The sequence below is a fragment of the Lithobates pipiens genome, unplaced genomic scaffold (genome assembly GCF_037356315.1).
Source record: "Lithobates pipiens isolate NorthernLeopardFrog02 unplaced genomic scaffold, aLitPip1_a1.2 Scaffold_8, whole genome shotgun sequence".
In the NCBI taxonomy this organism is placed as follows: domain Eukaryota; kingdom Metazoa; phylum Chordata; class Amphibia; order Anura; family Ranidae; genus Lithobates; species Lithobates pipiens.
The window spans coordinates 441,577,655-441,649,743 of record NW_027507903.1 but is presented as its reverse complement, the minus strand read 5'-3'; the positions used below and the strand labels follow the sequence as shown (position 1 = coordinate 441,649,743).

General features: G+C 45.7%; 1 protein-coding gene across 1 annotated transcript; it reads right to left on the bottom strand.

The window, feature by feature from the left end:
• Window positions 1-40,597: 40,597 nt before the first annotated feature.
• LOC143960054 (zona pellucida sperm-binding protein 4-like) lies at window positions 40,598-71,625 on the bottom strand. Its single transcript, XM_077468331.1, has 12 exons — window positions 71,464-71,625; window positions 67,340-67,461; window positions 58,813-58,909; window positions 58,377-58,532; window positions 57,603-57,790; window positions 53,856-53,950; window positions 53,145-53,272; window positions 43,681-43,870; window positions 43,350-43,500; window positions 43,198-43,276; window positions 41,818-41,928; window positions 40,598-40,781 (listed from the first exon to the last, which is right to left on the bottom strand). Exons 1-12 carry the CDS (start codon window positions 71,621-71,623, stop codon window positions 40,627-40,629), a joined length of 1,632 nt encoding a protein of 543 aa, XP_077324457.1. The 5' UTR covers window positions 71,624-71,625; the 3' UTR covers window positions 40,598-40,626.
• Window positions 71,626-72,089: the final 464 nt, after the last annotated feature.

The window sequence follows — 72,089 nt, the reverse complement described above, 5'->3', positions numbered from 1 at the left end:
CTCCCCTCTACCCAGTGCCAGTCAGTCCTGGCCTCCTGGGGCCACACGCTGCACTTTTCCAGTTTACTTCTCCCGGGAGAACAGAAGGGAAGAGAATACCAGGTTAGTCACTAGTGTGTAAGTTGCACTCTGCAATACCCTGCCAATACTCATCAATACTCTGCAATACCCTGCCAATACTCATCAATACTCTGCAATACCCTGCCAATACTCATCAATACTCTGCAATACCCTATCAGTATCAATACTCTGCAATACTCTGCGAATACTCTGCAATACCCTATCAATACTCTGCAATACCCTATCAATACTCTTCAATACCCTATCAATACTCTGCAATACCCTGCCAATACTCATCAATACTCTGCAATACCCTATCAGTATCAATACTCTGCAATACTCTGCAATACCCTATCAATACTCTGCAATACCCTATCAATACTCTGCGATACCCTATCAATACTCTGCGATACCCTATCAATACTCTGCAATACCCTATCAATACTCTGCAATACCCTGCCAATACTCTGCAATACCCTATCAATACTCTGCAATACCCTGCCAATACTCATCAATACTCTGCAATACCCTGCCAATACTCATCAATACTCTGCAATACCCTATCAGTATCAATACTCTGCAATACTCTGCGAATACTCTGCAATACCCTATCAATACTCTGCAATACCCTGCCAATACTCTGCAATACCCTATCAATACTCTGCAATACCCTATCAATACTCTGCGATACCCTGCCAAAACTCTGCAATACCCTATCAGTATCAATACTCTGCAATACCCTGCCAATACTCTGCAATACCCTATCAATACTCTGCATTACCCTATCAATACTCTGCAATACCCTGCCAATACTCTGCAATACCCTGCCAATACTCTGCAATACCCTGCCAATACTCTGCACTACCCTATCAATACTCTGCAATACCCCGCCAATGCTCTGCAATACATACCCTGCCAATACTCTGCAATACCCTGCCAATACTCTGCAATACCCTATCAATACTCTGCAATACCCTGCCAATACTCTGCAATACATACCCTATCAATACTCTGCAATACCCTGCCAATACTCTGCAATAAATACCCTATCAATACTCTGCAATACCCTGCCAATACTCTGCAATACATACCCTGCCAATACTCTGCAGTACCCTGCCAATACTCTGCAATACCCTATCAATACTCTGCAATACCCTGCCAATACATACCCTGCCAATACTCTGCAATACCCTGCCAATACTCTGCAATACCCTGCCAATAGTCTGCAATACCCTATCAATACTCTACAATACATACCCTATCAATACTCTGCAATACCCTGCCAATACATACCCTGCCAATACTCTGCAATACCCTGCCAATACTCTGCAATACCCTGCCAATACTCTGCAATACCCTATGAATACTCTACAATGCATACCCTATCAATACTCTACAATACATACCCTATCAATACTCTGCAATACCCTGCCAATACTCTGCAATACATACCCTGCCAATACTCTGCAATACCCTATCAACACTCTGCAATACCCTGCCAATACTCTGCAATACATACCCTATCAATACTCTGCAATACCCTGCCAATACTCTGCAATAAATACCCTATCAATACTCTGCAATACCCTGCCAATACTCTGCAATACATACCCTGCCAATACTCTGCAATACCCTGCCAATACTCTGCAATACCCTGCCAATACTCTGCAATACCCTGCCAATAGTCTGCAATACCCTATCAATACTCTACAATACATACCCTATCAATACTCTGCAATACCCTGCCAATACATACCCTGCCAATACTCTGCAATACCCTGCCAATACTCTGCAATACCCTGCCAATACTCTGCAATATCCTATCAATACTCTACAATACATACCCTATCAATACTCTGCAATACCCTGCCAATACATACCCTGCCAATACTCTGCAATACCCTGCCAATACTCTGCAATACCCTGCCAATACTCTGCAATATCCTATCAATACTCTACAATACATACCCTATCAATACTCTGCAATACCCTGCCAATACTCTGCAATACATACCCTGCCAATACTCTGCAATACCCTATCAATACTCTGCAATACCCTGCCAATACATACCCTGCCAATACTCTACAATACTCTGCCAATACTCTACAATACATACCCTGCCAATACTCTGCAATAACCTGCCAATACTCTGCAATAACCTATCAATACTCTGCAATACTGTGCCAATACTCTGCAATACCCTGCCGATGCTCTGCAATACTCTGCCAATACATACCCTGCCAATACTCTGTAATACCCTGCCAATACTCTGCAATACTCTGCCAATACTCTTCAATACATACCCTGCCAATACTCTGCAATACCCTGCCAATACACTGCAATACCCTATCAATACTCTGCAATACCCTGCCAATACTCTTCAATACTCTGCCAATACTTATTCCTGTTTGTGGGATATTTTCTAATGGGCTGTGTAACAGAATTTGGAACAGGGTGTATTTGTGGTAGAAATTCCCTGCGAGGGAAAGATCATCACCCATTGTGTTGATTGTTTTGTTTGACACGTTATTTTGTTTTTGTAAACTGGCACTTTACAATAAATGTTGTACTGTATTTTCTGTGAAGTATATATGCATATGAGCGTACCTTTTTTTTTATTTTTTTTTTGGTGGGGGAATGGATCTTGGGTGGGAGTTCCCACACTTTTTTTCCCAGGATTTGACCCCTGGACATGAGTATTGTGCAGAGTTTAGTTTTGCTTTAAAGAAATAGGACAGAAATATAGTGTAGCAATGACCTCCTAATGAGCTGTTGGATTTATTGGGCCCTCCTAACCTTGCTATTGGTAATCTGGACTACAGCTGTCCCAAAGCACTCACCAACCTACCAGCAGCAGATCATACCTCCAAACTTTCTGAGATGGGAATGAGGGATACCTATTAGCAAAAGTATGTAGGCACGGGAAACACCCCACGCCACACCTCCCTTCAATAAGAATTATACAAAAAAACTATTGATTAACCACTTCAGCTCCAGAAGGTTTACACATACCTCCCATTATTTGACATTGTCAATGAGGGACAACCCAACCCTAAAGGCAAAAAGATGCAGCAGGCTGTAGTGATAAAGATTGCCCAATGTGTGGCTAAACTGCACTATATATTGGGCATTGCCTAAAGGATCATTGTTAAATATAGTATAAGACTACAAGCACATAGCTGCCAACACTGTCCATACTGTCTATCTTTACTTGCAGTTATAGTCTCAGTGTCCAAAGAAGAGAGGAATTCAGTTTGCAGGTTACCCGAATAGCTACAAAATGTGCTTTGATTAAATAGAAGTAACGTCAGCCTCTCTCACCAGTCATACCAAGGGTATGACTTTAAGCTGAGACCAGCTATTTTAATTCTTCAAAATGTGCCTTTAAGCTGCAATGAAACAAGTTGCCTGAGACCAACAATTAACCGAGCAAGCAATTGACTGAGACCAGCCATTGACTTTCTAAAGGTGTTTCCACTTTCTAGCCACTTTCCATTTTCCATGCCCTAGTATAGACCCATTTTCCACGTCTGGGACTGGATTCTGAAGCTGATCAGGCCTCCAGGGGCAAAAAGGCTTCCCACAGTGGACACCTCCTTAATGCAAAATCTGGAAGGTAATGACCAGGTCCCTGGACTCACATCCTCTCCAGGGCAAAGACTGGAAGGCAAAGACCCTTCTAAAAATCCTTTTTGAATATTGATCATCTTCCCTAGCCCACCACATTACTGCCAATTAACCTGCTAGTGATTAGCCTGGGTGAAATATTCCTATACCATAACATTGTATCTTCTTGCTCTATTTGCTTATAAAAACAATTCCCAACAACACTAAATTTAAATGAATGGCTATTGACCTTATTAATGTTTGTCTTCAGCTGCCCCCCCTGATGTCTCCAGAGTTGGCATTGTTGGGCATCCACAATGATGTGCAGAGGCCTTGATATACTAAGCTGATGATTTCCTTTTTGTTGTATTATGCCCAAAATACTATGTAAGTGGACCATACCTCCTCCCCCCTCTGTGACTTTGTGGGAGACTTCAATTGAAGCTGTTTTGCCTATGTACAAATTGGCATATGTTAACAGACAGCGTCCGACCCAGTGATTACTTCCACCTTGCTTTCTTGATTTTTGTAGTTCAGGTTGTACTTGAGTATGTCTTTTTGCATGTGAGGGATCGTATTATGCACTTTTGTGATAGTCCTTATTGTGCCACACTAACCACTGTGCATTTTACTTTTATTGTACCATACATACGTTTCAATAAAGAACATTGTGATTGGAAAAGAAAATGTAAACGAATGGCAGGGCTGCTACAGTAGCACTTGACATTTTGTTTTTAATGTCAGCAAAATCACAATCAGGATGATGGTTAAAAAACAATCAGCAATGGCAGCTTCTGGACTCATTCATAACATCTGTTTGCATATATAATTGCCTTTGGAAAAGTGCGAATGAGCTTCCATTGGAAATGCATTGTGTATTTTACATCAGTAGTCAGAGTAAAAGTCACCATCACACGAAGGATCTCCAGTGCGAGTCCAAAGCTTTACTCACATCGTTACAGCAGATTGCAATGTTTTGGAGCCACGCAGGACCCCTTCATCAGGCATGTGACCATCATGTGCATGTTGAAGGGGGTCCTACGTAGCTCCGAACCATTGCAATCTGCTGTAACGATGTGATCGGTGTATAAAACTTTGGACTCGCACTAAAGATCCTTGGTGTGCTGGTTACATTCTCTTGCTCTGATTAGTCACAATTCCAGCTGATGGTCACTTCAGCACCCATTTCTATAGAAACGTTTGTGTTGGGACTAGTGTGTTGGAATCTTTGACATCACTAAGACTCCTCTGAGACCATACAGAATTCAATACAGTTGCAGCATATCCTGCAGTTGAACTGCATTTCACCTGCTTAAGCCGCTACTGCATTCCTATAGACTTTACTGCAGGCTGCACTGAGACTGGGGAACCTCTATCCTCAGTTTCTTTCTTTGTCTCAAAAGTGAGACATCAGGGGTCTGCTTAGACCCCCTATATTTCACCAAAGTCCCATAATGGGACTCCTAAAAAAAATTGTAAAAATTGATAAAAAATATTGTAAACAATTCTGCCCAATCTTTGCTCTACTGACACTGTCCACTACTCTGCTGCTTTACACACATGTGTGCTTGTGCTCTGGGTTGCACACCCTAATGCAACAGGCTGCACACACCAATGATGAAGGGTACTGCATAAGCCCCTTTCTTTTTATTTCAGCCCTGCCTAGCTGCGGAATGCCTCTGTGGGCAGGCAAATTCATTTTATGCTTGCATTTTAAAGACTGGCCAAAGTCAGGTATGACATTTTCTTAAAGTGGAACTGCACTGCATCTGAGCACCACAATTCAAAAATGCCATTTAATTCATTTTAAATATTCAAAGCAAACTCACCCATCCATCCATGTCTTCATGATTTAGTAATCCCCCCCCCCCCCCCTAGCATTTCTTCCTATGGCCTTCTTGAGTAAGGGATGTAGCATTTACTTCTAGGAATCCATCTGTCTTTAGCTCAGACATGCAGACAGGAAGGTGTGCTTAGCTAAGAAAATCCCTCCTCCACTCCTAAAGACTCCTTGGATATATAACATAATTTGCCTAGGCCTGAAAACCAGGAAGTCACTGAAGAAATGCAAAAAAAAAAAGTTTAAAACAAATAAAGATATACTTTTCTATTGATTTACTAATACTAGCAGCATAAGGATCTAAAATAGTCACTATTGATTGAGAGAGTGAAGTTCCACTTTAAGTAACATGCTTTGAATGTTTAGGTCTTTTGAAGGTTGCACAGAGCATGGTAGAAATACACATGAATTCATATAGAACTGTTTGATGCTACAGATTTATCTTGGCTGCTTTTTATCAGTAGGCAGAAAGCCCAGGGGATGGTCAAATGAAGGGCATGGGATCAATTGGTTGATGGTTTATTTGGCTAATCATTGTTTATTTTTGGTTGGCGGTCTGCTTTAAATTCATTAGCTGGCCAAGGTCTACAAAGAAATTGTAAGAGGACTGCCTGGAACACAAAATACATTGGTTTGACATGCTTGGTATAAACACTTCATGTAGCATATAACCCATTGCTATCATTTTATGAAGTTTAACCACTTGCTTACTGGGCACTTAAACCCCCCTCAGTCCCAGACCAATTTTCAGCTTTCAGCGCTGATGCACTTTGAATGACAATTGCGCGGGCATACAACACTGTACCCAAATGAAATTTTTATAATTTTTTTCCCACAAATAGAGCTTTCTTTTGGTGGTATTTAGTTACAGCTTGGAGTTTTATTTTTTGCTAAACAAACAAAAAAAGATGCAAAAAATAAATAAAATAAAATCATGTTTTAATAGTTTGTTATAAAATTTTGCAAACGGGTCATTTTTCTCCTTCATTGAAGTGCGCTGATTAGGCGGCACTGATAGGCTGCATTGGTGGGCACTGATGGGCTGCATTGGTGGGCACTGATGGGCTGCATTGGTGGGCACTGATAGGCTGCATTGGTGGGCACTGATAGGCATAGTTAAGGCGGCACTAATAGGCACAGATAAGGCGGCACCGATGGGCACAGATAAGGCGGCACTGATGGGCAAAGATGGACACAGATAAGATGGCACGGATGGGTGGCACGGATAAGTGGCACGGATGGGTGGCCCGGATGGGCACTGATAGGTACCACAGATAGATGGGACTGATGGGCACTGATAGGTGGCACTGATAGGTGGCACTGCTGGGCACTGATGGGCGGCACTGCTGGGCACTGATGGGCGGCACTGGGGTGCAGCACCTTTGAGGCAGATTGGGTGGCACTGTGGGTGGCACTGTGGGTGGCACTGTGGGTGGCACTGTGGGTGGCACTGTGGGCACTATGGGCACTGACGGGGGGCACTTACTTTTGCTTTTTATTTTACTTCAGGATGGCACTGCGGGAGGCAGGTGGGCACTGGCAGGTGGCAGGTGGTCCCTTGTATTGATGGCCGTGATCGGGACTGATGTCCCGATCACGGCCGCCGGTGATCGGCTTTTTTTTTTCTCCTCGCGCTGTCAGCGCGAGGAGGAATAATAGCCGATTACCGGCTCCGTTCTATCACATGATCAGCTGTCATTGGCTGACAGCTGATCACGTGATAAGGGGTCGGGATCGACCCCTTGCACGGATCGGTGATCAGGCGAGTCTCATGGACTCGCCGATCACAGAGCGCGCCGCACGCGCCCCTCAGGGGGCGCGCAGGGCGCTCGTACACGGGACGACGTCAATAGACGTAGTCCCGGAAATGTAGGTCTGCGCTAATGCCGTCATTTGGCAATAGCGCGGATCTCAAATGGTTAAAGTGGATGTAATCCCTCTCCTATATCCAGTGAAGTGAACAGCCTTAGATGATGTGCAGGGATGAAACAAATCTCTCTACATAAGTTGCACATGTATATCTGCTCTCTTCAACTTTCTACACTCTTTTTAAAGTGTATATCATGTCAGAAATGTTTCTTCCCGCTCCACCACTGGGTGTAAAGTCTTGGCATACACTGCGTGAGAGCTGATTGGAGGAATGCTACACCCACCCCCCTTCCACAATAGCAGAGGAATGAAGAAACATGCAGAGCTGTACTGTGAATAGACAAGCTCTCTGCTTATCTATCTCTAAGTTACCTCCCTGACATAAATTTCCAGCTGCTTTTATCTCTAGTGTCAGAGGACTCAGAAGTTATCATGCTGATAACATAGGAATGGAGCAGCAGAAAGACACAGCACTCAGAGTTTTGGAGAGAAAAGTAAACACTACAGATATATGTGCCCAGATCAGATTTAATGAATTAGGTTTACATCCACTTTAAGTTGCCTGGGCTTTTTCTCATCAGAGTTCCACTTCTGGGGTGACCCGTTAGGGGCTGTGCTGCTATTAAAAAAAAATATGTATAGTACAGGGATGATTTTCCTGCGTTGGGGCCCATTCAGATTGAATGGGATGCTGTTATACAGCATACATACAGTAAAGCATGTTGCAGTACAAGTTCTGCCACAGCACAGTATAGTATGAATGGGTCCTAGCGCCAATTGGCTATACATTGTATGACAAAACTTTTGGATCACTATTATGAATTTTAAAAAAAGTGCCTGGAAAGGTTATAAAACCTTTGCTTATTGGCAATATGTTCCCATATCCTAGTTTCCAGGCTGCAGGTGGTCCTCCTAATTGAATTCATAAGAGACATCCAAAGGGTTTAAAAATCTTGGGGACTGATAAATTCTTACCCCACTGGTGAGGAAGCAACTGCAGGTGGCAGATATCCATGATGGAGACCAAATGGATTTATAATATGAATATACAATCCATAGGGAGAAAATACAATCCATAGGGAGTAAATATTGACTGGGGCATACATTGTTTCATATACAGTTTAAAAATTTTATGATTTTTTAAAGGATGAGATCATTTCCTTATGCTATTCTCATAAATTTTGTGTATACATACATTTTTATGAATGTATGGCATTAAATACCATATATCCACCTAATCCTTGTCCTAGGGTAATAGATTTAAGATGAATCTTTTTCACCACTAAGTAGCACTATTTTTATTTCAGCATTTTTAGTTTTTTTTTGTAATTTGATTGCCTTTAGCCCCCATTCACATCGGTGCGAGTTGACATGCGTTTTGACATGTCAAATTGCATGTGAAATCGCAGTCTATTATCGGCAACAGTACAGTCCCAATCAGTGCGACACCGACACACTGATTTCCAAAAGTAGTTCCTGCACTACTTTTGGTGACTTCAGGGGGCGATTTCATTAGACATCTGTGCATGAAGCCACAGATCTCTTTCAAATCGCCCCAAACCCGCACTGAAATGCAGTGCTGAACTCACACGATTTCAAAGCCGCCTTCAGTGTGAACGTACCCTCAAAGTTTTATTATATTTTTGAATTAAATTGGTTTTTGGACTTTAGTTTAGACTCCATTCACACTGAGGCAGTTTTCAAGTGTTTTAGCGCTAGAAATAGCGCCTCTAAAGCGCCTGAAAACTGCCTACCATGCCACCCGAAATGTGAAAGCCTGAGTGCTTTCACACTAGGGCGGTGCGCTTGCAGGATGTCAGAAAAAGTCCTATCTATGGGGCAGTTTGGGAGTGCTGTATAAAGCGCTTCCAAAATGCCATGCCCATTGAAATGAATAAGCAGCGATTCGGAAGTGCCGAAACAGGGGCAGTTTTAACACCTTCTTCGGCCACTAGTGGGGGTTAAAAACGCCCCGCTGGTGGCTGAAAAGCGACGCTAAGACGAGCTGTGCTTTAGCGCTACTGCAGCCGCAGCCCCAGCCCCTTTGTGAAAGTAGCTTTATACTCTCAATAGTGGTGTCACGTGCCTTACAGCGGAGTCCGAAATGCTGAGGGTGGCCTCTTTCACGGTTCCGGTCCCAACACCCCTGGTAGTGAGGACAGGGAGTGCTGGGGCAACGAAAGGGTGCAGGTGCCTGCAGGCTGAAGGCTGGAGCTCGGAGATACAGGATCCTCTCAGAATAAGGCGTGAAGACTGATCACCAGAACTGCTCAGCGGAAGCCAGGCAGGTAAGTATGGATTCAGGAACACTGCAATGTCAGGAACAGGCAAAGGTTGGCAACAAGGTACATAAACGGAAGGTAATTTCGTAGTCAAGGACAGGCAGAGGTTGGCAATGAGCTGGCAGCGAGGTACAGAATCAGGAAGCAGAGCCAAGGTCTGTATAATCAGTAAAGTTAGATAATAGGCAGGGGTGATCCAGGAGAATGGTCAAGGAAGCCGGGTTTGTCAGGAGCAAGGTAACAGGTCAAACAGCAATCAGGAACTCAGGAACAAGCTGAAGACGATCCAGCACTGGTATCAGGCAGAGACTCTGTTTATATAGGGCGCCATGTGCCAGGATTGGTGAACGTGAATGTGCCTGTGCGAGTGCGCACAAGCGTTCGCATGGGTGCGCGAGTGCTTGCACATGGTCGTATGTGTGCGCGAGTTCGTTCTGGAACTTCTTCGTCTCTGTCGGGGACACCGCGCATGGCCATTGGCATTAGCGGAATGGGAATTAGCCACTGCTGCATGGAGATGGGCATTAGCACTGTGAGTTCTCTGACAAGTGGTATTCGCTTCACCCGGATGTTAAAAGTATGGAGGAGTGGTTTCCTTCTTGGCCGGTGCATGCTCCATATATACTGTGTTCCACCTCAGTCAGGCTCCGTGCTTCCTGGTTCCACTGAGGACGTTATGTTTAAGCAAACGCATTGGGCGGGGCACGATATCTGATGTCATCACTCAATCCACATTCGCGCTGTACAGCAAATCTCATGGTGGTGGAGGATTGGCTATCGATTGCAATTCACATAGTGTGCTGACTCTTTCGTTTTGCTTGGACTGGTTTTCTTTTATAAGAGGACACAGTGGATTTTGGGACTTTATGTTGCTCGCATACTTATATTTTCCTATGTTACAACAGTGCATATTTATTTGTGAACTGTAGTCACATTTAAAGTGATAGCATCATATCTATACAAATTGTACTTTTGGTATATTTCATTAAAAGGGACAGCGATACACATATATGTTTAAATTCATATAGACAAAAAAAAACATGTAGGCCGTACAACTACATGGCAAACATGTCAAGCAAACATAAAAATGGATCTTTGATAATAGAAAGATTGGAAGACCAGGGACCCACAAGGGCACATCATCAGTTGGACTTTCCACAACTCCGGCAAACATTAAATTTAACATTTTAATGTTCTGGAAACTTTTGTGCGAAAATATTAACATAGCTTTAGAATAACAAAGAAACTCTTGGCAAGAACTCTACATAATCTTGGTAAACAAAATATTAAGTGTGGAGACAAAGCCAAGCAAAGTATACCAGATCTACAGAGATAAGTCAGAGTGCGCATATTTTCCAATACTCAGTTGTTACACACAGGACAAAGTCAAAATATATGTTGGCCAAAACACTAACTGAAGTAATTATAAGACAAATTGATGTACCTGGGCAGCTCAATACACAGAGCAGTATAAATGTTCCTCAATATACGGCTTAGTTCCTAATTATTCTCATACCTTGCAGCTCACTAGCTGTAACAGACTACTAAATACCATTTAACAGAATGGGTAATCAGCTGAATGATCAGAGAGGGAGTAACTAATTTGCAGTTTGCTAACCAGATGCAAAGTTAGAATCAAAATACTAACAAGACTTTACAAAGTCATCCACAACTCTGCCCCCAGCTACATCCCTAACCTAGTCTCAAAATACCAACCTAATCATCCTCTTTGTTCCTCCCAAGACCTCCTGCTCTCTAGCTCCCTCATCACCTCCTCCCATACTCACCTCCAGGACTTCTCCCAAGCATCTCCCATCCTCTGGAATTCCCTACCCCAATCTGTCAGACTATTTCCAAATGAATCCACTTTTAGGCGATCCCTGAAAATATTTCTCTTCATAGAAGCCTATCCTGCCTCCACATAACAACTGTACTTTCATTTTTTTCATTAGATCATCCCCCACGTTTTTTACCCTTTTGTATCACTTGACCCTCCCTAATAGATGTAAGCTCTAACGAGCAGGGCCCTCTGATTCCTCCTCTATTGAATTGTATTGTAATTGTACTGTCTGCCCTAACATTTTAAAGCACTGCACAAACTGTTGTTGCTATATAAATTATGTATTATATTATATTAATAATAATAAATCAAATTGCAATACAGGGTCAAAAATGGCAAAGGGCATGCGTACATTACACAATAATATAAAATAGATAATGAAAGCGGCACAAACTAGGACTCTTCACAGTAATGTCTCTGTGACTCAATCGGTGTAATATGTGGCTGTAAGAATTACTACTTCAGTTAAACAGTTCAGAGCACAAAAGTTGCTTATGTTTATACTCATGAATTCCATCCCTCACAATGCGGTCCAGGGTAGCTCCGGTAACACAGGGGAACAGCTGGAGGCACCCAAGGCCTAAAGGCTCCCCACTGGAACTGCAGTACTCTGGTAGTAATAATCAGGTACTGTAAGTGCTCCACGCAATATTATTTAGAGAAGCTGTGTACTCTTATACTGCTACAAGACATCCTCCATGTCCGCTCCAGTAGTGAAGGGCTGCTCACTTGACTGCAGATCACTTGTCCAGCTACCTTTGTCTCACCATGTGTGGCCTCTATGAGTCTTAAAAAATAAAATAAAAATTACAAATAATAAATGCACATATTTTTTTCCAGGAAAAAAAGTATTTATTTTTTTGCACAGGAGCCTGCATGGCCCCTGTGATCAATGGATTGCAGGTGCAATGCCAGGCTACTACATACTCTTCCTGCAGCTCCCTGTCCATACTGAGGTATGAGCTTTCAGTTGGAGAGCTAGAAGTGTCAATGGATTACAAGTGTGGCGATTATCACACTTGTGTTTCATTGAGAGCTACAGGTCCATGTGTAGTGAGTAAATAGCCAATTCTGTTACATGTAGCAGATGGGACTTGTACATACAATCACCGGCCACTTTATTAGGTACACCTTGCTAGTACCGGTTTGGACCCCCTTTGCCTTCAGAACTGCCTTAATTTTTTGTGGCATAGATTCAACAAGGTGATGGAAACATTCCTCAGAGATTTTGGTCCATATTGACATGATTGTATCACACAGGTGCTGCAGATTTGTCGGCTGCACATCCATGATGCGAATCACCCTTCCACCACATCCCTAAGGTGCTCTATTGGATTGAGGCCTGGTGACTGTGCAGGCCATTGGAGTACAGTGACCTCATTGTCATGTTCAAGAAACCAGTGGTGAGATGATTTGAGCTTTGTGACATGGTGCATTATCCTGCTGGAAGTAGCCATCAGAAGATGGGTACACTGTAGTGTTGGATGGACATGGTCAGCAACAATACTCAGGTAGGCCGTGGTGTTCAAACGATGCTCAATTGGTACTAAGGGGCCCAAAGTATGCAGAGAAAATATCCCCCACACTATTACACCACCACCAGCCTGAACCATTGATACAAGGCAGGATGGATCCATGCTTTCATGTTGTTAATGCCAAACTCTGACCCAACAATCTGAATATCACAGCTGAAATTGAGACTCATCAGAGCAGGCAACGTTTTTCCAATCTTCTACTGTCCAATTTTGGTGAGCCTTTGCGAATTGTGGCACCTGGTGTGGTCCTCTGCTGCTGTAGCCCATCTACTTCATAGTTCGACGTGTTGGGTGTTCAGAGATGGTATTTTGCATACCTTGGTCGTAACGAGTGGTTATTTGAGTTACTGTTGCCTTACCCATTCTCTTCTCACATCAGCAAGGCATTTTCCTCCACACAACTGCTGTTTACTGGATATTTTTTCTTTTTCTGACCATTCCCTATAAACCCCAGAGATGATTGTGTGTGAAAATCTCAGTGGATCAGCAGTTTTTGAAATACTCAGACCATCTGGCACCAACAACCCTGCTACATTCAAAGTCATGTAATTCCCCCTTTTTTCCCATTCTGATGCCAGGTTTGGACTTCTTCACCACGTCTAGATGCCTAAATGCATTGAGTTGCTGCCATGTGATTGGCTGATTAGCAATTTGTGTTATCAAGCAATAGAGCAGGTGTACCTAATGAAGTGGCCGGTGAGTCTAGCTCCCAACTGTCCCTGATTTTAAAGGACTGTGCCCTATTTTGAAAAAAAAATAAAATAAAAAAACTAAAAAAGGTTTGTTCTTTCCTCCTCATTTGTCTTTCATTTTGGTCTCATCTATATAATTGTGTATACAATGCACAATTTGTCTTTCAAAAAGTGTTTCCCATTCATCCAATTTCGAAACTGATGCATTTGTACATTTCAAAAGCCAGTATAAAGGATTAGGATTGTTAAAAAACAAACAAAAAAATAAAACGCACTACAAAGAAAAAAAAACAAATCTTATGTTTAATTCTCCTTTAAGGGGGTGTGGCAGGGGTGTATGTCCTATGCCTATATATTTTTGCTCATAGGTGTCCCTTGTTCCCATCTCAAAAAGGTGGGAGGTATGCTTGTTTCTAGTTTATTCACAGATCTCTCTGAATGAATACCATGACTTTATGGACAGAGAAGGTGAAAAAAGTAAAAATTTCCTATCAAATACTTACCGTAATTTTCCTTTCCTGATAGACTCCATAAAAGCATAAGTTTGGGTAGCCCTGCCCTCACTCCTACCCCATAGGATCCTCCTCCCATACATTTTCAGGCTGAGCCAGGGCCCGCGTTCCATAAACTAGCTTGCATGACGCGGTGGGGGGGGGGGGGGGGGGGGGGGGGCGATGACTCCTGCTGCCATGGAGTCGATCAGGAAAGGAAAATGACGGTAAGTATTTGATAGGAAATCTTCAGTTTTCCTGAAAGATTTCCATGACAGCATACATTTGGGAACTAACTAGCCCAAAAACAAGGGTGGGATGTTGAAAAAGTAAGGTTTCAATCATATGCTATTTAGGTTTAGAGGAGTTTAGTTATATAATGTTATTATCCAACATTGTGATCTACAATGTGTGTGCTTGGTTATGCTGTTTATATGCACTGGGCTAAGGTGTGGTTTGGGCTGGTTGTTTCCGACTGTTCTTGTCCAGTCCCTGAGCTTTTCAAATCTATGGGGGCTCACCCCCAGGGACTACTGTCTCCCACTGGATTAGCATCTCTGTATATTTGGGGTTAGTCCACCTCAGCTCCCAGGGCTGATATTCTTCCGCTATGTACACACGATAGGATTTTCCAACAACAAAGACTGCGCATGAGTGAAACTCTGCTCGCGTCGTCCACCCCCAATGTTTTTTTTTTCTGATATTCCCCGCTCCTTCTCTCTTTGGTGCGCATTAGGACAACATGGCGGAGATGCAGATGTTTGCCAATGTGTCATCTAGTGGGGAGGAAAGCCTGGAGCCACAAACGTCCTGATCCAGGAGGAGGAGATTTAAGGCCACCAACATGGCCTTTGATGAAATGGTGAAGATGGTGGAGATTTTGCTCAGGGAGGATTATGATGGGAAACATGGTCCATACACCCATCCAAATTTGAGAAAGGACCAAATCATGAGTACAGTTGTGAGCACTCTGGAGCACAAGTTTGGGGTACAACGGTCCAAAGACCAATTAAGGAAGCGCTGGTCCGACGTTAAACTGAGGGAGCCGGATCAGTACCTCAAAATAAAGAAGGTGCTTCAAAAAAGTAATTACTTGTCCTGTGTTCCTATTATGATTATTAACTTGCATTCTGCTCCATGTACTTTTCGTTACTGTTGTACTTAATCGTTTGTAGGTAGGAAACACCGTTCGTAGGAAACATTGATTGTTTGCCAATAAATACGATGTCTTTAGATGATATAGGGTTATTACTACATTTTGGTCATGATAATTTGCCTGACTGAACGAAGTTGAAGACTAGAGATGGCCTTGCGGTTCACCCGGCGGTCAGTTTGCAGCGAAATTTGGTAGTTTGCAATTCGCCAAACCGGCGGACTTCTGGCGCTGTTCGTGCGGCGGACATATGCGTTTACATTGTGAAGAACTTTGACCCATCCTGTTACTACTCAATGCATGTGACCGTCAGCGCGATTCCCCCTGTGCAACTCTGACTGGCCCTTACAACTTCTTATGTGGTACCTCCGCTTAGGTACCACATTCCCCCTAATGCAAGAGGTTCTAGCCTCCTGGTGAAACTCGTCCCAGCATCTTACATCAAAAATGATCACGAGGATCTGATGGCACGAGAGAAGGTAAGAATGGCAGGAAAAGCTAGAAGGCCTAAATTTAGACCTGGAAAATCTAATATCGATCCAGGCATGTCTGATGCCTCATCAATCTCATCAACTTCCTCTAAGGGCTCAAAAGGCCCAAGGAAGTCTAGGAAAACGAAAAGAAACCCCAATGGAAATAGCCCGAACACTAAGAAATCTATTCCTGAACCGCTAGGGACTTCTATGTCCCTTAACCTCAAACACTATTGGGTAATCCAATAGGCGTTACAGCTACCCCTCCGTCACTTTTCAAAGACGAAGCAGTCGCTCCCGTATTTAAAACACAGACTGTCACAAAAAGTTCAACCATGAGCGGCAAATCTGGACATTTAAACATTTCTGATAGAACTACTCGATCCAGCGCTGTCAGTGATCCACAATGAACGGGGGACGGGGTGTATACCCCTAAGACCCCCACGCTGCTTCAGGATAACATCATAGATTTGAATGTAGTGAACATATCCTCCGATAGTCCGGATCCAATGGAAATCCAAGTTCTGGCTCGGCGACTTCGTTTTTCCCCGAACCAGAACTTAGACAAATTTGAAATTCTAAAAGACCTGCAATTATTCGCAAGGAAACTCATTTTATACTCCAAAGAGATTCCAGTAGAGCCGGGTTTTGAGGTACAAGAATTACAGGCTCTTGATAATCTTATTGATCTATTGGAGGAAAATGATCCTCCAGATTTAACTAACTGTCTTGATTTGGAACATCTTCTGGGTCGGTTTGATCAATCCGAACCCCCAACAACTCCGCAAATTACACTGAAAAATAAATCTGATCAGTTTCCACCACTAAGTACCAATGCCAACGTTTTGGCCTTTGTGAAACTCACTTGTAGGTAAATATGTAAAATCAATACAGCACATTTTTTATGTGACAATCTATCCTCAGAGCAAAGACGGGCGCTAAAAATCTTTAACAAATAATACATCAATTACAATCAAACCATCTGTTAAAGGTGGAAACATAGTAGTCATGGACAACACATTCTACATTGAAATGTGCAATGGGATTCTAAACAACAAGGATTGGTACCATAAAATCCCCGGTGAGAGTGTTGCGAGATTTTATCAGGAGTTCTACGACCTCGTAGATCATGCACGGACTACGAATATAATAAACAAAAACACATGGGAGTATGTAAGAACAAAAAATCCCCGTATACCTACGTTCTACTGCCTGCCCAAATTACATAAAAATATGTACAACCTTTCTGGCCGCCCAATAATATCGGGCAATGGCTCCATCACTGAGAAATTGAGTGTATGGGTGGACGAACATTTGCAACACTATGTGGTAAAGTTACCAAGCTACATACAAGATACCATGAAATTACTACAGAGCATTGATGGCATCCGCATTCCACCCACTGCCACCTTAGTGGCAGTGGATGTGGAAGCTTTGTATAGCTTTGTATAATTCCCTTATAACAAGGGGCTGGCATGTATTAGACAAGTTCTTTCCCGTGATGCAGGGATGGATCCATCCACCAGGGACTTTATTTTGGAAGCCTTAAGATACATTCTCCATCATAATCACTTCGTCTTTAATGGTTCCCACTTCCTCCAGGTTCGAGGCGTGGCGATGAGGACTTCGTGTGCCCCATCGTACGCCAATTTGTACCTGGGGGAGTGGGAACAGGCCATTAACAACGATGAAAATCTCAGTTCACTTATGGGCAATGTGGGCACGTTATATTGATGACGTGCTGGTGGTGTGGAACTGCCCTGTGGAGCTGTTGAACTCTTTTCTGATGAAGTTGAATTGTAATGAGTTCAACTTGAATTTCACTATGACCTATGATACTTCTAGCATCACATTTCTCAATGTGACTATCCACAAGGAAGAAAGAGGTTATTTGAGTACCGGCCTATATAAGAAACCCACAGCGGGTAATTCTATTTTGCACGCGGAGAGTTTTCATCCCCGGGCACTTGTCAACTCTATTCCATATAGCCAGTATTTAAGAGCTAGAAGAAATTGTTTGGATGAGGATACATTTAAGAAGGTGGCTGACTCTCTGAGATTGAGACTTTTAAGCCGTGGATATTCAAAAATATGCCTAAAAAAGACCTATAACAAGGCATGTATGAGAACAAGACACGATCTACTGTACAACCCATCATCTAAAAATAAAAAAGGAAATCCGATTTCAATTATTACAGGTTTCTCCAATCAACACAAAAAGGTCAAGTCAATAGTACAAAAATATTGGCATGCCCTCAAAATGGACCCCATCATTGGTCCATTTGTATCGGATATCCCCTCTTTTACTTTCAGAAGGGCAAGGTCACTTCGGGATCAGTTAGTGTCAAGCGAATTCAGGGAGGGTGGTCAAAGGGACCCATGTAGACATTTTGGGACCTTTACGTATGGAGGCTGTGGATACTGTCACTTTATGAATACTACAAAGAACTTAGTGCTTCCTAATGGTGAAAAATACAGACCACGGCATTATGCCAACTGCAAAACGTCAGGAGTAGTGTATCTTCTCCTTTGCAGTTGCAGCTGTTTCTATGTGGACAAAACAACCCAAGAGTTCTGGAAACTAGCCTATCGACATCTGCTCTCCATGCAAACATGTACTCCTACTCTCCTATTGGGGAGACATGTCACCGCTGTTCACGCTGGAGTGTGTCCAAAGGTTTCATTTATCATCCTTGACCGCATCCACCCTGGAATGCGCGCGCGGGGGGGGGGGGGGGGCTGATTGGAACCGGACTTTGCTCCAGCGTGAACAGCGGTGGATTTTCAGACTGAACGCCACTCTACCTCCAGGCTTGAATGGCGTGGTATCATTCAGGCCTTTTTTAGAAGGTTTTTCATCTGGAGGGTGTGAGTGGAAACCATCTGATAAATAGCTGATATATTAATCAATATAAATATCAATTTCAGCATAAGCAACATTTAGGTTTTTATTTTTTTCACAATTTCTTATTTTTTTCAACGGTTTCAATAAGGAGACACGAAACACATTTGAGATGCGCATACTAGGAGGAAGGTCCAACTCGTAAGCTACTGGGTTAATCCTACAAGGGATAGGGAAATAGGAATGGCCAAACTGTTCGCCCGGCGGTCGTTTCGCGGCAAATTTTGCGTGTTCGCGATTCGCCCGGCGGAAATATGTGTTTACAGTGTGAAAGAACTTTGACCCATGATGACACATCCATCATGGGGTACAGGACAGCCAATTGAGACATTTCAGCACATGGACAATTGGACATTCCCCTTACCTTATAAATAGACCTGATCTGGCGGCCATTTTACATTCTGTCTTATGTCATTATAGGGAGAGGTTGCTGTGTGGAGCAGGGAGAGACTGTAGTGACACAAATCGCTAGCTATTAGGTCCACAAAAGTTCTTCTTTTTTTTCAAATAATTTTTATTGGGAAATAGAAAATACAAAGGCTCATATAAAGGCACATACAATAAGGAAAAGATACAAATCCAGAGCAATTCCTGGAGAAACTGTGAGATACAGAAGACATTCAATAACAGCAAGAACCGTGATAATCACGTGTGATAAAGACCAGACTGGATGGATCAGTGACTGTTCTGAACCCAAATCTGAGCGGGAGCTATAGACCGGCTCCAAGAGAATCTAAGGCCTAATTATAAATTATCAAGCAAGGTCTAGAGATTAATTAAGAAAAATTAAGGGAGGGGGAAGAAGGGAGGGGAAGGTAAGAGAGGGGAAGGAGAGGGGGGAAGAGGTAGTGGAATGAGGAAGTAAATATAAAACAATTGCGTTGTAAAGGGTTCAATAGTAGCGTCCATATAGAAGAATCCTGGAGAAGGGCTTCCAAATGAGCGAGCCTATGCAGTAGGTCATGTAGTAATATCAGAAGGTGAACGACCTGTTGAAGGTAAAGGAAAATTGATCCAATGCACGTTGATCAGACAATGACATGGTTGGGGAGATGAACAATTGCCACCTGGAGAGGAAGGCCGCTTTTCGTTTGACGTGGGAGAAGTCTGTCAGAAGCCTTTCTTTGTACAATAGGGAGAGAAGATCCTTGTGGAGTTGTGTGACTGGAGGGCCAGGTGGAGATAGCCAATGCCGGAGTATAAGACGTCGGGCCAGAAGGAGGCATAGCAGAACCCAATCCATTGAAGCTCAAGGAGAGTGGGTCCCTGTGGGGGGAGTAGTTCCTGAAGGAGCAGCAAAAGTCCTTTTAAGGACTGGTATGGTATAGGTGTAGTACAGTATATAGGGTTCAGTGCACTGCTGTGCTGGTGATTGCAGCAGCCTGTCTTTTGTCAGTGCAGGGAGGGACAGGATGCTGTGTGCAGCAGGGACAGTCAGTTTAATCACTAGCTTTTACTATTAGGTCCACAAAGGTCCTTTTAAGGACTGGTATAGGTGTACAGTATATAGGGTTGTACACGTATAATATACTTTCTTCCAAATATAGAAAGAATATTATACTTGACTGCTGCCCTATTCTGCAGCAGTCCTTTATCAGTGTAGGGTCTGCAAATCACTAGCTACTAGGTCCACAAAGGTCCTTGTAAGGACTGGTATAGGTGTACAATATATAGGGTTGTGGTGCACTGCTGCAGATTACTGCCCTATTCTGCAGCAGTCCTTTATCAGTGTGGGGACTGAGGTATAGTCTGCAAATCACTAGCTACTAGGTCCACAAAGGTCCTTGTAAGGACTGGTATAGGTGTGCAATATACAGGGTGCTGGTACAGGGCTGTGCTGCAGATTACTGCCCTATTCTGCAGCAGTCCTTTATCAGTGTAGGGACTGAGGGACAGTCTGCAAATCACTAGCTACTAGGTCCACAAAGGTCCTTGTAAGGACTGGTATAGGTGTACAATATATAGGGTGCTGATGCAGGGCTGTGCTGCAGATTACTGCCCTATTCTGCAGCAGTCCTTTATCAGTGTAGGGACTGAGGTACAGTCTGCAAATCACTAGCTACTAGGTTCCACAAAGGTCCTTGTAATGACTGGTGTAGGTGTACAATATATAGGGTTGTGGTGCGCTGATGCTGACTGCTGCCCTATTCTGCAGCAGTCCTTTATCAGTGTAGGGACTGAGGTACAGTCTGAAAATCACTAGCTACTAGGGCCACAAAGGTCCTTTTAAGGACTGGTATAGGCGTACTATTTGGTTTGCAGTATATAGGTGTGTAATACACGTATAAAATACTTGCACATATAGAAAGCATAGTATAGTGCATTTCCACTGTGCAGCATTGTGACTGCTGAGCGGTTCTGCAGCGATACTACAGTGACAAACGCAATAAAAAAAAAAAAGTATTATAACTGGTGTGATAGACCAGTGGCCCCCAAAAACAACAGATTGAAGGGGGGTGTTATATACCTTCTTCCACATACATAGTGCACTTCTCTAGAGACTTTTGTCACAGGGTCATTTAAAAAATGACAGGCAGAGGAAGAGGCAGGCCCTTCCGCAGGGGTGGTAGGGGTAGGGCAGAAGCAACAGACTTGAGCCAAAGTGGCAAATTGCAGAAGGTGCGTGCAATTACGTCAAAGGACGCACCAGACTTGGTTGAGTGGCTCACTCAGCCTTACTCTTCTGCACGCTCCTCATCCTCTCGCTCTGCACCCTGTTCTTCACTCTGCCATGTGCACCCCCAAAGACGCTACCACAAACACCACCACCACCATATACCTTCCGCTTGAGTCACAGGAATTATTTTCTGATCCATATCAAGACATTTCCGATGCGCAGCCACTCTTGGCATTGGATCAGGAAGAGGAGGTAGCAACAACCGCCACTCAGCAGTCTGACGACAGTACCCAGATCAGCCCAAGGAGGAGGTTGGTCCCCGCTGTTGCTGCCTACTCCGAGATCTCTAATTATAGCAGTGGGGAAGGTGACATCGATGATGACGTGTCTAGTGATGCCACTTGGGTGCCCACAAGAGAGGAAGAGGAGGGGAGTTCAGAGGGAGATATGGACCAGCAGATAGGGAGGAGAAGCAGGAAGAACTTAGATTGCACAGGAGGGACAAAGCAGAATGCGAATGTATCAGGAGCGAGGCATCAACCACATACGGTCACATCTGGCGCTCCCAGGACGCCGGCACATGGCTCCGCAGTGTGGGTTTTTTTTAACGTGTCCGCTGCTGACAATAGTGCTGCCATCTGCAATCTTTGCAGTCAACGCATAAGTCACGGTAAGCCCAACACTCACCTAGGGACGACCGCCTTAAGAAGGCACATGAGCTGCCATCACCGAGCCCAGTGGGAGCAACGGAACACACAAAGTCACACTCCAGGCTCTCATCGTCCAGCCTCGTCTTCTACTTCTCCTTCTCTCTCCTCACAATTGTCCTCCACTCTACCTTCCATCATGCCAAGCTCACATTTTTCTGCAAAAAAGCAGGCTTCCATGGGCCAAACGTTCGAGCGTAAAAAAATGATGATGTCGGATATCCCTCTTGCCCAACGGTTGACGGCTGGCTTGTCAGAACTGATAGCCCGCCAACTACTGCCATATAAACTGGTGGACTCGGAGGCCTTTTGAAAATTTGTGGCCATTGGAACACCACAATGGAAGGTCCCAGGAAGGAAGTATTTCTCACAGAAGGGCATCCCAGAGCTATATGGCCATGTTCAGCGGCAAGTGAATGGATCTCTGGCACACAGTGTCGGTGCGAAGATACATCTGACCACAGACACGTAGTCTAGCACAGGGGTCTCCAACCCCCGGGCCGCGAAGTGTCCACTGAGATGCGGCGGCGGCGGTGAGCAGAGCGATCACCGCACTTCCGCCCACACAGCCCTGCCGCTACACTGCTGGGGTGAAGCAGACGAGCAGAGAGATGACATCATCTCCCACCGCCCGCCCACTTCACCGCTGTTGCGCCCACACAGCCCGGCCAGTATACTGCTGGGGTGAAGCAGGGGAGCAGAGAGATTACATCATCTCTCACAGCCCGCCCCGCATCACCTCTGTTCTCTCTCACGCGGAACCCTCCACTCCACTCAACTGCACTGCACTGTACTTAGTGACAATTTGCATTTAAGATGCTTCATCTAGTGGCATGTGTCTGTGGCAATCTGAATCTGGTGGCATGTGGCAAGTGACTGTGGCAATCTGCATCTGGTGGCATGTGGCAAGTGACTGTGGCAATCTGCATCTGGTGGCATGTGGCAAGTGACTGTGGCAATCTGCATCTGGTGACGTGGCAATCTGGTGGCATTGAACTGTGGCAATCTGCATCTGGTGACATGTGACTGTGGCATGTGTCAATCTGCATCTGATGGCATATGGCAGTCTGCATCTGGTGGCAGTCGATGTGGCATGTGGAAATCTGGTGATAGGCAACGTAGCAAGCTGGTAGCAAGTGACAAGCTGCATCTAGTGACAGATTCTGCATTATGGTGAGTTGAACTATTTCATTTTATATTACAATATAATAATAAAAATGATGCACTTCAATCATCCTGACACAACATTAACCATGGTGTTGTGATAAAGTGCTAACACCAGCCATTTCCTGACAAATTGGCCGCGAAAAGCCGCATCGTCCCCCATGCGCCCACCCCCCCGGGCCTTGCCACAATTTTCATCCACAATGCCGGTCCCCGGTGCCAAAAAGGTTGGGGACCACTGGTCTAGCAAACACGGGCAGGGAAGGTATATCACTTTTACTGCCCACTGGGTGAACCTTCTGACGGCCATCAAGCATGTAACCCGTGGCACCCGTGTAGATTTGGTTTTACCGCCACAGATTGCATGCAGGCCTGGCTCTTCTTCTCCTCCTCCTCCTCCTACTCCATCCTCCTCCCTCTCCTCCTCGGCTGACTCCTCCTTTTCCGCTGCTAGCGTCTCTTCCGTAGCGCCGCCCAAGCTCCCCAGAACCTATTCGACATGCCAGGTGAGACGCTGCCATGTCATGCTGCGTCTGTTGTGCCTGGAAGCCAAGAGCCACACTGGCCCGGTACTCCTTTCAGCTTTGCGTTCACAGGCAGATCAGTGTCTAACACCGCTCAATTTGACAGTTGGTAAAGTGGTGTGTGACAACAGTGCCAATCTGCTTAGTGCATTGAAACAGGGCAAAATTCCGCACGTGCCATGCATGGCACATGTCTTAAACTTGGTCGTGTAGCGATTCGTTGTCAAATACCCTGGGGTCCAGGACATCTTGCAGCAGGCAAGGAAAATCTTGGCCTATTTCAGAAGATCTTATACAGCCATGGCTCGCCTTGCTGACATTCAGCAGCGACACAATCTGCCAGTTAGACGTCTTATTTGCGATTGCTCAACGTGATGGAACTCAACTTTCTATATGCTTGATAGGCTGCTCCAGCAGAAACGTGCAGTTAACGTCTACCTGTATGAACTCTGCGGCAGAACAGGTTCTGGGGAGTTGTTTTTTTTTTTTCACCGTGCCAGTGGCTGCTCATGCGCGACGCATGCAGACTTCTGAGGCCATTTGATGAGATCACCAAACTGGTCAGTTTCAGCCATGGCACCATGAGTGACATGGTACCTTATGCCTTCTTTATGGAGCGTGCATTGCGTCTTGTCATTGATCAAGCTGTGGAGGAGCAGGAGCGGGAAGATGAGGAAGTCGCAATGCTGGATGAATTCTCAGGGGGGGCTACTCTATCTGAGACAAGTCAACTAGGGATGAGCTTCGAGTTCGAGTCGAACATACGTTCGACTCGAACATCGGCTGTTCGCCCGTTCGGCGAATACCGAACGTTATGGACCGTTCATGCCAAATTCATATGGCGCTCACGGCCCACAATGCACTGCGCCATTGCAGTGCATTGCTGGCTCATGATTGGCCAAGCATGCACTGTGACCCCGCATGCTTGGCCAATCACAGCACTGGCAGCGAGGAGAGCCATGATTGGCCCCAGGCAGGATGCCTGTGGCCAACCATAGCTCAGGCTGTGTAGTACACACCCCATACTATATAAGGCCGCCAGCGCGGCGGCCTTGTGTAGTGTGTTGGCGTCTGTAGGAGTTAGTGGGTGTTCTCTGTGTACCTTCAACACAGTATACACCCTTTCGTTATTGGCCGATTTTGCGTTCTTGCTCTTCTGTAATGGAGCTGTTAGCAATCTGCAGGAGTTTGTGCCTGTTGTCTGCATGCCCTGACCGCAGTATACACCGTTATATCTACCTACATAGCTAGCTATATTGCTCTTTTGTAATAGAGCTTGCAGTCAGTTGTAGGAGATTGTGCGTGCTGTCTATGTGCCCTGACCGTAGTATACACCGTTATATCCACCTACATAGCTAGCTATATTGCTCTTTTGTAATAGAGCTTGCAGTCAGTTGTAGGAGATTGTGCGTGCTGTCTGTGTGCCCTGACCACAGTATACACAGTTATTTCCACCTACTGTACATAGCTAGCTATATTGCAAAAAACGCAAGCAGTTTGAAATGACTTTTTTTCCGTTAAATGTCATTTTGTGCAGGGACTGTTCTAAACACGGGAAACACATAGCACTTCACAGGCATACTATAGACACCCCCCAGGCACGATATTTAACCACTTGCTTACTGGGCACTTAAACCCCCCTCAGTCCCAGACCAATTTTCAGCTTTCAGCGCTGATGCACTTTGAATGACAATTGCGCGGGCATACAACACTGTACCCAAATGAAATTTTTATCATTTTTTTCCCACAAATAGAGCTTTCTTTTGGTGGTATTTAGTTACAGCTCGGAGTTTTATTTTTTGCTAAACAAACAAAAAAAGATGCAAAAAAAAAAAAATCATGTTTTAATAGTTTGTTATAAAATTTTGCAAACGGGTAATTTTTCTCCTTCATTGAAGTGCGCTGATTAGGCGGCACTGATAGGCTGCACTGGTGGGCACTGATGGGCTGCACTGGTGGGCACTGATGGGCTGCATTGGTGGGCACTGATAGGCTGCACTGGTGGGCACTGATAGGCATAGTTAAGGTGGCACTAATAGGCACAGATAAGGCGGCACCGATGGGCACAGATAAGGCGGCACTGATGGGCAAAGATGGGCACAGATAAGATAGCACGGATGGGTGGCACGGATGGGTGGCACGGATGGGCACTAATAGGTACCACTGATAGATAGGACTGATGGGCACTGATAGGTGGCACTGATAGGTGGCTCTGATAGGTGGCACTGCTGGGCACTGATGGGCGGCACTGCTGGACACTGATGGGCGGCACTGGGGTGCAGCACCTTTGAGGCAGATTGTGGGCACTGCTGGGTGGCACTGTGGGTGGCACTGCGGGCACTGCTGGGTGGCACTGTGGGCACTGCTGGGTGGCACTGACAGGGGGCAGTTACTTTTATTAAGTGGGGCACTGCAGGGTGCAGGTGGGCACTGTCAGGGGGCAGGTGGTCGCTAGCAGGGCTGGCCGTGATTGGGACTGATGTCCCGATCACGGCCGCCGGTGATCGGCTTTTTTTTTTTCTCCTCGCGCTGTCAGCGCGAGGAGGAATAATAGCCGATTACCGGCTCCGTTATATCACATGATCAGCTGTCATTGGCTGACAGCTGATCACGTGATAAGGGTTCGGGATCGACCCCTTGCACGGATCGGTGATCAGGCGAGTCTCATGGACTCGCCGATCACAGAGCGCGCCGCACGCGCCCCTCAGGGGGCGCGCAGGGCGCTCGTACACGGGACGACGTCAATAGACGTCGTCCCGGAAAAGGAGATCCATGCTGTAGCCGTCAATTGACTATAGCGCGGATCTCAAGTGGTTAAAGGAATATTTCACTTTTTTTTTTCACTTTAATCGTCATTAACCACTTCAGCCCCGGACCAATTAACAGCCTAAGGACCAGAGGTCTTTTTACAATTTCGCACTGCACTGCTTTAACTGGTAATTGCGCGGTCATGCAATGTTGTACCCAAACAAAATTTGCGTCCTTTTCTTCCCACAAATAGAGCTTTCTTTTGATGGTATTTGATTGCCTCTGCGATTTTTATTTTTTGCGATATAAATGGAAAAAGACTGAAAATTTTGAGAAAAAATTATATTTTCTACTTTTTGTTATAAGAAAAATCGAATAAACTCAATTTTAGCCATACATTTACGGCAAAATTTATTCAGCCACATGTCTTTAGTAAAAAAAATTTATATTTATTGGTTTGCGCAAAAGTTATAGCGTCTACAAACTAGAGTACATTTTCTGGAATTTACACAGCTTTTAATTTACGACTGCCTATCTCATTTCTTGAGGTGCTAAAATGGCAGGGCAGTACAAACCCCCCCCCCCCCCCAAATGACCCAATTTTGGAAAGTAGACACCCCAAGGAAGTTGTGGAGAGGCAAGTTGAACCCATTGAATATTTTTTTTTTGTCCCAAGTGATTGAATAATGACACAAAAAAAATTTTTTTACAAAAAGTTGTCACTAAATGATATATTGCTCACACATGCCATAGTTATATGTCGAATTGCACCCCAAAATATATTCTGCTGCTTCTCCTGAGTACAGGGATACCACATATGTGGGACTTTTTGGCAGTCTAGCCGCGTACGGCACCCCGAAAACCAATCACTGCCTTCAGGATTTCTAAGGGTGCAAATTTTTTATTTCACTCCTCACTACCTATCACAGTTTCGAAGGCCATAAAATGCCAAAATAACACAAAACCCCCCCAAATGACCCCATTTTGGAAAGTAGACACCCTAAGGAAGTTGTGGAGAGGCATGTTGAGCTCATTGAATATTTTTTTTTTTGTCCCAAGTGATTGAATAATGACACAAAAAAAAAAAAAAGTTTACAAAAAGTTGTCACTAAATGATATATTGCTCACACATGCCATAGTTATATGTGGAATTGCACCCCAAAATATATTCTACTGCTTCTCCTGAGTACGAGGATACCACATATGTGGGACTTTTTGGGAGTCTAGCTGCGTACGGCATCCCGAAAACCAATCACTGCCTTCAGGGTTTCTAAGGGTGCAAATTTTTGATTTCACTCCTCACTACATATCACAGTTTCGAAGGCCATAAAATGCCAAAATAGCACAAAACCCCCCCAAATGACCCCATTTTGGAAAGTAGACACCCCAAGCTATTTACTGAGAGGCATGTTGAGTCCATGAAATATCTTATATTTTGCCACAAGTTGCAGGAATTTTACAATTTTTTTTTTTTTTTGCACAAAGTTGTCACTAAATGATATATTGCTCACACATGCTATGGGCATAAGTCAAATTACACCCCAAAATAAATTCTGCTGCTTCTCCCGAGTACGGGGATACCACATGTGGGGGACTTTTTGGGGGCCTAGCCACGTACTGAACCCCGAAAACCAAGCACTGCCTTCCGGATTTAAATATAAAATGCTACCAAAAAAAAAACTGTTAGCGATCGCAGGGATCAGGCCTGACTCTGCGATCGCTGCAGTTATGTGTTTAGTGTTTTGTAAGTGACAGTGATCGATCGATACTGCACTTGGGTGGGCTGGGCAGAGGGGCAAAACGCAGGTGCCAGCAGGTATCTGGGCTGATCCCGCTAACAATGCGTTTTTTGGAACCCTAAACTGCTGGGGATGCTAGTATAGATCTGATCAGATCAGATATTGGATCTGTTCAGATTCTATACCACTACGGGAGGTTTATGCTTTGCGTGTGGGTGTTAGCGGTACTGGCACTAACCTAGCGCTACCTGGGGTGACGCAGTCCCTGACCCTAAAACCTAATTGATATCACCCGCCGGGTGATCAGGGGGGTTAAACCTTTATTGGGTAATAAATGGTGGGTGCCCTGATGCTATAAAAAGCAAACTAACCAGAGTCACCCGTAACACTTATACGGTGATCACTGGTGAAAGGGTTAACTAGGGGCAATCAGGGGGTTCAAATTTTTATAAGATGTATATGGGGGTCCCTGGCGCTATATAAAAACCTGACGGGGAACCTAAATAACTAACTGGCTAACCAGCGTCACCAGTGACACTTATACTGTGATCGCTGGTGAAAGGGTTAACTAGGGGCAATCAGGGGGTTAAAACCATTATTGGGTAGTATATGGGGGTACCTAGCACTATAAAAACCTGGCGGTGAACCTAAAAAAATAACTAGCTACCTAGCGACACTAGTGACACTAATGCAGCGATCAGAAAAATGATCGCTAAGTGACACTGGCAAAAGGGGGTGAAAGGGTTAACTAGGGGCAATCAGGGGGTTAAAACCATTATTGGGTAGTATATCGGGGTACCTAGCACTATAAAAACCGTTTGTGTGCCTGTGTGTACCTACATGTCAGTGTAGTGTTGGTGCACACTTACTTTCTGTCTTCTCCTCGTAGTCCGGTCAAAAAGACCGCCCCGAGGAGAATGACATCACTTCCTCCTTCCTGTGTATACAATACACAGTGGGAGGAAGCTTCTCATTGGCCAGGAGCGATGGAGAGGGGATCCCCTCATCACGGATCGCTCCTGCAGCGAACCGGACCGCCGTATCCAGCGGGAGGGGGTCCGATCGGACCCCCCACCCGCTGGAAGGCAGGCACGTACATGTACGCACTTGTGCCTGCCTGTGCCATTGTAATGACGTACATTGGCAATACGGCGGTCCTTAAGTGGTTAAAATCAGTGCTCCCGCCAAAACGGCCATTTTTAAAAACATTTTAGGCATTGACCCATGTCCCCTTGGGCAGGAGTCAGGTCCCCAAACCCTTTTTAGGACAGTATCTTGCATATTAGCCATTAAAATTAGCACTTTTTATTTCGAACGTTCGAGTCCCATAGACTTCAATGGGGTTCTAACGTTCGTATGAATTTGCGGTCCGTTCGAAAGTTCTGGTGCGAACCGAAATGGGGGGGGGGGGGGTGTTTGGCTCATCCCTAAAGTCAACAACAGGAGTCTGAAGAGGAGTCAGAGGTGGATGGTGCCGGGGATGAGGAAGAGCAAGAAGAGCATGCTTTAAACCTTTCTGGGATCCCTGTTGTTTTGCGTGGATGGGGAGAGGAGAACGAGGAGGATGACATTATCCTGGATGATGAGCAGGAGCCTGGCCACCCCACCGCTTCCAGTTTAGTGCAAATGGGGGGCCTTCATGCTCCAGTGTTTTAACAGGGACCCCCGTATAAAAAGCATAAGGGTCAAGGACCAGTACTGGGTGGCAACGTACTTAGACCCCCAGTACAAACACAAAATGGTGGAAATGTTACCACCGTCACAGAGGGCTGTCAGAATGGAGCACTTCCAGGCCTTGCTTCGACAAATGCTGCATTCTGCTTTTGCGTGCGCTGGCAGAGGAGGAATTCCCACTCCCAGAGAAAGAGTTGCGGGTACCAATCCAACAGCACCTGCAAGAAGAGGGCGGTTTGAAGATGTGTTGGTGACTTCTGATATGAGGTCATTCTTTCAGCTGACCCATCGACAGGTGTCATCCGGATCCAGCATCAGGGAACGCCTAGACCAACTGGTGTCCGACTACATCGGGTTAACGGCCGATGTGGACGCTCTGAGGAGTGATGAACCCCTGGACTACTGGGTGGGCAGGCTTGACCTCTGGCCAGAGCTTGCCCAATTTGCAATGGAACTGTTGGCTTGCCCCTCGTCCAGTGTCCTGTCCGAAAGGACGTTCAGCGCAGCAGAGGGGATCGTGACCGATAAGCGTACTCGCCTAGCTCACGACAATGTTGACTACCTCACATTTCTAAAAATGAATGAGGCATGGATCTCGGAAGAATTCAACACATGTGACCAGTAGACCATGTATATCTCTATAAACAAATTTATTTAATCGAGCACACAGACCTTTTTTCTACATTTGGCTCACTTTTTTGTACAAAAAAAAAAGCACACCGTACTATATGCCCATACCCTCCTGTTTGAAGAGGTTGAGCAGTGTCATATTTTTGGGGCCCAGCAGCGAGTTGCTGGTATCAGTGCTGCTGTCAGTGCTCTATATCATGGTGCTGGTGTCAGTGCACTCTATCACAGTGCTGGGGTCAGTGCACTCTATATCACGGTGCTGGTGTCAGTGCACTATAATACCAGGGGCGCGCTGCCCGAGGGCCCGTTCACCAGTAGGGGGCCCCATGACAGCTTCCACATCGATCATCCCGTCTATCACAGATAGCTGACAGGTTGATCGGTCCTGAAGCACTGCTCCCTAAAAGACTGCTGCAGTGTAAACAGACCTCTTGTGATGCACTCCTCCCCGCCGGCCCCTCCTTCCCTCCTGTCCATCCCAGGTGCTTGTATTTGTCATCACCTCGGAAGGACAAGGAGAGAGGAGGGGGCGACGGGGAGGAGCGCATCACGAGAGGTATGTTTACAGCCGCTTCCCGCGCTACTCTACATGTAGGAAGGAAAGTGCAGTGGCAGCTTGTATGCTGTCCTGTGCTTAAATGTGCGGCTATTAGAAAGTTGTTGCATAGCTTCCCAACCCCCACAGTGTCCCCCTGTGCCCTCCACCCCCCCACAGTGCCCCCCTGTAACACTCCCCACAGTGCCCTCCGCCCCCCCCCCCCCCCCCCAAAGTGTCCCCTTGTGCCTTTCACCCCCCCCCCCACAGGGACCCCCGTAACACCCACCCACAGTGTCCCCCTGTAACACTCCCCACAGTGTCCCCCTGTGCCCTCCACCCCCCACAGTGACCCCCTGTAACACCCCCAAAGTGTGCCCTCTACCCCCCAGTGTCCCCCTGTCCCCTCCACCCCCCCACAGTGACCCCCGTAACACCCACCCACAGTGTCCCCCTGTAACACCCCTCCCCACAGGGACCCCCCTATAACACCCACCCACAGTGTCCCCCTGTATTACTCCCCACAGTGTCCCCCTGTGCCCTCCACCCCCCCCTCACAGTGTCCCCTTGTGCCCTCCACCCCCTCACAGTGACCCCCTGTAACACCCCTCCCCACAGTGACCCCCTGTACCACCAACAAAAGTTTCCCCCTGTGCCCTCCACCCCCCCAGAGTGTCCCCCTGTGCCCTTCAGCCTGCCACGTGTCCCCCTGTACCTTTCAACCCCCACAGTGTACCCCTGTGCCTTCAATCCCCCTCCACAGTGTCCCCCTGTGCCTTCCAACCACCCACAGTGTCTCCCTGTGCCCTCCAATCCCCCCATGGTGTTCTCCTGTGTCTTCTCCCCCAACAGTGACCCCCCAGGGCTCTTCTCCCCCCACGATGTCCCCCTGTGTCCCCCACCCCCCATGGTGTCATCTTTCCCCCTGATGGCTACCCTAGGAGACACTGTGCTGAGTCTGGAGGATCCCATTGCTCTACTGTGTGCCCTGTCTTTTGGTTTGTGCCCTGCTATTTGCCCTACTGCATGCCCCATGGCCTGTGATGTGCCCTGCTGTGTACCCCGATGTGTCCTGTGCCTTGTGATGTGCCCCGCTATGTGCCTCATGCCCTGCTGTGTACCTTTTGTGCTCTACTGTGTGGCCTGTGATGTGCTCTACTGTGTGCTCTATGCCCTGGGATGTGTGCTCTATGCCCTGGGATGTGTGCCTCATGCCCTGTGATGTGCCCTGATGTGTACCGCCTAATATGTCCTGTTCCCAAGGATGTGCCCTGGGATGTACCCTACTGTGTGCCCTGTGCTCAGCTGTGTGCCCTACTATGTGCCACATGCCCTGTGATGTGCGGCATGCCCTGCTGTGTATCTCCTGATGTGCCCTGCTGTATACCCACTGATGTGCCCTGTACCCCCTGTGATGCACCATGCTGTGCTCAATAATGTGCCCTGCTGTGTACAGCATAATAAACCCTGCTGTGTGTCCTGTGATGTGCTCAGTGCGCTGCTGGGTGCCCCATTATGTGTCCTCCTGTGTGCCCTGTGATGTGCTCAGTGCCCTCCTGTGTGCCCTACTGTGCGTCCAGTACTCTGCTGTGTGCCCCATGATTTATGTAGGTGGGGCTTTGTGTAGGTGTGGCTTGCGTGTGGGCGGAGACACAGGGGGCCCCATGAGTTGTCAGTCCGTCCCTGTATATCACGGTGCTGGTGTCAGTGCACTCTATCACGGTGCTGGTGATCATCTCCTGCACCCTCTTCATAGCCTACCCTGACCTTCCCTCTCCTCCATTGCCTTCATGTGCTCCTGATTCCTGAATTGTCAAAATTTCACGAGTGAAAAAAGAATGCTTGTAGTTGTCGATCCCAGATTCACTTCATACATGTGTTATGTCAGTGGCCATGTGGTGAGACTATGTGTGCACAGCTAGTAATTATTTTGTGGCTGCAAATATGACCTGTAGGTTTTTAAAGTTCGCCTGCCATTGAAGTCAATTGGGCCCGCCACAAACTTTGCGGTACACGAACTTTCAGCCTCGTTCGCGGTTCGCGAAATGTCCCGTCGGAAGTTCGTCCATCTCTATACGGAAAGGCCGAATAAACCGAGGTGCAAACTTCAGTGAGAGAACACGAAGCCAGAGGTTGCGAGATGACAGCCAGACCCTGTCCCCAACCTGGTAGGAAGGCGCAGGCAGGTGTCTGCGGTCAGCATGGAGTCTGTACCTATCATTAACACGATGCAAAGCCTCCTGGACTTGTACCCAAGTGGAACGAAGACCACGGAGATGCTTCTCTAACGCAGGAATACTCTGCGGAACAAAAGGAGTCAGGCAACATGGAAGGTTGGAAACCATAATTTGCCATAAATGGAGACAATCGGGAGGCAGAATTCAAGGCACTGTTGTGAGCAAACTCTGCCCAAGGTAATAGGTCAGACCAGTTGTTATGATGGTCAGAAATATAGCAACGTAGGAATTGCTCCAAGGACTGATTGGCTCGATCTGCGGCCCCATTAGACTGCGGGTGATACGCAGAAGAGAACACAAGCTGGATTCCCAACTGTGCACAAAAGGCTCGCCAGAAGAGGGAGACAAACTGACTGCCCCTATCCGAGACAATCACCTTGGGTAGCCCATGTAAGCGAAAGATCTCCTGCGCAAAAATGGAAGCCAATTCCTTAGAGGTGGGCAACTTCTTAAGTGGAATACAATGACACATCTTTGAGAACCAGTCAACCACCATAATGATAACAGTGTTGCCTTGGGAGTTGGGCAATTCCACAATTAAATCCATAGACAGGTGAGTCCAGGGCCTTTCTCCATTGGGTATGGGTTGTAGGAGGCCCACTGGAAGGTGTTGTGGAGTCTTACTCTGAGCACACACGGGACAGGCAGCTACGAAGGCAGTAACATCAGCCCGTAGACTAGGCCACCAGAATTGTTGGGAGATGGCCCAAATGAGTTTATTGTTCCCAGGATGGCCAGCTGCCTTGGGAGAATGGTAAGTCTGGAGCACTGCAGTACAGAGACTCTCTGGGACAAAGCAGCAGTCACAAGGTTTATCAGGAGGAGCATGGACTTGAGCAGCAAGAATTTGGTCACCCAAAGGATAAGTAAGACTGGTGCGAACCGTAGCCAAGATACGATCAGGAGGAATCATAGGAACCGGAACCGACTCCGACTTGGAAGTGGAGGAAAATTGTTGTGACAAGGCATGAGCCCTTACATTCTTAGTACCAGGTAAGAATGAGACAATGTAATTAAAGCTCGACAAGAAAAGAGCCGATCGCGCCCTTCTGGGAGAGAGTCGCTTAGCCTCAGACAAGAATGTAAGATTCTTATGGTCAGTAAGAATAAGAACGGGCACAGTGGTACCTTCAAGGAGATGTCTCCATTCTTTCAGGGTTAAAATGATCGCCAACAGCTCTCTGTCACCAATCTCATAATTGCACTCAGCAGGTGACAATTTCCTGGAAAAGTAGCCACACGGATGCATAGCGCTCTCAGAGTTAGGACGTTGAGACAGAAGGGCGCCAACTCCAGTCTCAGAAGCATCAACTTCTAGGATAAAAGGCAATGTAGGATCAGTTACGAATAAACTTCCGATAGTAGTTGGCAAAGCCAAGGAAACGCTGCAGAGGACGTAAACCCATGGGTCGAGGTCACTGTAAGACTGCCGACAGTTTCTCTGGGTCCATCGAAAAACCAGCAGTGGAAATGACATCCAGGAATGTAACCTGTTCACGATGGAACTCACACTTCTCCAGTTTACAATAGAGATTGCTCTCTCTTAGTTTCTGAAGTACACGACAGACATCTGTGTGGTGGCTCTCCAGGGACTTGGAAAATATGAGGATATCATCGAGATAAACCACCACACACAATTGCAACAAATCTCAGAGGACATCGTTAATAAATTCCTGGAAAAGTGCCGGGGCATTACAAAGGCCAAAAGGCATTGCCAGGTATTCATAATGGCCTGTTCTGGTATTAAACACAGTTTTCCACTCGCCGTGACACGATTGAGACTCCTATAATCTATACAAGGTCTCAGTTCACGCTCTTCTTTTTCACAAAGATGAAACCTCAGGAAAGTGCGTCAGCAACATACTCCTCCATGGCCTTATCCTCCAAGACCGACAAAGGGTAAACCCGGCCACGAGGAGGTATGGCACCAGGTTGAAGGTCAATTGCGCAATCATAAGGCCGGTGTGGAGGCAAACTACCGGCTTGACCTTTATCAAAGACATCGCCAAAAATCACGGTACTCCTCCGGCAGGGAGGGAAGTGAAGCGGTGCACAGGACCTTGGATACCTTCAGGAAGCATGTCTCACTGCATTGTGGTGACCAGGAGAGAACCTCAGCATGGAGCCAATCAAAAGAGGGGTTGTGTCTCTGTAACCAAGGATAACCAATAACCAGCAGAAATCTGGGTGAGGAAATAACTTGGAATTGGATTATCTCATGGTGAAGAGCCCCTTCGGCCATGGACAACAGAAACCGTCTCATGAGTCACATGGGCAGGCTGTAAAGGTCTCCCGTCAAGAGCCTCAATGGCAAGTGGAGTGTCACGCAGCTGCAGCAGAATCGAGTGCTGCGAAACAAATGCAGCATCAATGAACAGGCCTACAACCCCAGAGTCGACTCAGCCCAAGAGAGGGTGACCAAAACCAGGGGCTTATCCTTCTGGATAACTGGGGATGAAACAACGCCACCTAAGGTCTGTCCATGACAGGACCTCAAGGTTCAGGCGTTCCCTGGACGGGTAGGACAAGACTCCAAAAAGTGACCTGCCTGGCCACAATAAAGGCACAATCTCTCCCTCCTCCTAAAGGCTCTCTCATCTGCAGAGAGACGCGTGAAGCCCAGGTGCATGGGTTCATCTTCACTGACCAACTGGGTACCAGGAGGCATGGGTGGGAATACACAGCTCAGAGGCAAACGTACAGGAGGCTTCCGCAAGCGTTCCTTAAGAGAAAGTCTGAGTCTGGAGTCAATGAGGATGGCAAACAAGATCCAGCTCTCCAGCTCAGTGGGTATATCTCGGGCTGCTATCTCATCCTTGATGGAATCCGAGAGACCATGAGAAAAAGCAGCCACGAGGGCCTCATTGTTCCAAGCAACTTCTGCTGCCAGAGTACGTAATTCAATGGCTTAGTCGGCAACAGTTCTCGTACTCTGATGGACATGAGGCACTTGGCAGCAGAAGCAGAGCATGCAGGAACGTCAAAAACCCTTTTAAAGGAGGCCATAAACTGAGGGTAACTCAAGACAACAGGTTTTTGTGTCTCCCATAGAGGGTTAGCCCAGGCCAAGGCTCTCTCAGAAAGCAAAGATATCACGAAACATACTTTGCTTCTCTCCATGGGAAACGCCTGGGGCAGCATTTTGAAGTATATCTAAACCTGATTGAGAAACCCTCTGCATTGAACTGGATCGCCCCCAAATCGCTGGGGAAGCGGAGCAGAACCAGCCATACCTCTTATAGAGGTAATACTCGAGGCGGGTACCTGCACAGAGACTGGCGCAGCAGCAGGGACGGCCTGCAACTCAGGTTGTACCGGAGCAGCCACCGTGGGGGATTTCAGGTGAGCCGTGCGATTCAGGAGCATTTGTAACGCCAAGGCAAACCGATCCATGCGGTGATCTTGCTCATCCAATCTGGAACCAACAAGTGGATTGACTGTATCTTCTGAATTCATGGCCTTTGCGTACTGTCAGAAACCATGAAACAGACTGAGACAGAAGTACAAACAAATCACACTTGTTTATTAATAAAAATAAAAGGTAAATAGAAAAAAGCGTAGTCAAGCATAGCCAGAGTCCAGTAGCCAGCCAGTCCAAAGTTTATTAACCAGATCAGGTAATCAGCCAGGCCAGAAGTCAGGGATCCAAGGAGAGCAACTGCAAGTAGGATAAGAAGCCAGGAGGGATGTCAGCAAGCCAGTCTTGAAACAAACAGCAGGAGATGGTTCCTTGTGATGTGACCAACGCGAAGGCAAAGGAAAGAGTGAGCTGGAAGGCTTTAAATAAGCAGGTCAGACGAGCATCATCAGGAACAGCTGGTAACTGTGAAAAGAGAAGAGAGCTGGCAATTAGCCGACAGCTAAGCGACCAGCCCAGAGGAAGGGCTAAGCCAGCCCTGACAGGGGCATCACGATTGGTCTAGCCTGTGCCCTATTTCCATTGACCTTGATGGGTGTGACGTCGTAGGGGTTGCCATGACTGCGGCATAGACACCGTTTGCACGCCGCCCTAATGAGGCAATGGGATTGGTCTTCATGTACCAATCGGATGCCTTATAAAGCGGCAGTGGATATTCAGCTGCCAATGATGCGGATGACTGGACGCAGGCGGATTAGGCGTATCAGATGGAAAATACACAGTAGGTTACACAATCTCCTTACTATTTGATATGTTTTTGACAGTCCTGTGACCAGGATTGCAGTAAACTACACCGCAATATATGGGCATGCAAGAAAATTGTTTAATTATTTCTGTCCTGTTAGCACCATGCTTATATATGGAGGGTTATTTAGTCCCTCTCCTTGCTTTTTATAGGAGTGTTTGTGCAACTACTTACATTCAAATGGTTACTGCTTCATCTGTGGTTGATGCCCTGCAAATAGAGCGTTCAGCAGTTGGTCCCCTCAACTGGTATTTTGTGGACTGAAAGGTACCTTGTAACTTTAAATATATTGAAATGATCTATATGTCATTTCCCATATAGATGAGTATTGGTGCGGCTTTGCCATCACCTCTCATGTCTATGAAAATACTATTTTACAAGTTCACATAAACATATTTTTGACATCTTCCCCCCCCCCCCTTTTTTTTTTCTTCCTTCACCTTCCCTCCCTTTCCCCCTTCTTTACTTTGCATGGGGACTTAGAGGCTCTGTCCTCATACAGCTGCTTTTGGATGTCCTCTGTAGAGGATCTCACTGTGCATTGGCTGCAGTTTTCAGGCCCATTGGATTGCCCGACCTTTCAGAAGCCAGAAAGAGGGGTTCCTCTGCCCACATCTTATATACTTTTAGAACTTGAATACTGGAAAAGCTCACGTCAGTATATATGTTTTTTTTTTAAATATAGATGGATAGAATTTTGATGACCGTTTACAAAATGTGTTCTCACCATGTTAACATAATTGTAATTCAATTTTGTTTGATTGCAGATGTATCTTTTTCTGGTTCTATATTAATCACGTATACCCCCGATGAAGAGAAATGACCATATAAAAAAAAAAAAAAAGTCTCAAAACGTGTTGGGTCTATATATCCGCTACAGGGTGTAGCGGAACGAACGTGATTTGTATGAGAAGATATTTAACGTGTTTTTCCAGTGCTCTACAAACATGTAAATTGTATTGTCCATTGTATTGTGTTTGATTACTACGATTAAAAATTATATTTTTTATTATATGCCCTATATATTTATTATTTGTTTTTTCTGGCTACTCAGCCTGTTTGTTTCCTCTATAGAGGGGACTTTCAATTTGTTTTTCAATTTCCAAGCTAGAAGGGAATTGTTCCCCAATTCTGACCGGGCATGGTTTCCTGCTTGTGGGGGAAATGAACTTATGAAACAGTAAAAAAAAAAAAAAAAAAAACGCAACAGTATTTGGGACTTTGAGGTATACGTAGGAGCCGTTCAAAAGAAGATTCCTATGTACTATTAAGTCCTTGTTGGAATGTACATTTTGATGAAATTCTATAATATTAATTTATGATTATGTGTAATAGGTGCAATACATGACTATTTGAATTTATTAAAATCAGTTTTTTTATCCAATTGGATTTTCTAGCTTCCGTGTGCCTCATTTAAAGTCCCGCTCTGTTGAACTTATGAAACGTTTAAACTATTTCTTATCCATTGTGGATGGGATATTCACTGAAACCGTAGAAGCTGTAAGGGAGATCTTACAGGAATAAAGACAATCAAGGGCCATCTTTTCCTGTAAAAGTCTTGATCTGTTGGCATCCAAGAGTGGTTTCTGGGAATTCATAGGAAAGATTGTTGTACCTGGATTGAGGATACCAGTGACAGTTTTGGGGATTTTTTATTTTCCATCTTATCATGGTTAAAGAAACTAGGGGTATAATATACTCATGTTTTTATTTCAATTCCTTCTGCATGTTGTGATGGAGGTGCTCCTGTTGCCTGATTGGACCAGTGAACTGATGACCCCCCCCATTTTTCTCACTGAGATGAGATGCCCTGAAGCCTGCCCCCCCCCCCCCCCCCCCATGTACAAGACAGAGGATCCCACAAAGTAATAGCACACCAATTGGGAACAAGCCACACGTTTCGTTATATTACTGTCTATGTAGTGTAAAAGCTGTGGGTGGTAAATTTGGCAATAATAAGTGAGATATAACAGCAAGTGGTCTTGCTATGCAAGAACACTTAAATATGAGGGCTGTAGAAGGGACTATAGTGGCACATGAATGTCTTTGGATAGCTACCTGGGACTGGGCTTTGTACACAGACAGCCCTCAGTATTTCCCTCTAGATGAGGAGATGGGATTTATAAACAAACAGCATTATATCTGATGTTGCCGGCGATCCAGGTAAACATGTCAGCACTCTTCTCCCCATGCAGTTTATCTGCTGCTCAGCCAGCCTGTGCTGAGAAGTAATGGTCTGTCCAACCAAATCACTGTCACGTTACTTTAACTCTAGTACACAAGTCAGGCTGGCTCACATGTGCTCTGTAGTTAGAGGGAAGGTATACAAATAACCCACAATTTTTTCTTCTACTTTGAACACTAGTTTTTTGAATATTTACAAGACTGTGTGCAAATTTAACTACAATTAACTCCTCCCTGCTCTTTTCCATCTCCTTTCTATTGGCTTAATTTGCTTGTACCCCTCAACAAGCATAAACTCTCAGCCCACCTGACAATGATATTATATACAAAAAGTAAGCCCTTGCTGGTAGGTTTTGCAAACTATGATGCTATACTGGCAGGGAGTGTGTTCTGTAAAGCCAACTGTCTTTCATGTGAAATGCCACAATATTTCACCTGCTGTTTTATGTATACCAGGCTTTACTAACCTACCAGGAGGCCTGTGAATACAAAAGCAGTGCAGTGAACATCCATTTGCTGCTTCTGCCTTGCGAGGTGAAACGGCATGTAAAATAGTTGGTCAGTTGGGGAGACATTTTGTCTTTCAAAGCCTGTCACCCATGTCATCACAGGGGCCATTAAGACACTTAGAGCAGCCCCCCCAGACACAAATGCATGTGTTATCAGTTGTTGCACTGAAGCCATAAATGAAAAAACACATTTTTCCAGGACAGTTGGCCCTGTGATTTAACTGCACCCCTGAAGAAGAAGGTGGCTCTGGAAGGGTCTTCAACTCTGCCTTAGATTGCTGAATGGCACAGGGAGTAATATTGTGGGCAAATAAATCCATTGTTACATGGTCCCACTGCAGAGATCCTCCACCACACTGTTGCAGGAGGCAGTGCAGAAAGGTTTGGCGATAACCTGTCCCTTAAAACCACAGAAGATAGGATTTTTGAAAAAATTGTTTTATTCAAGCATTTACAATGGACATGTTTCAGTGTCATCTTGAGCTCCGTTGCATCTTCCATATTTGGTAGTAGTCACAATGATAATAGTCACAAGGATAACTGCCAACACACAGCCAACCGATGCTGTGCCCTTTAGCCAAATCATGGAAGTAGACTCAATGTCACCTAATGGAAGACAAATTGCACCAACACATTAATAGGCAAAGTGATGAACTAAAAAGCAACTTTTATTCTCAATTTGCACAAGCTGGTTTAGAACAAGTTTTAACACTGCTAGAAAGCAGTTGTCATTTTACAGGTATTGAAAGGCAACTCATAGGGTCAAGACTTTCAGTGTCCCAAGTAGAGTCCAAAGTTTGATTGGGAGAACCCAAGCAGTGCTGTAGCACCCTCCTTGCTAGGCTGCCATAGGCAGATTTAATATTTGGCTCTCCTGTAATCAGAACAGAATGATTTGGGCTCTGTAGGCTGAAAGTCTGGCTGCTTTGCCCCATTTCTGGAGCATTATAGAACGGGGGGGGGGGGGGGGGAAGCAGATTCATGCAACTCCAGCCAATACCTGGGGAGAATTTGCCCAGAAGGTGGTTGGTTCATGCACAAGTCATTGAGAGCAGTGTTGTCCAGGAGAAATTGCCAGCCAGAGGATGGCCTGTGCTTCTGAAGGTCCTGCCTGCTCCAGGATCCCAGCTCAGTAGGAGTGCCACAGAAGACCTGCCTTGGAGATCACAGGTTGAGCCTGTTTGCTGGAATCAAGAGTTACATTCCAAGCTGAATGACTGAGTACTGAACTCAAGGGGAAGAATTTCAGAGACCATAGCTTTTAAATCACCCCTGCTGAACAGTGTACAAGGCTTACCTGGTCCTGTCCAGCAGAGTCCTACAGCTCACTAAAACCTATTCAAGTTAACTGCAATAAACCTGTACTTCTAAAATGGCCACCATGCAGTACAATTGGTCAAGAGTAGGTCTTCTGCATTATATGGGTAGAGCAAGGGGGTTCCCAGGCTGTTATACTGAAATGCAAGGCTGCCAATTCTGCCCTACTGAAGGTCAAGCTTGGATTGACTGACCTCAAACAGTCAGAACATAATTTTACACATAGGTCTCGTTTGTTTCATGTTTTGAAGAACATGGGGACCCATGAGGCTTTACACAAGTACTATAAACAAGCCCCAGCTCAGAAAATTTATTAAATGCTCACCTCTCTCCATGTCACTGGAATTTTGCCCGTCAAGATTTTCATCCCCAAAGATCACAGGTCCATCTGAAGTAACCATTAGGGATTGTCGCAGAGCCATATCAGCCATTCTCTCTGCAAGAGGAGACCATGTTTAACCACTCAAGGACTGAGCCTCTTTCAGATTCGGTGTTTATATGTTTAAAACAGTTTTGCTAGAAAATTACTTAGAACCTCCAAACATTATATATATATTTTTCCCCCTAACACCCTAGAGAATAAAATGGCAGTCATTGCCATACCTTTTTTCACACCGGATTTGTGCAGTGGTCTTACAAGTGCACTTTTGGGGAAAAAAAAATAAATAAAAAAAAATAAAAAGTATGACACCAGAAAAAAAATAGCCCAATTGTTTTATATTGTGAAAGATTATGTTATGCCGAGTAAATTGATACCCAACATGTCACGCTTCAAAATTGCACCCACTCATGGTATCAAACTTTTACCCTCAAATCTCCATAAGAAAAAAATAAATAAAAAACCCCACAGGTTGCATGTTTTACGTTACAGAGGAGGTCTAGGGCTAGAATTATTGCTCTCACTCTGATCACAGAGATACCTCGATGTGTTTGACTACCATTTTTCATATGTGGGTGGGCGCTACTCACATGCGTTCGCTTCTGCTCATGACCTCGTCAGGATGGGGTGTTTAAAAATATTTTTCCTTATTTTACTTGATTTTCTCAGTGTAAAAACAAACACTTTTATATTACAAGGAATGTAAACATCCCTTGTAATAGAAAGAAAAAAAAAAAAAAAAAAAAAAAAAAAAAGCATGAAAGGTCCTCTTAAATATGAGATCTGGGGTCAAAAAGTCCTCAGATCACACTTGACGTCGCTTCCGCCCTGCTATGGTATAGACAGGTGGGGGCCATCTTAGCCCCACTCATCTCCATACCCAGCAATGTGAAGGACCCAATCGCCTCTGCCACTACTGACGGCTCTGGTAAGCACTGGGAGAGTGGCGGCTCCTCTCCTGCCACCAACAACGGTGATCTTGCGGTGAACCTGCTGCAGAGACCACCATTATCGTAAACACGACCAGTGCCTGAAGAGATTGATCTCAGTTGTGGCAGCAGTTGCTGCCGTTACAGAGATATTCCTCTTCAAAAAATAAAACAGACATCTTCGTGCTCTGGTCATAAAGTGGTTAATTATCAGTATACAGCAGCAAGATACTGACAGATTTAACTACACAGCTTCAGCTCAATTGTTTTAGGTGAGACAATAAGCCAGATTACAATTCAAGTGTGCCCATTTACATTACTGCGAGTTCATTGGTCTGATTCGAGCTTTAGTACAAATAAATGCAGAAAGCCAGGAAAGTTAAAAATCCCATCTTACTTTTCTTTTGAGCGCAGCTCACAACACAGGAGTCTGTGGCAGATGGGACACATACTGATGCACTGCAGTGAAAGAACACCTATAGGACACAGGTTAGTTAGTACTTTTCAACCAAGCTGCAAGAGGTCAAGCACGTATTACCACACACTTACCAGACCGCCAAGAGAAACCTGGGTGTTGGGAGCCACAAAAGTAAAGGTGCTGACCATGAAACGTTGATAGTGGGTTGGAAAAGGCATGATTCTTGAAGGTGCGCCAACAGGAATCACCTGAGATAGGTAGTTGTCTCCAGGGAAAGAGCAGCTAGAAGACATAAGCCACAATGCTCTTGTTCAATTTCCTTTAGATATACCTTCAACTATGCATTATATGGTTTTGGCAAGTTTAAAGTAATTTTAAAGGAAATTCATAGAAAAATTTGTATAGCATATGGCCAGCTTAAAGCCAATTTGTGGTAGTCTAAACCTGCCATCAATTGCTTACCTGTTAATCAAGATTGGCCATTGCGGAGCATCAGTGGGTCTAGCAGAGTTTGTGGCCCAGCAGTTGTCCAAAATGAGAACCAAGTTAGGATCACTCCTGTGTAGAATGTGAACCTCCAGGAAGACTGGGTCTCTGAGCACTTTGACTACAGGGTAGTCTGCACTAGCATAGTATGAACTATATTCTCCATCTGTAAGACAAGAAAGTCTAAATAAAAACCCACCACACAATGGCACATGAGCTTTTTGTAGTCGTGCAAAAACAGCAAACTTGTGAAAGTGAAAATTGTTAAGGGTTGCCCATTTCAGACACCAGGCAAGAGCATTGGTCACAAAAGATAGACAGGTTCAAAATTCAGAAGTAGCATGTGTATCATCTTAAGCTTTTCAATTTTGGTAACAATTTTGCTCCCCTGCTGGTTACAGTTGCATTGAAAAACCCTTAACCCTTGTGTTATTCAAGTTGGTATTGCAGCCTTTTACACTGCTTTTGCTTGAAGCAGCAGTCTGGAATGCACTAATGTATAGTGATGGACGAACTTCCGACGGGACGTTTCGCGAACGCGAAACGCGAACGGGCACAAACGTTCGCGAAAACGACCGTTCGCCGCGGGCTCCATTGACTTCAATGGGAGGCGAATTTCGCAAACCTTTAGGTCGAATTTGCGGCCACGGGGTAATTATTAGGGGGTAGCACGTAGTCCCACCACCTGGACAATAGCATAATACATGTATGAGGTGAATTTGGGATCGATAACTACAAGCATTTTTTTTTTATTTGGGAAATTGTTCTGACAATTCAGGACTATGGAGCTAATGAAGGCAATGGAGGAGAGGGAAGGTCAGGGACCAGGGTAGGCAAACAAGAGGGTGCAGGAGATACAGAGCACTGACAGCAGCACCGTAATACAGAGCACTGACATCAGCACCGTGACATACAGCGCTGACAGCAGCTCCGTGACATACAGCGCTGACAGCAGCTCCGTGACATACAGCGCTGACAGCAGCTCCGTGACATACAGCGCTGACAGCAGCTCCGTGACATACAGCGCTGACAGCAGCTCCGTGACATACAGCGCTGACAGCAGCTCCGTGACATACAGCGCTGACAGCAGCTCCGTGACATACAGCGCTGACAGCAGCTCCGTGACATACAGCGCTGACAGCAGCTCCGTGACATACAGCGCTGACAGCAGCTCCGTGACATACAGCGCTGACAGCAGCTCCGTGACATACAGCGCTGACAGCAGCTCCGTGACATACAGCGCTGACAGCAGCTCCGTGACATACAGCGCTGACAGCAGCACCGTGACATACAGCGCTGACAGCAGCTCCGTGACATACAGCGCTGACAGCAGCTCCGTGACATACAGCGCTGACAGCAGCTCCGTGACATACAGCGCTGACAGCAGCTCCGTGACATACAGCGCTGACAGCAGCTCCGTGACATACAGCGCTGACAGCAGCTCCGTGACATACAGCGCTGACAGCAGCTCCGTGACATACAGCGCTGACAGCAGCTCCGTGACATACAGCGCTGACAGCAGCACCGTAAGCAGCCCCAGGAGGAAGTCAGCACAGCACAGGGATGGTGTGATCCCCTCATAATAAGAACCCCCAGGAGGAAGTCAGCACAGCACAGGGATGGTGTGATCCCCTCATAATAAGAACCCCCAGGAGGAAGTCAGCACAGCACAGGGATGGTGTGATCCCCTCATAATAAGAACCCCCAGGAGGAAGTCAGCACAGCACAGGGATGGTGGGAGCCCCTCATAATAAGAACACCCAGGAGGAAGTCAGCACAGCACAGGGATGGTGGGAACCCCTCATAATAAGCAGCCCCAGTAGAAATATGACACCGCTCAACCTCTTCAAAGAGGAGGGTAGGGGCATATAGTACGGTGTGCTTTTTTGGGTCAGGGAAGTGAGCCAAATGAATTAAGAAGGTCTGTGTGCTTGATTCCAAAAATTGTTTATAGACATATACATGGTCTACTGATCACATGTGTTGAATTCCTCCGAGATCCATGCCTCATTCATTTTTAGAAATGTGAGGTAGTTAACACTGTGGTGAGCTAGGCGAGTACGCTTATCGGTCACAATCCCCCCTGCTGCGCTGAACGTCCTTTCGGACAGGACACTGGATGAGGGGCAAGCCAACAGTTCGATTGCAAATTGGGCAAGCTCTGGCCAGAGGTCAAGCCTGCCCACCCAGTAGTCTAGGGGTTCATCACTCCTCAGAGCGTCCACATCGGCCGTTAACCCAATGTAGTCGGACACCTGACGGTCTAGGCGTTCCCTGATGCTGGATCCGGATGACACCTGTCGATGGGTCGGCTGAAAGAATGACCTCATATCCGAAGTCACCAACACATCTTCAAACCGGCCTCTTCTTGCAGGCGCTGTTGGATTGGTACCCGCAAATCCTTCTCTGGGAGTGGGAATTGCTACTCTGCCAGCGCACGCAAAAGCAGAATGCAGCATTTCTCGAAGCAAGGCCTGGAAGTGCTGCATTCTGACAGCCCTCTGCGACGGCGGTAACATTTCCGCCATTTTGTGTTTGTACCGGGGGTCTAAGTACGTTGCCACCCAGTACTGGTCCTTGACCCTCATGCTTTTTATACGGGGGTCCCTATTAAAACACTGGAGCATGAAGGCCCCCATTTGCACTAAAGTGGAAGCGGTGTGGTGGCCTGGCTCCTGCTCATCATCCAGGATAATGTCGTCCTCTTCATTCTCCTCTCCCCATCCTCGCACAACAGGGATCCCAGAAAGGTTTAAAGCATGCTCTTCTTGCTCCTGCTCATCCGCCCCGGCACCATCCTCCTCTGACTCCTCATCAGACTCCTGTTGTTGACTTGTCTCAGATAGAGTAGCCCCCCCTGGGAATTCATCCAGCATTGCGACTTCCTCATCTTCCCGCTCCTGCTCCTCCACAGCCTGATCAATGACACGACGCAATGCACGCTCCAGAAAGAAGGCATAAGGTACCATGTCACTGATGGCGCCATGGCTGCGACTGACCAGTTTGGTGATCTCCTCAAATGGCCGCAGAAGTCTGCATGTGTCGCGCATGAGCAGCCACTGGCGCGGTGAAAAAAAACCCAGCTCCCCAGAACCGTTTCTTTCGCAGAGTTCATACAGGTAGACGTTAACTGCACGTTTCTGCTGGAGCAGCCTATCAAGCATATAGAAGGTTGAGTTCCATCGCGTCGGGCAATCGCAAATAAGACGTCTGACCGGCAGATGGTGTCGCCGCTGAATGTCAGCAAGGCGAGCCATGGCCGTGTAAGATCTTCTGAAATGGGCCGAGATTTTCCTTGCCTGCCGCAAGATGTCCTGGACCCCAGGGTATTTGACAAGGAATCGCTGCACGACCAAGTTTAAGACGTGTGCCATGCACGGCACGTGCGTGATTTTGCCCTGTTTCAATGCGCTAAGCAGATTGGCACCGTTGTCACACACCACTTTACCAACTGTCAAATTGAGCGGTGTTAGCCACTCATCTGCCTGTGAACGCAAAGCTGAAAGGAGTGCCGGGCCAGTGTGGCTCTTTGCTTCCAGGCACAACAGACGCAGCACGGCATGGCAACGTCTCACCTGGCATGTGGAATAGGTTCTGGGGAGCTTGGGCGGTGCAGTGGAAGAGACGCTAGCAGCGGAAAAGGAGGAGGCAGCTGAGGAGGAGAGGGAGGAGGATGGAGTAGGAGGAGGAGAAGAAGAGTCAGGCCTGCATGCAATCCGTGGCGGTAAAACCAAATCTACACGGGTGCCACGGGTTACATGCTTGACGGCCGTCAGAAGGTTCACCCAGTGGGCAGTAAAACTGATATACCTTCCCTGCCCGTGTTTGCTAGACCACGTGTCTGTGGTCAGATGTATCTTGGCACCGACACTGTGTGCCAGAGATACATTCACTTGCCGCTGAACATGGCCATATAGCTCTGGGATGCCCTTCTCTGAGAAATACTTCCTTCCTGGGACCTTCCATTGTGGTGTTCCAATGGCCACAAATTTGCGAAAGGCCTCCGAGTCCACCAGTTTATATGGCAGTAGTTGGCGGGCTATGAGTTCTGACAAGCCAGCCGCCAACCGTTGGGCAAGAGGGTTATCCGGCGTCATCATTTTTTTACGCTCAAACATTAGGCCCACGGAAGCCTGCCTTTTTGCAGAAAAATGTGAGCTTGGCGTGATGGAAGGTGGAGTGGAGGACAATTGTGAGGAGAGAGGAGAAGGAGAAGTAGAAGACGAGGCTGGACGGTGAGAGCCTGCAGTGTGGCTTTGTGTGTTCCGTTGCTCCCACTGGGCTCGGTGATGGCTGCTCATGTGCCTTCTTAAGGCGGTCGTCCCTAGGTGAGTATTGGGCTTACCGCGACTAACGCGTTGACTGCAAAGATTGCAGATGGCAACGCTATTGTCAGCAGCGGACACGTTAAAAAAAGCCCACACTGCGGAGCCATGTGCCGGTGTCCTGGGAGCGCCAGATGTGACCGTACATGGTCGATGACTCGCTCCTGATACATTTGCAGTCTGCTTTGTCCCTGCTGTGCAATGTAAGTCATTGCTGCTTCTCCTCCCTATCTGCTGGTCCATATCTCCCTCTGAACTCCCCTCCTCTTCCTCTCTTGTGGGCACCCACGTGACATCACTAGACACGTCATCATCAACGTCACCTTCCCCACCGCTATAAGTAGAGTAGGCAGCAACACCGGGGACCAACCTCCTCCTTGGGCTGATCTGGGTACTGGCGTCAGACTGCTGAGTAGCGCTTGTTGCTACCTCCTCTTCCTGATCCAATACCAAGAGTGGCTGCGCATCAGAAATGTCCTCTTGATATGGATCGGAAAATAATTCCAGTGACTCAAGCGGAAGGTATGTGGTGGTGGTGGTGGTGGTCGTGTTGTTGGTGGTAGTGTCTTTGGGGGTGCACATAGCAGAGAGTGAAGAAGAGGGTGCAGATCGAGAGGATGAGGAGGGTGCAGAAGAATAAGGCTGAGTGAGCCACTCAACCAAGTCTGGTGCGTCCTTTAAAGTAATTGAACGCACCTTCTGCAACTTCCCACTTTGGCTCAAGGCTGTTGCTCCTGCCCTACCCCTACCACCCCTGCGGAAGGGCCTGCCTCTTCCTCTGCCTGTCATTTTTTAAATCACCCTGTGACAAAACTCTTAGTCCCTATACCGCTGAAGGACTGCTGCAGTATAGGGCAGCGGTCAGCAGTAGTGCACGTCAACCCTATGTATTGTGGACCGATAGCGGTCCTTACAGAACAGCAGACTGTACTGCACTCAGGCCTATGTACCGTAGCACCCTATACCAAGTTACCAGTCCTTATAAGAACTTTTGTGGACCAAGCAGGTTGTGTGTTAGTGTTTAGCAGACTGTGCGTCAGTCCCTATACCGCTGAAGGACTGCTGCAGTATAGGGCAGCGGTCAGCAGTAGTGCACGGCAACCCTATGTATTGTGGACCGATAGCGGTCCTTACAGAACAGCAGACTGTACTGCACTCAGGCCTATGTACCGTAGCACCCTATACCAAGTTACCAGTCCTTATAAGAACTTTTGTGGACCAAGCAGGTTGTGTGTTAGTGATTAGCAGACTGTACGTCAGTCCCTATACCAATGAAGGACTGCTGCAGTATAGGGCAGCGGTCAGCAGTAGTGCACGGCAACCCTATGTATTGTGGACCGATAGCGGTCCTTACAGAACAGCAGACTGTACTGCACTCAGGCCTATGTACCGTAGCACCCTATACCAAGTTACCAGTCCTTATAAGAACTTTTGTGGACCAAGCAGGTTGTGTGTTAGTGTTTAGCAGACTGTGCGTCAGTCCCTATACCGCTGAAGGACTGCTGCAGTATAGGGCAGCGGTCAGCAGTAGTGCACGGCAACCCTATGTATTGTGGACCGATAGCGGTCCTTACAGAACAGCAGACTGTACTGCACTCAGGCCTATGTACCGTAGCACCCTATACCAAGTTACCAGTCCTTATAAGAACTTTTGTGGACCAAGCAGGTTGTGTGTTAGTGTTTAGCAGACTGTGCGTCAGTCCCTATACCGCTGAAGGACTGCTGCAGTATAGGGCAGCGGTCAGCAGTAGTGCACGGCAACCCTATGTATTGTGGACCGATAGCGGTCCTTACAGAACAGCAGACTGTACTGCACTCAGGCCTATGTACCGTAGCACCCTATACCAAGTTACCAGTCCTTATAAGAACTTTTGTGGACCAAGCAGGTTGTGTGTTAGTGATTAGCAGACTGTACGTCAGTCCCTATACCAATGAAGGACTGCTGCAGTATAGGGCAGCGGTCAGCAGTAGTGCACGGCAACCCTATGTATTGTGGACCGATAGCGGTCCTTACAGAACAGCAGACTGTAACGCACTCAGGCCTATGTACCGTAGCACCCTATACCAAGTTACCAGTCCTTATAAGAACTTTTGTGGACCAAGCAGGTTGTGTGTTAGTGATTAGCAGACTGTACGTCAGTCCCTATACCAATGAAGGACTGCTGCAGTATAGGGCAGCGGTCAGCAGTAGTGCACGGCAACCCTATGTATTGTGGACCGATAGCGGTCCTTACAGAACAGCAGACTGTAACGCACTCAGGCCTATGTACCGTAGCACCCTATACCAAGTTACCAGTCCTTATAAGAACTTTTGTGGACCAAGCAGGTTGTGTGTTAGTGATTAGCAGACTGTACGTCAGTCCCTATACCAATGAAGGACTGCTGCAGTATAGGGCAGCGGTCAGCAGTAGTGCACGGCAACCCTATGTATTGTGGACCGATAGCGGTCCTTACAGAACAGCAGACTGTACTGCACTCAGGCCTATGTACCGTAGCACCCTATACCAAGTTACCAGTCCTTATAAGAACTTTTGTGGACCAAGCAGGTTGTGTGTTAGTGTTTAGCAGACTGTGCGTCAGTCCCTATACCGCTGAAGGACTGCTGCAGTATAGGGCAGCGGTCAGCAGTAGTGCACGTCAACCCTATGTATTGTGGACCGATAGCGGTCCTTACAGAACAGCAGACTGTACTGCACTCAGGCCTATGTACCGTAGCACCCTATACCAAGTTACCAGTCCTTATAAGAACTTTTGTGGACCAAGCAGGTTGTGTGTTAGTGTTTAGCAGACTGTGCGTCAGTCCCTATACCGCTGAAGGACTGCTGCAGTATAGGGCAGCGGTCAGCAGTAGTGCACGGCAACCCTATGTATTGTGGACCGATAGCGGTCCTTACAGAACAGCAGACTGTACTGCACTCAGGCCTATGTACCGTAGCACCCTATACCAAGTTACCAGTCCTTATAAGAACTTTTGTGGACCAAGCAGGTTGTGTGTTAGTGATTAGCAGACTGTACGTCAGTCCCTATACCAATGAAGGACTGCTGCAGTATAGGGCAGCGGTCAGCAGTAGTGCACGGCAACCCTATGTATTGTGGACCGATAGCGGTCCTTACAGAACAGCAGACTGTAACGCACTCAGGCCTATGTACCGTAGCACCCTATACCAAGTTACCAGTCCTTATAAGAACTTTTGTGGACCAAGCAGGTTGTGTGTTAGTGATTAGCAGACTGTACGTCAGTCCCTATACCAATGAAGGACTGCTGCAGTATAGGGCAGCGGTCAGCAGTAGTGCACGGCAACCCTATGTATTGTGGACCGATAGCGGTCCTTACAGAACAGCAGACTGTAACGCACTCAGGCCTATGTACCGTAGCACCCTATACCAAGTTACCAGTCCTTATAAGAACTTTTGTGGACCAAGCAGGTTGTGTGTTAGTGATTAGCAGACTGTACGTCAGTCCCTATACCAATGAAGGACTGCTGCAGTATAGGGCAGCGGTCAGCAGTAGTGCACGGCAACCCTATGTATTGTGGACCGATAGCGGTCCTTACAGAACAGCAGACTGTACTGCACTCAGGCCTATGTACCGTAGCACCCTATACCAAGTTACCAGTCCTTATAAGAACTTTTGTGGACCAAGCAGGTTGTGTGTTAGTGTTTAGCAGACTGTGCGTCAGTCCCTATACCGCTGAAGGACTGCTGCAGTATAGGGCAGCGGTCAGCAGTAGTGCACGTCAACCCTATGTATTGTGGACCGATAGCGGTCCTTACAGAACAGCAGACTGTACTGCACTCAGGCCTATGTACCGTAGCACCCTATACCAAGTTACCAGTCCTTATAAGAACTTTTGTGGACCAAGCAGGTTGTGTGTTAGTGATTAGCAGACTGTACGTCAGTCCCTATACCAATGAAGGACTGCTGCAGTATAGGGCAGCGGTCAGCAGTAGTGCACGGCAACCCTATGTATTGTGGACCGATAGCGGTCCTTACAGAACAGCAGACTGTACCGCACCCAAGCCTATGTACCGTAGCACCCTAGACAGACCAAGTTACCAGTCCTGATAAAGAGCTTTGTGGAACAAGTGAGTTGTGAATGATTAGCAGACTGCAGCAGAAGGGCAGCAGTCAAGTATAATATTCTTTCTATATTTGGAAGAAAGAATATTATACGTGTACAAGCCTATTACCGTACCACTGATACCAGTCCTGAAAAGAACCTTTGTGGAACTAATAGTAACAGCAAGTCTTTAAAATTATCCTCACTGCCTGACAACACTGCTTCCTGCCTGTCCCTATACAAATTGGCAAAAAAGAGTAGGCTGGAACGATTAGCTGGAACAGCTCTTTTGTGGACCTGATAGTAACAGCTAATGATGATGATGATGAAGAAAGACTAATCTGGCTGAGCTGTCCCTAAAATAGCAGCATACAGCGCTCTGTCCCTTTATCTAAACTGACAAAAGAAACTCAGGCTGCTGACCTAACACCTATACCAGTCCTGAAAAGAACTTTTGTGTACCAAATAGCTAGCGTTTTCTCTGTCCCTACTCCACACAGGATCCTTTCCCTACAGTGACAGAAGAAAGAATGTAAAATGGCCACCGGATCGGGTGTATTTATAGGTTAGGGGGAATGTCCAAGTGTCCATGAGCTGTCATGTCTCAATTGGTTGTCCTGTAACACATGATAAACGTGTCACGAAAGGTTAAAGTTCTTGTATACATTAAACACGTAAGTCCGCCGGGGCGAACGACGGAAAAAGGCGTTCGAACCCGCGGACGGCGAAAGTCGGAAATTCGCCGCGAAACGACCGCCGGGCGAACCGTTCGGCCATCACTAACTAATGTATATCCCCTCAAAGTGTTTGCAGCACTAGTCTGAGTGCACACAACATGGTTAGGGTTTTGTGGTAGCATTTGATGCAACCAACTCATTAAGGATCATTGATGGGTGTGTGTTACAGTGCATTCTGTCTAGAGAACCTGTAGGTTACCACTGCAACCTTAAGCGATTCAGTGTTGTGCCAATACATCAGATCCAGACATTCACAGGTTGCCAGAGAATATCATTCCATTTAGCCTTTGAATCCAAGACAGTTGCTCCAATCTTACCTTTTGCCATTACCATTTCCAGCAGAAGAGGCCCTGGGGTGGACACTGGAAGTGGCGGTGGCAATGTCAATACTTCAACCTCCAAAGGAATAGTGCCTGTTCTTCTATAACTGCAGCGAACAGTTAGCCTAGATAATAGAATAGGTGTAGCAGTCAGGTAAAAGTTGTAGCAAATATTAATGTTACAGGTCCTAAAATTGTGTAGCAACTCAAAGTTATGCTTTTGTAAAGGCCAAGACCCTTATATTTTGTCCACAGGGCTGATCTTTTCGGCAGCCTTCAACTTCCATTGACTAAGATAATGGCTCAGTGAGGAAACCAATTCTGCAGCTATCATTTTCATGACTGCCTCCTGCTGCTCACCTAGAAACTTCTTAAAGGTTTTAGAACGTGTGGGTATTTGCTCAGACATGAAATTGGGGGGGGGGGGGGGGGAATAAAAAAATAAAAAACCCTCAAACACCCCACACACTCCAACTATGTATTCTGCATACATAGCTGGAGGGTGTGGGGTGTTTTTTTCTCCCCCCTAATTTCATGTCTGAGCAAATACCCACACTTTCTAAAACCTTTTAGAAGTTTCTAGGTGAGCAGCAGGAGGCAGTCATGAAAAGGATGGCTGCAGAATTGATTTCCTCACTGAGCCATTATCTTAGTCAAGGGAAGTTGAAGGCCGTCTTATTCTGCATAAGACCACTTTAAAAAACATACCTCATTGTACTGTCCCTTGTGACTGAAGATCCTTGCCATGTTTGCACCTCTTTGTTTGCAGAGAGTGTGCTTTCATAAGTCATGCCGTCAGATGCCTGTGAAAGAGCAAACCATTCAGATCCAGAGCCCATTTAGAATTTACACACAAGAGATGCATCTCCATTGTAACAAACTCAAAGATTGAGTTATTGTTTTGATAGCGTTTGCATACAGTCAGACTACTAGCAAGGAACTATTCCTACAGAACCCAACTGGAAGCAGTAGTGACCAGCTACATGAAGTCCACATATTGGACCTCTCCCTTATACAAGACCATATGTATCAGGACACACCAAAATGACAGCTACAATGTTCTCTAAACAACCTTCATAAAACGTGATCAGACCAAAAAAATAGTATATCCACAAACAGTCACTGCTTTGCTAAAGTATATAGGTTCAGGAGTTCATAATGTCTGTACAGCATATTCATCTGAAATTTCAGGTCAGCATTAAACCAGGGCCTCCAGAAATGGATTAGTGTATCATAGGAGAACCAAGATACCTACCTATAACATGTACAAAGCTGGTTTAGCAGATATGGAAGCTACAATTTCCTTCAACCACCAGAAGGAGCGAATAAATTGGAACAGAGGCTTGTCAATGCTGTGAATGTCACAAGTAGACGTGTGCACACTGAAATATTTTGTTTCAGAATTTGGTTTTGGTCCGAAATACATTTAGTTATTCCTTAAATTAGTTTATTTTGTTAAAAATTGCATTAGTCCAAAAATCCAAATTAAAAAGGTCGAATCTGTCAAATGTTCAAAGAAGATTAGATGGAGCAGTTAAACTGTATGACTCTATAGTTTAGCTGCTCCGTCAATTCTTAGAACTTGCAATAGACCCCATAAGCCAAAGAGTCTGTTTAGATTTTTCACCGCTTTGTCAAACCTTTGAAGATACATGTGCATACCTCATACTCTGGCATTGTGATGTGGCCGTTTACTTCTGCCGTTGGCCACTGTTTCCCACTGCCCCTTCTCCATTCCTCCATGTTCCTTGGAGAGCTATAGCTTAGGGTGAAGGGGATGTGTCTGCCTCAACCCTGGGGGTGATGGCTCATTCAGTGCCACCATCCTATTCCTTTTTGGGTCTGTTGGGTTATTCATCTGAACGTGGCCAAAGGTAATGCATCTACTTTTAACCGTAATACCGTTTGGAGGAGAGCTACCTTGGCACATTTGCACTATGTTTGGTTGTGAAATCACATTTTAGATCTGCACGATTGGACTGTGTATGGGACACTATCGAGATTCACCATTTGTCGTTACAATTTTTTGCTATTTTTATTTCTTTTCACTAAGGATTATACTGTTGGTCTTTATGGTTTTTGCGCTTTTAAACCATTCATAGATTTTTTTGGACTATTTACTACACTAAGCTATTGATATACAATGTTTGTAGTTTTATTTTAGATGTTAGATTCTTTCCTCTTTTTTTGTTTTATCTTAGACGATTCACTTTATTTTATATAGCTATTGCAATCCACTTTTTACACTGTATAGCTGGAGTCCCCCCCGTTTTTATTGTCCTTTATTATATAGGCACTGGTATGATGCACTATATATATATATATATATATATATATATATATATATATATATATATATATATATATATATATATATATATATTTTCAGATGTTCATTTCTATGCACCTTTTTGCACAGTTTTGATACTTTGTGAACGATTGACAGTCACTTTTTATCACATAAGCTTATTGTTTATGTTTATTTATTTATTGTTTATTTATTTTTCTCTTGGTATTTAAGGAAGCGCAACACACCCTCCCTCTATCATTTCTATTGAGAGTTCACTCATAACAGTGTCTGCTGCTCCGATTAGAACCTTTTTTCACTCCACTTCCAAAATTGTTCTTTTTTTGCCATAGAGCGCAGGAGCCTTTTTACATACATACTTTTAACACCTGCCCTCTTTTTGAAAGCAATGATTTTTAATTTGAGACTGACCTATTTACTTACTCATTTAATCTATTTGGCCATTTGATGCATCCACTCCTGATGATTGGCTGAAAACGCCATGAAAAAACAGAGTCCATACTCAGGGATGCCAAGTCAAGTTTGCTATAATCATGAATTTTTTTTATCATTTATAGTTATATTAGGATAACCATGTTCACCTGCTCTGTATATCCATAAAAATGTTTTAATTGTGATTGCTTGTACCAATTATGTCTATCCATTATATACGTCAACATTATATATAAATAGTATTTGTATTTAATTTATTGGATTGATTAGCAACTTTCTATGGGTATACGGATTTTCCCTGCAGGCACAGTGACAATTAAATTTTAGGTATCCTAGACCATTTCAAACATATCAATGCCTCATTTAAAGTCCCATAATCCACCTTCTTCATTTCTTTTTATTAATTACAGGGATGGAGGCATGCTTATGTTGCATTGGGGTCCAAACAGGTTATGTGCTTTTTATTTTTTGTCAAACCTTTGTCACTCATGTTGAATGTATATAGTTCAAACAGAAAATGGACTGGTGATAGTGATCACTGATCAGACCGGTAACAAGAAAGGGTTTATAGAATCTAATTTCTCCCCCCCACCCAACACAGCCTCTGAGGCCAACACTTTAATAATCTGCTTCTATTGTGTTAAAGTTAAACTGTAGCTTGCTTCACTATTGTTCTGCTGTGCTTATGCTCAATTGTTAAATTTAGGTCCTCTGACAAAGGGACCATTTACAATCAGCCAATATAATTTTTTTATTTTACTCCCCCCACCCAATTCCAGCAGCGATCTTTTCTCTATGTAGAATAATCCTGGACTGAGAGCTAAGGTTAGGCACATTTGACCACAGGTTCAATAGAGATCGTTATTGTCAGGTCGAATATCCTATCTATATTGAACTGTTGTCACAACGAAAATAAAGCATTTATTTGTAGGATCTTTTGTTTTAGATTCTGCACTTTTGTTAGTTTGTTAAAACAAAAATACCTGAAATTCGGACGAACACAAATGCACATGTCTAGTTACAAGCAGTCCAAACATAACTACATTAAATTTCCAAGGGCATCAACCAAACCAAACTCGGTTGCTGCAGAGGCTAGTATGCAGCTCCTGGTGAATGCATGGCAGATAGTCTTAGAGTCCTTGCCAATAAACAAAAAAGTTAAAAATCTGCCATGCACCCTAGAGCCCCATACAAGCAGTTTAAGTATCCAACCGATTTGGAGCTTAGGAAGTTTGACAATTATATTTGGACTGCCCTTGTCTCAATGCTGTGAATATTACAAGCTTCCCTGTTCCAATTTATTGGCTCCCTCTGGTGGGGGATGAAGGAAATTAACTTCCATTCCATATCAGCTTTGTACATGGAATAGGAGAACCAAGATGCCCATCTATGACACAAATATCCTCAATTTCTGGCGGTCCAGTGGTGTTTGCATACTGACCTGAAATTAATGTCAGGTGGATATGCTGTACAGACCATTATGAAACTCCTGAAGAAGCTACACACTTCAGCAAAAACTTGGACATTTTTACAATAGATATAAATTTGTTAATCTGATCGCATTTTGAAGTGTGTGCATACTAGTTTTGGCACCTTTAAAGTCCCTTGTTCCATTTTCAAATATTTAGGATGTGGTGTCTCCACTTATCCCTGACTTATTTACCCAAATTTCTCCATCTATATCATTTAGTTTTATTAGAAATTAGCCATCTCACCTGATTCACAGAACTGCATGACAAAGGAAACCTGAAGCCAACAAATGAGCCAGTTTTTGAGGTGCTCAAGCTGGGGCACGAGGTGGAATCTACATCCACCACACTGACTGAATCCAGTATCAAAGATGGCAAAGTGAGGTCAGTTGACACAACCACCACCATGCTGCTGTCAGTGCATTGGGCAGTCACTGTAGAGAGAGAGAAAAAAAAAAAAAAAAGAAGTCGTTAGACAGGATTGACTCAGTTGCTTACCCTAAACAAGCGTTTCGCAGCTTTTAACATGCAATTGCTATAATTTGACTGGGAAAGAGGAATTCTAATGCAACAAGGCAAATGTGGCCATACAACACCCTTGCAGTCTAAACATTTTATTGTTCAAAGGCAGGGTGCCAGCCTGGCCACTTTACCCTATATAAAGCTTTTAAAAAGTCAGACAATCAAGTCCTTGCCCCATCTAACCTACACCAAAAGCATGCTTACAGCAAGCCTGCCTAAAACATAGCAAATGCTGGTGGTGCCCAACTAGTTGGCTCAATTCCTGTACTGACCACTACACTCAGAACCTCTAGTTTTGAAAGCAGGCTCTGGAATGTGTGACAGCAGTACCTAGACTAAGGGCACCGTAAATGTGTTGGAATCTTCAAAAGGTGGTAAAAGAAAAATACACAACTTCAGATTGTTCAGATCATTAGGAGTAGACTAGATATGCAAAACCCAAGGTGTTCAGTTGCCAAACTTGTTTGAGTGGATGTGAGCGTGAACTAGCCAACTTACATTTGTTTCCATAGTAACAGGGATTTTCAGGGTCACTCTGGGTGTAGCAGCATCCAACACTTTCACAGAGATCCCTGGACACACTTGTATTAGCACATGGAATTCGGTCAGCTGTTGGAATAGCAGAACATTCTCTAGCACTGGGAGCGTCCATTGCTATACAGAAAGATACAGTAGTTAGTTTTATTTAGAGGATGCTGTGCACAATTACAATCTACATAATATAGTGCTGCTGGTTGTTTGCAGTAAACTGCCACTGCAATGTGGGATTTGCCTTTTTAGGTCCATGTAGTTGCTTACGACTTTCTAAATAAAAAAATAAAAAAAAAAACACACCCCAGTGTTTCACAATTATATACCCATTGTGCAAGTTGAATACATCTGAAAGCCTCTGGAAAGATCAAATATGCAATTTCAGATGTTTGAAACAGTTTACCAAAGAGAACTGGACATTTGAGATCCTTTTTGCGGTACTGAGATTTTCCATCATGAAGAAGTTCTTCCAAACTAATAGTCATCACATGTTCCCCATCCTAAGGGAAAAAAAAAAAAAAAAAAAAAAAAAAAAAAAAAAAAAAAAAAAAAAAAAAAAAGCTTAGTTTACCTACAATGTGGAGGCATTAATCACATTAGCTTTTTGCTTAGTAGCGTCAATAGTTACTACACTGCCCACTCCGTTTAAGTCAGGGTTAGTCAACCGCAGCCCCGTTTTGAAACTACAAGTCCTATGAGGCACTTCAAGAACCTAAATCACAGGCATGAGATTTGTCCTTTTACAGCTGAGTGCCGAGGTTGCCTACCCCTGCTTTAAGGGGGTAGAGTAGGAGGGAGTCAAATATGCTGTCCATATCCCACTGGATAAGTTTGTAACTTGGCCCACTAGCAAACATGTGAAGTCTCCCTAGCTTCCAGCAAGAGGCCCAAACTATATTGGTTTAGACAGCAAGATAGGCAACAACCTGTCCAGATGTTGACTAGGTCTGCTCACAGAATTTCACTGGAACCTCCCCAAATCAAAGTTGTGTGGGGTTCTTCTGAACACAGCAAAACTTTAGAATCATAATAATTTGAGGACTTGTCCCAACAGACATCCATTCTCCAGTCCTGATGTTAGGACTGAAAGGGAACCCCCCCCTTCCTCTGGAATTAAAAAGTTCTAACCCCTAACTACCAACTGAAGTCCTCCATCAAAGTTCTGAAATCTCAGCCAAGGGGGGGGAGGGGGGGGGGGGACAGTGCCTGACAGTTTTTTTATGTCCTTTTGAGAGTTGTGTGAAGTTGGCACCCCATGTTTGCAAAACCTGAATAAAAATATACTATTTGTTTGTGCCAGTTTGGTTTCTGAGATATTAAACATTCGATTTAATGCAAGCCCCACCCACTTTGCACCCCATGTTGCTGAATTTTAAAGATGTGCCATTTGTTTGTGCTGCTTTGGAGATCTTGAGGGATACATGTTAAACCACACTGACTTTACACCTCGTTATTAAATCTTACGTACTAGACTTGTACAATATCCACCAAATCTGCACATGTTTTACTTAACATGCATAGTTTTGCCACCCCCACAGGGATCTCTCCACCCCCGACTGGAAGAACAGATGGAGGAGGAAATCTGGGAAGGGGCAGGCACAACTGGCTCTGGCGAGGTAGAGCCAGCTGTCAATCAGGCAGCAGGGTGGATCAACAGTATTGTTGGGATCTGTCCTGGCTCTGCGCTGTCAGGATATAGTGGGCAATAGCCCACATGTGCATGTGTTTGTCACAGAAGAACAAAGAACCAAGGTCAAGAAAGTTGGGCCATAGTTAAAGTTTAAACCAGATGTTAACCAAGCAAAACAGCACTCCAAATTCTTATACAAGTCAAAAAAAAAAAAAAAAAAAAAACTATGACAGTAAACATTTTTTTCCTGACAGACTCCATGGCAGATTGTGTGAGTTAACCCTGCCTCCTCTCCAATGCTATAGGACCCCACTCCCATGAATTTGAGCTCACCACTAGAGATTGTGTTTGTCATGTTTACGGATGTCCAAAATTGATTGTGGAAGTTGATGCTGGGCAGTTTCAAGATAGCCCAGGGCCCAGCCATGGGTGGGTGTGTGGCTCCAAGCACTTGTGTACTGTGTTGGCAATAGCCTTCATAGGCCCAGGCTTGGCTGGCAGGTCTGAAGATTCTCCATGGCAGCAGTACTTGTATGCAAGAGCTCCCCGTTTGTTTTTCCCTCATGTGCCTTGCTGTTTTTGCTTCTATGGCACCTGGAACTCAAGTGCGTTCCAGGGTTTGGTGCCGTCTTCCGGGTAATGGCTCTGGCTTGCTACTGTGCATGTGCAATCCTCCGACGAAGCCGATGCTTGGCTTTATGCATGGTGTGGCAGGGGACCCAGTGGCCATGCAGGCACGCTACAGCAGGCCACCACTGTGCAGGCACAGTCTGGGCACAGCGGCGATGTTTGAATCCTGAGAGCCCTGTCATTGTAAGGATTACTACAGGCAGCTTGCGTCAGCTCCTCAGGCCCCAGACCATGGTTAACTTCAGCCTGGAGCTATAGTAAAAGGAGGAAGGGGGCCAAGATGCCTCTTAAACGGGAAGCTGCACTGCTATTTTTACTTTGTTCCAGGACATGAGCGTTTCTACAAAGCTGCAGGATCACCTCCCATTTGTCCACCAGGGTGCCATGGACAGATCACTGCCTCTGTACAGCCAGCCTTCCTGCTCTAGGTATGTGGGGCATAAGGGGAGGGCCAGGTCCATGTGCAGATGGACTAATTCCCTAAATCAGGGATATGCAATTAGCAGACTGCCAGCTGTTGCAAAACTACAATTCCCATGAGGCATAGCATGACTGACAGCCACAAGCATGACACCCAGAGGCAGAGGCATGATGGGACTTGTAGTTTTGCAACAGCTGGGAGGTCCACTAATTGCATATCCCTGCCCTAAATGTCAAGTTCCCTTTATTAGCCCTTCCAGGTCAGGCCATCAGCTTACTGTCCAAGATGACAGGGACCTTGCCAGGCTGCAATGCCCACCTTCATCAAGGTGAGACATGACTGTCTAGGACCAGAGGAAGTGTTCCCATTCCTCCTCAGAGATGTTACCATTCCTCCTCCAAACACCACACCCATTTTGATCAGATCCTGCTGGGGTTATGTGACCCTTGTTATGCCAAGGCGGTTGGAAAAGATGCTGGTGCAACAATCTCCCAAAGAGTGGGGTACATCTTACACGCAGAGCCAGTCCACCACATTATCTGGCTCCCTGGCTGACAAGGCAGAGGAGGATCTGGGCCCATTCCAGCCTTATGTCCCATCTTGCTGTGCAAGGAATCATGAGTTTGTCAGAGGCTTAGACTTCACCCTGGCTTCTACACTAATTAAAGCTGTCAAAGAGGCCCTTAAGTGGCAAGACTTACTCCCACGGCTAAGAAGAAATTATTTAAGCATCTGGAGAAAGAAAATTCAAATTTTCCACTCCTTTCTGAATTAAAATGATATTGACAAGGAATGGATCAAGGTAGATAAGACCTCTGTCAAGTAGAACCTCCAGGTAATACCCCTTCAAGGCTGAGGAAGTGAAATATCTGGAAAACACTGCCCTTGTAGATGCAGCTCTGATGCTACTAGCTAAACACATCAAATATTTTGCGGGCGGGTCTATAGTATGTCTGTGAAGTGGCACGCGTTTAGCACAGTCCCTGCACAAAATGACATTTCTAACAGATAAAATTTAAAACTGCTTGTGGTTTTAGTGTAATGTCTGGTTCTGGCAATATGGATGAAAATAGCCCTGCCCCCCCCCCCCCGCCCATTACCAGCCCCTTTGGGTCTTGTACATATATTAAGGGGAACCCTTTACCCAAATAAAAAAAAAGTGTACCCCCCCCCCCCCCCGGGCCCTATATACAGGTGGTGCAGACAAGACAGGGACTGTAGGTTTGTTGCGTTAAGTATAATCTGTTTAAAAATGTACCAGTTCAAAAAATATATATATATTTATTTTGGAAAACATAGGGAAGGGTTATCACCCCTGTATAAATTTTTTTGCTGTCCGTCTTTTCATCTCGTTTCCTGTTGTCACCTACCTGCAAATGGGAGACGTTTGTAAGCTGGATATTTGAAAGTAGGGTCCTGACCTGCCCTATATGCTCTGCAGAAATTCAGGCCTAAGGTGTTGCAACACTAAGCCCTCAAAGTGACTCTTGGTGGGTGCTGGAACCATTATATCAAGAATTGTAATTACATGCCATTGTTGAACAGTGGTAGAAAAATTGGGCCTTTGGTGGTGCCACAACACTTAGTCCTCAGTTACTCTTTGGTGGGTGCCGGAACATGCCCTGCTGTGAATTCTATCAAGAATTGTAATTACATGCACCTGTTCAACAGGGGCTGAAAAATTGGACCTTAGCCACTGGTAGCGGCACCCAGAACCAAAAATGTTCTTCCACACTATCAGCAGGATCATTGAGGAGGAAGAGGATAGACACTCAGCAAAGGTAGTCTTGAAGGGATGTGACATTTAAAAAAAAATTCAGTTACATCAGCTTCAGGTGCTTTGTAGCTGGTGGTGATCCAAGACTGATTCATCTTTATGAAGGTCAGGTGATCAACTGAGTCAGTGGACAGGCGCACCCTGTGATTGGTTACAAAGCCTCCAGCATTCTGAAAGAACGCTCAAGGCAGGACAGGCCAGTAGCTCAATTGCTTACTGTGCAAGCTCTAGCCAGTGATCCATCCTCAATACTGATTAACTCAGAGGATTTTCGGTGGGAAAGGTGTCCATTCTAACCTTGCCCCTAGGTATTCCTGCACCATGTACAACAGACACTGGCGATGGTTGCTGGAACAGATCATACCTTGGGGCTGCGAGAGAAAAAAAAAAAAAAAAAAAAAAAAAAGGCCTAAACACATCGGTCAGATGGCCACCTTCACCACTCCTTCTGCGAGTGACCGAAGCCTCAGCAACACATTGTCCAAGACCAGGAATTTGTAACCTCCCAGTCTCTGGGAAAGTGTTGCAGACCTTTCTGCAAGGCCATCGCAGAGGATGAGACCTCTCGGATGCAAGATAAGGTCTGCAACCTTACCTTTGTACTGTGGATCAAGGAGAGGGGCCAGCCAGTAATGATCCCTCTCCTTGATCTGAAGAATAAGAGGATCCTTCCACAGGCTTTGCAGGATCAGGGAGGCCATGCAGTGTAGGTTAGCTGAGGCATTTGGTCCAGAGTCCTCTGGGTCACCAAGGACGACATGATCAGCAGCCATGTACAAGTCCACAGGTTTCTTGGGACTGCAAATCATCCCTAAGAGACTGCCACTGATGCCGAGTGCCAGGCTCCACCTCCATGCTGACAATCCTCCTGTGTGATTGGTGGGCTAGCAGGAACACTGTCTGGATAAAGGGGGCCTTGAGGCAAGGAAGTCCACTTCCTGCCTCAAGTGCCCTGTCCATTATTCCACACAGTGTGCCAACAGGTGGACAAGAGGTACAGTGTCACTGCTCACCATCCTTGTGGCCTCAAATGGTGACAGGACAGTATATGCATCCCTGATCATGGCGCACTGGCATGGAAAAAACTCCGGACCCCATCCTGGTGCTGTAGTTGCACAGCTACTCAATGCTGGAGCAGCTGCACATGCAGCAGAGGGCCATCAATGAGTTCCACCTGGTGGGCATGTCACAGATTAGGCATTCAATTCCTTTTGGTGCTCAGCCAGCTGAGCACTCATTATATAACTGGTGGAAATGCAGACTTTCCTGGCCTGCCACAGGATGCCCTGTAAGCCCAAGAACTGCTGCACCACCAAGTTAAGGACGTGAGCCACATAGGACACATGGGTTAGTTGTCCCTGTCGAAGGGCAGAGAGGAGGTTGGTGCCATTGTCACAAACCCCCATTCCTGGCTCAAGCTGGTGCGGCAACCACCTCTCAGCTGACAGAATCTGCCCCAGTGTGGCTCCTGTTTGGAGGTTTTCCCTTCGCCGTCTCTGGTTGTGGAGAGGCCCATCAACTTTGTAGCTATCCAGGGGAGGACTCTTCAGAAGGCCATGCACGGGTTGGCTTCTTAGCAAGAGCCTGGTGAGGCCGAGGGACTCAAGTGAATCCAATTTCGTGAGGTATTACTGAATGATACTGGTACCACATGAGTGTTCTACAAGTATTCAAGCTTCCTTGTTCCTGGTCTACAACAAAGTCTGTGGCAGAGACTTATTCCCGATTTGAGCACCCCGTTGGCTGCTAGGACTTCTGAGAGAGCCTATCCAACTAGAGTGAACATCCAGCCGTGAATGGCTATTCTCTGGATTTAGTCAAAGCAAGCTCGTTATTAACTTTGACAATGGACTTCTCCTAACCCTCTGATTCTATACTGAGAGACTGTTCATTAACTGTTTTTGCAAATAAAAATCCTTTAAGCAGATCTGCCGTGAGTCTCTGAAGTTTCTGGGCCATCTACCACAGGAACCCCTAGACAAAGCGAGGTGAAGTTAATGGCAAGCCCAATTAACCCAGCAGCTCCTTTGGGGGTTAAGTGCTACACCTGACTTTCTTCCGACTGGGTGGTCCTCATCCCTATGCTTGGCTCAAATACAAAGTCTCTTCAGTGTTCCATGAGGACCAAGAAATTGTCCTACCTACATTCAGGACCCCAGGTTCCTCTGAAGTTCATCCTCTGGATGTAGGTTGACCTCCCTTTCTCCTTTAGATGCTCCGACTTCCTCTACACGCCAGCAACAAGGGGAAATGGGCTTCATTCAGAAAGATTGTGACCTGGATCATCCAGTCTATCTAGCAGGCTTATAGGGCTAAGGGCCTGACTCCACCAGAGGCGGTAACAGCACATCCTACCAGGTGTATGGTAGCTTCATGGGCAGCAGCCCAGCATGTGGTTCCTGATCTCGTCTACTAGGTGGCCTCAATTAATACCCTTATGTCACTATTGCATAGAACCTGCTTCTCTATCCCGTTTGATTTTTGGTTTAAGAATCCAGTCGGTTGACAGGGAGAATTAAACTTATCAGCATACCCACACGTGTGGTTTGGCTAGTCATTTCCCCACACGTAGTCTGCCAGGAAAAACAGAAAAGCACATACTTACCATAATTTTCCTTTCCTGATTGACTCCATGGCAGATAGAGTTTCCACTCTTTGGTCATGAGTTGGCCAATTACAGAACAGTCTAGTGGTGAGCTCAAATGGGGTCCTATAGCATTGGAGAGGTGGGGTTAACCCACGCATACTCTGCCAGGAAAATATTTTTTTGACAGATTTTTTTTCTTCAAAAAAGCAATAAACAAACAAGTAGTGACTTAAGAATTTGCTGGAGTGCAGTTTGGTTTAAAAGAGAACTAAGGCCCAACCTTTTTGGGCCTTAGTATGTTCTCCTGTGACAAAAACCCTCATGTGCATGTGGCAGGCTATTGCCCACTATATCCTGACAGCGCAGAGGGGACAGCCGAGACAGATCCTGACAATACTGTTGAGATCCACCCTGCTGCCTGATTAGTGAGGCAGAGTGAGCTGTGCCTGCCCCCGTCCCAGATTTCCTCCATCTATGCTTCCAGTCAGCACTAGAGAATCAGAAGGGGGATCCCTGTGGGGGTGGCAAAACTATGCATGTGAAGTAAATCATGTACAATATACACCAAATCTGCACAAACCAGCGGCGCATTTTTTTAAATTCAGCAAAGTGGGCAGGGTTGCTACAACTATAATGTACAATATCTCGCAACCAAATTGGCACAAATGTTTTTTGCAGCACACATTTTTTAAAATTCAGCAACATGGGGTGCAAAGTAGGAGGGGCTTGCATTAAATTGAATGTTTAATATCTCAGAAACCGAACTGGCACAAAAACAAGGTTATATTTTTATTCAGGTTTTACAAACATGGAGTGCCAACTTCACACAGCTCCTTTGGAGAGGTGGTTTCTCTCTACTACAAAGAAAAAAGTTTAGAACTAGCTGAATGAATTGAGAGGCACAAAAAAAAAAAAAAAAAATTCTAAATTCCTAGACAGCTGGCAATACATTCTTATGCTGCAGGCAAAGATCTTTTTGAGCCCCTGTAATGACAGATAAGGAAAATTGAGCAGTATGGAAGATTTCTGGAAAGAGCAAAATTTCTAAACTGCAAGTGTTTGGGAAAAGTCCAGGGTGTTACAGTTGAACGTTAAAACAATTTAACAACTTTGAAAGACATGGTCAGCAGGTCATTTTTACTTACCAGACTTTTCTAAACAAAAAAGAAAAGCCTGGAGGGCATTCTAACCATCCTGGGGTGGGGGGGGGGGTTACAGGCAGTACGCATGTAATTTAATAAGCCCGCTACCTGAGCGCCAGCCGACACCATCTTTCAGGCTGGCAACATCCTCAGCAGCAGGTGATTGTCGCCAGCGCTCGCTCCTCACATTCCCTGCTGGCGGGTTTGCTTGCAGTGTGAGTGGCCAGCTCTTCGAGGTGCATGCAGATGGAGCCGAGAGTGCAGCATGGAGGGTAATGTGTGCTGCTGACTGTGCCCTGTAGATTTTATTTGGACTCTCCTCGGATGGGACACCGAGGCTGACTAGCTGGTATATTTGAGCTGCATTGTGAAAATGGATGACTCTGGGTGCAGATGAGAGTTACATTTTGGAGAGCTTCACTGTGCAACTCTCATACCCCACCCAGAGAGTCATCCTCATCCATTTTTGCAATGCAACTCAATTATCTTCATCGTCACCCAGCATCTAAAATGCATTGCAATCTACTCCCAGCACCATCCACCCTTCCAGTCTCTAAAAAGTGCAAGAGTGTTAAAATAAAAATGGGTGCACTGAAAGCAGCCTGTGGGCCGATTCGGTGGGATGACCAGTGGGCAGAACAGGCCCCAAAAGCTGATGGCTGCCCTGCTGCTAATGATACCATTCTCATTACCAAAATATTGTATATAGACCCTTATCCCCTCCAAGAGCTTGCCCATCTTACCTCTTCTTTCATAAAGCAGCTATTAAATGAAGCACCAACCATTACAGATCCATCCAAATCCTGGCCTACCCATGTGCCACAAGCAGAGTTATTGTGCAAGTAGTGAGGCTTTCCATTAGGATCTAATGAAGAAACAAAGTAAAGCTTTCAGAAGTATGCATATAAAACAGATTCATACCTTCTTGGTAACCTGCAGTGTGGCACAAACCACACCTGAAGAGCATCTTGAGGCAAAGGCATTTAAATCTGGCTTTAACAACAACTTACTTATGGATCCATCATGCCAAACTGGACACAGTCATAAGGTTTAGAAGAGGAATCGCTCACTTGTGTTCATTATGCGAGAATGGGGGGGGGGGGGGGGGGGATTTGGGACTTTAGATGAAGCACAATTAAGTGTATCCCAGTAATAGGCAAGTATAAAAGGAAATTGGGACTTTAAATGAAGCACTTGGGTAGTGGAGGTAAATTTTAACCATGTTTAAATTTCACCATGGAATGTTTGATACTTTCTAGTGTCTTTATATTAATCAAACCTTCCATGGTGAAATTTAAACATGGTTAAAATTTACCTCCACTACCCAAGTGCTTCATTTAAAGGCCCAATTTCCTTTTTATACTCACCTGTGTTCATTAGGCAACATGTAGCAGCCCTCCCAAGTGGATATCGGGTGGCAACTTTGTTCCAAATGTAGCAATGTCCTAGGCCTCCGTCGGTCTAAATGAGAACTTCAAGGGCCAGGGATAGCAAACATCCTGTGTGGTGGGTTGTGAGGCATGGTGAGTGCAGAGTAGTTAAAGTTATTGGGCTCCAGACACTGCTTGAATGCAAAAGAAAGTTTGTCAATTTTTTGGGGAAAGAGGGTCAGGAGCAGGACACCCTTAAGTAGTTGCCAGACAGACAGAAAGACAGCCATGCAGGGAAAGGCATCCAGCAAGATGCCACATCTGCAGGAATGCCATCTCCTACAGCACCAGTCTTCAACAGTTCCTAACAAAGCATAACAGTTTTCTCCTTGTAGTTCAGCCCACTGAGCTCCTGGTCTTCCACTAGACCCACTGAATCCCTTGAGCTCATCCAGTCTTTATGGAGGCATCTTCCTTAAGTGTTGCCCCCGCTTCTGATGGGTACCTAGCTTGCCACTCTAGATACGTCTGAAGCTTCACCCCACTGGCTGCTCGGTCCCTGGCTTGACACACAGCTGCACTGCAAGTGTCTGGAGGAGTCCCTGGCTTGATTCCCACTGAAGTTTGCCAATTCTTCACCTTCCCCAGTTGGTGAGAATGTTGCTCTGGTACTTGCTTCAGTTACTCACTGTGGTCCCTTGTAGTTAGGCAGATAGTCCTTTAGTGGTGTCAGCTTCCCCTTTACCTCTGACTGGTTGGACTGAAAGCCACAGCCCCAACCCTGCACTGCTCTTGCTTCTGGATAGGACCTCGGGACAGATGTGTCCAGGATTGTAATGCCAGGGCAGTACAACACACATCCACCCAGGTGGCACAGAACAGATCACCTGATTATATAGCACCGACAGTTATGCAGCACTTTACAACATTAGGACACACACAGTTATACCAGAGGGGTCCCAATATAATAGACCCCTGCAGCAACATTGATTAAGGTGCCATTTTAAGTTGATTAAGCCTATTGGGTTGAACACCTGAGGATGTATACCCCACTTTAAAAATATCAAAAAGCAATTGTGTTGCCTTTAGCAAAGTGTAGGAAATGTTTAACCACTTGCCGACCGCCGCACGACGATGTACGTCGACAGAATGGCACGGGCAGGCATAAGGGCTTACATGTACGTCCTTGCCTGCCCGACGGTCGGGGGCCCGATCGGGCCCCCGCCCGGTGCCTGCGGCGGTCGGTATTCGTTCGGGAGCGATCCCGGACGAGGGGACGGCCATTCATTCATGGCCACCCCCTCGCGATCGCTCCGACGAATGAAAATGTCCCGTGACATCACTTCCTCTCCTGTAATGTAAACACAGGAGAGGAAGTGATGTATTCTCTCCTCCGTGTCGGTATTTTTCGTTCCGGCACCGAGGAGAGAGCATCGGTGAGTTGTACAAGCACTACACTACACAGTAGAACATGCCAGGCACACTCACACCCCCTTTACCCCCCCGATCACCCCCCCAATTACCCCTGCCCCCCCCAGTCACAGTGACACCAATTGCTTTTTTTTTTGCATTGGTGTCATTTGTGACTGTAATAACTGTTAGGGCAGTTAGGGTTAGCCCCCTTTAGTTCTAATGTGCCCCCCTAACCCCCCCCAATAAAGGTTTAACCCCGTGATCACCCCCCGTCGCCAGTGTCACTAAGGCTGGGTTCACATTGCAGCGGTTTATGAGAACGAATGCGATTTGCACCGCAGTGCAAATCACATCCGATCTCTGTGCGATTCGAGTTCAGCCATACAGATAGTATGGCTGAATTTGTGTCGCACCCGCCGCAAATTCGCACGGGACCCTTTTTTTGGCCCGCAGCAGAATCGGATCGCATGGGTGTTCACACCATGCAATCCGAGTTTGCAGATCGCACTGCGATATGCGAACTGATCTGGGGGTGTCATTAACATTTCACTGACACTCCCAGCAGTTCGCATAGGGCAGTGTGAACTGCCGCCGGGAGGCATGTGATGCGGGAACCCGCCGCGGATTCATGGCGTTCCCGCATCGCTCCAGTGTGAACCCAGCCTAATAAGCGATAGTTTTTCTGATCGCTGTATTAGTGTCACAGGTGACGCTAGTTAGGCAGGTAGGTATTTAGGTTCGCCGCAGCTTTTTATAGCGCCAGGGACCCCCATATACTACCGCATAAAGCCCCCTGATTGCCCCCTAGTTAACCCTTTCACCAGTGATCACCATATAACTGTTACAGGTGACGCTGGTTGGTTAGTTTTTTATAGTTTCAGGGCACCCGCCATTTATTACCTAGTCTCACTAGTGTACCCCTAAAAATTGAGGGGTGTCTACTTTCCAAAATGGGGTCGTTTGGGGGGGGTTGTGCCATCTTGGCATTTTATGGCCTTCAAAACTGTAACGCCCTTAGAAAGCCTGAAGGCGGTGCTTGGTTTTCGGGGCCCCGTACGCGGCTAGGCTCCCAAAAAGTCCCACATATGTGGTATCCCCGTACTCAGGAGAAGCAGCAGAATTTATTTTGGGGTGTCATTTCACATATGCCCATAGCATGTGTGAGCAATATATCATTTAGTGACAACTTTGTGTAAAAAAAAAAATAAAAAATTTTTTTTTGTCATTATTCAATCGCTTGAGGCAAAAAAATAAAATATTCAATGGGCTCAACATGCCACTTATCAATTTCCTTAGGGTGTCTACTTTCCAAAATGGGGTCATTTGGGGGGGGGTTTTGTACTGCCCTGCCATTTTAGCACCTCAAGAAATGAGATAGGCAGTCGTAAACTAAAAGCTGCGTAAATTCCAGAAAACGTACCTTAGTTTGTAGATGTGACAACTTTTGCGCAAACCAATAAATATACAATTATTGACTTTTTTTTACCAAAGACATGTGGCTGAATACATTTTGGCCTAAATGCATGACTAAAATTGAGTTTATTGGATTTTTCTAATAACAAAAAGTAGAAAATATCATTGGTTTTCAAAATTTGCGGTCTTTTTACGTTTATATCGCAAAAAATAAAAATCGCAGAGGCAATCAAATACCATCAAAAGAAAGCTCTATTTGTGGGAAGAAAAGGACGCAAATTAGGTTTGGGTACAACATTGCATGACCGCGCAATTACCAGTTAAAGCAGCGCAGTGCCAAATTGTAAAAAGACCTCTGGTCATTGACCAGCAAAATGGTCCGGTCTGAAGGTGGTTAAAGCACAACTGCAGGAATACTTTGATGTTAAATAGCTTGTTTGGGCCTGATAAATCATCCTTTGATAAGGCATTAGCAGTAGATTTGTTAAAAGTCCCCGCCAGCTTTTAATCAAAAGGAACTATTGAAAAATAATCTTTACCCCAGTGTATTTGTTGTAAAAGTACTGGACTAGTGACCACTAGTTACTCATCTAGTAGCCCCAGAAACATAGGTATACAATCCAAAACCACATAGGATTCACATAATAAAAGTTAATACTGCTTGTACTCACCTATAACCGATAGAACAAAAGCAACATCATTCAGCAGTGAAGGGAGCGAGAATTGCATGTAATCATACCCACAGCGCAGGCGGGATGGGTCATCCCAAGAATCCAAATTGCCAGACACAAAGCCACAGAACCATAGCACCCCTACAATGATAAACACCATCTTTCCTAGCAGCTAACAATACCACCAGTAGCCAAAAGCTCCCTATTTAAATGCTGGCTCATTAACTGATTGGGCAGCTATTGTGGTAAGCCCAGGTGTATTGCATGCTGTTAAAGGCCAACTATCAAGTTCTAGGAAGTTTCATTAACTCATTCCTAGCTTATATTGTTTAGGTAAACACTTTTGGAGGAGTTTTCCACTACTAAGGTTAGGTTCACGTGGGCCTGCACACTGGCAGCTGTCAAAGTTAGCTCTGGCAGGGAGTGGTGCAATGCATATTTCAGTGCATCTCACTGCTTCCTTGTTTTTTGTTTTATTAACTTTTTTTGAAGTGTCCTATAGTGACACTTCATTCCTGTTTCTGCACAGCAGTGCGTTGAGCTGCTGCGTGGTGCCATGTGGTGGTATTAGGGTTGCCACCTGTCCGGGATTCATCTGGACAGTCCAGTTTTTACATTATGTGCCT

Excerpts from the sequence above, each read along its gene's own strand:
- LOC143960054 (XM_077468331.1), bottom strand. The coding sequence starts at position 71,623 with ATGGTGTTTATCATTGTAGGGGTGCTATGGTTCTGTGGCTTTGTGTCT. Across the intron at positions 53,951-57,602 it reads CATGCAGTTCTGTGAATCAG|GCATCTGACGGCATGACTTA; the intron begins GTGAGATGGCTA and ends GCTCTTTCACAG. Across the intron at positions 53,273-53,855 it reads ACAAGGGACAGTACAATGAG|GCTAACTGTTCGCTGCAGTT; the intron begins GTATGTTTTTTA and ends TCTATTATCTAG.